This window comes from Saccopteryx leptura, chromosome 7 (genome assembly GCF_036850995.1).
Source record: "Saccopteryx leptura isolate mSacLep1 chromosome 7, mSacLep1_pri_phased_curated, whole genome shotgun sequence".
NCBI classification, from domain to species: Eukaryota; Metazoa; Chordata; class Mammalia; order Chiroptera; family Emballonuridae; genus Saccopteryx; species Saccopteryx leptura.
The window spans coordinates 6,106,384-6,178,222 of record NC_089509.1 but is presented as its reverse complement, the minus strand read 5'-3'; the positions used below and the strand labels follow the sequence as shown (position 1 = coordinate 6,178,222).

The 71,839-nt window shown below is 46.4% G+C and overlaps 1 protein-coding gene across 1 annotated transcript; it reads right to left on the bottom strand.

Moving 5' to 3' along the window:
* Nucleotides 1-19,147: 19,147 nt before the first annotated feature.
* Nucleotides 19,148-57,809, bottom strand: GYPC (glycophorin C (Gerbich blood group)). The gene is made up of 3 exons (XM_066345709.1): nucleotides 57,313-57,809; nucleotides 20,955-21,005; nucleotides 19,148-19,394 (listed from the first exon to the last, which is right to left on the bottom strand). The coding sequence occupies exons 1-3, from the start codon at nucleotides 57,347-57,349 to the stop codon at nucleotides 19,198-19,200; spliced, it is 285 nt and encodes a 94-aa protein (XP_066201806.1). The 5' UTR covers nucleotides 57,350-57,809; the 3' UTR covers nucleotides 19,148-19,197.
* Nucleotides 57,810-71,839: the final 14,030 nt, after the last annotated feature.

The window sequence follows — 71,839 nt, the reverse complement described above, 5'->3', positions numbered from 1 at the left end:
AGCTGGCACTGTGGGTAGCGAGAACGAGGAGGGGTGAGCCTGTCTGTCACAGTTGGGGTGGGGTGGGAGCACACATGTGCCCCGAACACCTACATGCCTCAACCCCCTGATCCCAGCGCTGCTCCCCAGGCCGTGGATACCACGGGTCTGCCAAATTGCACTGCCATCCCTCATGGTCTGCCAGCTCCAGGGGGCAGGGGACTGCTCAGCTCTGCCTAAGCTGCTTGTCTAGGTTTGGGGATGGAAGAACCAGGTCCCAATGCATATCAGGTGAGTCAGCAAACCTGATGCCCCCATCCTACAGGTGCTCACATGGGCCTCAAAGTTACATTAGCTGTAAGTGCCCTCCTTGAGAATAGGGTAGAGGCAACTTTGGTCTGGGCAGACCAAAGTTGTTCGGCTCCAAATCTGCCACCTGCTTTGCAAGGGTGAGGCCACATGAGATTAGCCACCACGGGGATGGACACTTAGTACACATGCAGTACCACTGGACTGATGTCTCGGCCAAGTCAGAGGACAGCTTCCTGGCTCCTTGCACCATCTGCCAGCAAACTGAGGTTGAAATAAAACTCAACAACTTGTATACTTTGTGATATTAAAAGAGTAACCTAACCTCTCTGGGCACTTTTCCTCTTTTACAAAAAAGAAGGAGAAGGAGAAGGAGAAGGAGAAGAGGAAGAGGAAGAAGAAGAAAATAAAGAGAGGGGATAAAAATATCCAGAAATGAGAAAAGGGTTATTATCAATAAGAACACAGTATAACCTCCTCCCCCCACCCAACCACCACCTGGGTTGAATCTTATCACCACTTACTACTAGGTGTGTGACCTTGGAAAAATTCAATTGAGTCTTGTCACCACTTACTAGCTGTCTGACCTTGGGCAATTCATGAACTCCTCTGGGTTTCAAGGGCTTGTGTTTAAAATTGAGATGATGAAAATGATAGTACTACATCTGAGGTTTGTTTTGAGGATTAAATGATAATCCACCATGAGTACCTGGCATGGTTGATATACTCAATAATTATTACCTGTTTATTATTTGTCATAGTGCACAGCTAGAGGTGGGTATTATAATCCTTACCGTAGGTGGGATGAAGATCAAAACATATTTTTTCTCCTACCTTGTAAGTTTCTTTGGCTGGACTAATAATCAAATTAATATGAGACACACTAACAGGAGAAAATGTCCAAATTTATTACATGTGTACATATGGGTTTCCATAAGGATAAGAGACCCCAGAAGACATTGGGCCATTGGGGCTTTATGCCACTCTGGACTAAGGAGAGGGAGCCAGGGGTCAGGATTTGAAAGAGAAGACAGGCAATTGACAGGTAGATGAGAAAGAGCAAACCTGTGATCAATGAATTCTTGCTGGGCCACCAGAAACCATGGGACACAGAGGGAATGCAACGGGCAGCTCTGCTAGATCCCCCCGTCCGCCACACTTCACACACATGTGATAAAGTGAGCGTGCTAAGGTGATGCTCACTTCCTTAAAGCAGGTAAGGGGGAGGGTCAAAGGTTCTTTAAGTGATTTATTTCTTAATACCCAGCTTAAAATCAATATCCCAAAAGGCATTGTGATGCCAGGGGCTGAGGCCAGGCAGGTTCATATTGGATTTGGGCAGACGGTAGAGGAACTGCGGGGCCAGAAAGTGTTGGGCCATACTGTTTATTAGATTTTGCAAACAGGCAGGGGAAAGCTGCTTCTCATAGTGGTAGGCAAGTGATCTGCCCTGAGGAAAGGTGCCCACAGGTCCCCACCCCCCATATCTCTGCCAAATGCTAATGCACTAATCATTCAAAGTGCAAGTGAGCAAGCCTAACACAGCTGTTTTCCCAACAGGCATATTTGGGTGGCAAAGCTCTGTTCTCCTCACTACTTTTCAGTTTGGCCCGGGAGCAGGGGTGCTGCTTTCCCCGTGTGGGCAGGGCAGTGTGGAAAGCCTGCCCACACGGGGACCAGGGGGTCTGGCCTGCTCAGCCCAGGACTTCTCTGGGGCTGCCCTTCCTCTTTCTCCCCTGTGCATGTCCTGTGTCCCTGCTGCTAGGAGCTAGGAGCTGGCTCATGCTGGGCGGGGCCAGGAAAGAGCAGCCCCAACCAGTAGGAAGATCACCCATTCACTTGAAGGCTTTGGAGATATTTTTTAATGGTGAGGGTGATGGACAGTCGGGGACAGCAATTGAGCCAGGGCAGCAATGCTGGGGACAATGGCCAACACTTCAGCTCCTTGAGACGTCACATTCCGAGTCCTCAATTAATGTTAATTCCTTCAATCTTCTGGGTACTGGCTGCTTCTCCAATCATAGCTAGGAGGAAACTGGGGCTCGAGCGTGTTAAGTGGTCTTCCCACAGCCATCTGTTAGTAAGGGGACCCTCAAAGTCTATGCTCTTTCCACAGCTAAACCTCCTGGGATTGGGAGGTGGGAGTGGGGTGGGGATAGGATACACACCATTCCCCTCTACATCTGAACTCAGCAGGAGGCCCAAGAGGTGGGTGAAGGGTTCAGCTGGCAGTGAGGAAGACGTTTCCCACATTTAGAACTTTACACAGCAGTTACTGCCTCCTCCCACTGGAACTAGTCGGCCAGAGGCTGGCTGGTCAGGTGTGAGGGACTTGTAAGGAACCACACTGACTGGAGATTGGACTTCAGGAGCCAATAGGTTGGAGAAGTAGCATGCTAGACTTCAGTCATTTTATATTTTTGTGAGAATTTGCTTTTCAGACTGCGAGTCCTGCTGGTTTTCCCTCCTGAATAGCTCTTGCATCTTTTTCATCTCTGAATTCACATGCTCTGAGTAAAGAGCTAGCCTTGTGGTTATGGCTTCCTAATTAATTTCCCAGCTTTCTCTCTGGTCCTTTCTTTCTCCATCTTTCTCCAGTCTGCAGCCGGTGTGATTGCTTGAAAATGTGAAACTACTGTATTAATGCGTCCATTCTCTTCCCCTGCACAAAGGCTTTGCATGGCTTTTTGTCACTATTAAAATCTCCAGCCCTAACTATAAGGCTCATATATGGTCTCTCCCTGGCTCAGCCTCACCTTGCACCACTTCCTGTGTTTCTTATTCTTCCATGTTGGAAGTAGCTGTGCCTTGGCTACTTCTGGTGCTGTCTCACCACAGGGACTTTGCATGTATTGCTCCTCCCTAATTCTGTTCTCTATCTCCAGCTTGCCTTCCATTTCTTTCGGTTAAATCCTGCTCAACCTTCAATTCAACTCAGGCACCACTTTCCATGGAAATATTTCTTGATGACTTCCCCATCCCCATTCTGTCCTCAATAATATGCAAACCCTGATTTAATTATGCACTGTTTATATAGTCTACTCTCTCTCAGTTTCTGAGCTCCATGAGAGCAGGCATGTACTCTGCATTGCTCATCCCGTCTCCATCTGGCAAAAGCTTAGATACCTGAGACATAGCTATGCATAATCAACAGGCAAATCTTTAAGCAAAAGGACCCAGGAGAGGGAATTTTGGAAGATGAAGGGCTAGCCTGCCCCTGCTGACAGGAAGGCTGCCCATCGTGCATTGAGGTTGGCTTCCAGCAGCCAGTGATGGCAGAGGGACCTGGAATGGGACAGGTCTTCACTTGGGTGCCTCCTCCCTGGCAAACAACTCTGACTTCTCTTCAGTGTGGGAATTTGTGACCTGTTAGGGATGATGTTACAGGAGGGGGGCAGTGGGCTCAGACCCAGGGGTCAGATACGTGCTTCAGACTGCACAGCTTAAGTGGTTGTAGTCCCCTTGGGAAAGGTGTCTGCTGATTCACAGTTGAGCGAGTTCTCGCCCTTGCCCTGGTGGTCTTCAGTGTTTGTGTCACCCTATGTTCCTTCATATGTCTGGCCATGCATCTGTTTATTTCTTCTTGAGCATTAACAATATGGCCAAGAGGAAAGAACTGTTCATTGAGACAACTGCTCTACACATAATGTTAGTGTGGATGAATATTCGTGTTTCCTTATGAGAATAAAATGATAGTGTACTTTTTCTGAAGAGAGTCTGATACATAGCCAATAATGAGAAAGATCTTGCTACACTGATACCCTTTAACTTGGGAGTGAAGCCCTCGACATCTGGCTGGGAGAAATGTGGTCTCATCAGTTAGCTGTGAGAAGACCCCAGGTTTGTGCTGAGTCAGCTGTTCCAAACCAACTAAATGTTTAATGCCTGTCTAGTCCAGTTTATCTTCTTCGCCCCAATCATTTATCTTCTATTACAATCTAGTCCCAACATTCTTTTATTAAAGGGGTTTCCTCGAAGAGCTGAATACTTGGGCAGACTAATAAATATAGAGCAAGGCTTCTCAGCACTGTCAGACCCAATGCCCCCTTGGCAGAAAATACCTTACAATGCTCCCTTTACTATACTGAGTAAAATTCAAAGATAGAATGGCTTACCTGTATACATGATATTTTAAAAAGTCAGTAAAGCTCTGACTGTAATAATTGTAGTAACAAAGGAGAAATCAAAAACAAGCAATCTATGCTGCTCACAAAGATTAGGGGATAGAAAAAGCCTGGGCGGTGACATTAGAGAAATGGCACCATGAGGAGTGCTCCCGATACCTCTCCCTGAAACCTCAACAAATTCAACAACTAGAGACAGAAAAACAATCCCAGGAGCATCTGAAATACACATACACCAAACAAAGGTACGATTGGGCAAAAAGGTGGCTGAACATATATCCACTCTGAAGGAAATAAGACAGAGAACGGAGTATTCCACTTTCCTCACTAACCTGAGCAAGGGCTGATTTCACTTGGAACTGAGAGGAAGGGAGGGTTGGGGGCATGGAAAAAGCTGGGCTAGGGCAGAGACGTTCATGCTGGGGAAAGGGTGTGCCCATGGCTCAGCCCACGTGGAGCTAATGCCAGCAGCAAACCCCGGCAGAGGTGGGCGAGTGGGTTGCTTGCAGAGACTGATACCAGAGCTGCTTTGGGCTTTGTTTACTCCTGGTCAGTGAGAGCAAGCAGTGTGCAAGTGGTTCCACCTGGTGCTTTGGGCGTGGGTGCCCACATTCCCAGACGGAGGGACTGGGTCAGAGACTGTCAGCAGTGGCCCTCTGCGTGGCCTGTAGCCAGAGTTTCTGTATAATTCTGACCCCACAAACAGCAGTGCACAGGAAGTGCACAAGAGCCAACTTCCCTATGCCCAGACCTGTCCGAGAGGGGTGCCTCTGCCAGCCACACAGGCTCAAAAAGCACATTTCCATGGAAGAGAACTGCAGAAGAGGTGGAGGGAAGGGCGTGCAGGCAGCCTCTGGAGAACAGACCTGCAGAACACTGAAAGGAGCCTAACCCTCATTCTGCTCACTGCCTGGCTGGCTTACGCTGGCAGCTCTGGCTGACAAATCCTTCTTTCCCTGGGCTGTGATTTAAGTGGACTCAGAGGAGGGTCTTGGTAGTTCTTAGGGCCTCTTGCTCTGCAGGCAGTGGCTAGGACAACTTCCCACCAGCTGATACAGGTTAAATAGCACAGTCCCACAGAAAAGACTTCAGAGAACACTGCAGAAGTTGGGCGGGCTGAGCTGTAGGGAGAAGCCTGTGGAGAGAAGACCTGTGGAGCACTGAGGCAAAGTTAACTAGACATACTTAGAGAGCCTTAGAAAGGAGCCTGACCAGAAGTCAGCTCACTCCCCTGCCTGCTTGAGCTGGTGGCTCTGGTTGACAAAGCTTTTATACCCAGGGCTGTGCTTTGAGCGGACCTGGAAGAGGGACTTGGCAGCTTATAAGACCTCTTGCTCTGCAGGAAGTGATTGGGGCATCTTTCTACCAGCTGATACAGGTTATAAAGTGTAAAAAGTCTGAGAAGAGTAGATCCGTGGAGAGCTGAGACATACTAGATATGCCCGGAGACTCATAGAAAGACCTGAAAAGCAATCAGCTCCTAGCCCTGCCTGATTACACTGGCAGCTCTGGCTGGCAAAGCCTTACCCAGAACCCTACTCTGAGCAAGGACAAAGGGGAGATTCGGCAGCTCTTAGAACCTCTTGCTCTCCAGGCAGTGGCTGGGGCAACTTCACAGCTGTGTCCCCAGGCTGCTTGTTCAGGAAGGCGCGATCTGTAGAGAGGCTCCGGGAAAACGAACTCTCCCATTGTTGGAGCCTGCAAACACTTACAAGCCCCACCTACCATCAGGACTGAGGCTTAGTTTATGTCATCACCATAGTGCCACATCAACTGCATATCTCTGCCTAAGAGTGCCACGAGGCAGAACCTGGGGTACAGTGCCACCAGCCAAAAAGAGAGAGAAAGAAGAAAAGGGAAGAAGATAACCTCTCAAAACCAGGAAAAATTCAGTCTTTATAACTTTTTCCATTTTTTTCTTTTACTTTTTTCACTTTTTTTTCTTCCTCCTTGGTCATTTTATCCTCTTTTTGTTTTATTATTTTCTTTTCATTTTGAACTTCACTACCCATAAGTGTTACATTTTTCATTCTTTTTTTTTCTATGAGGGTTACATTCCAAAAACTTTAACTCTTTTTATTTTTTTCTTTTCTTCTTTTTTTCTCTCTCTCTTTCTTTTGGTTTCTTCTTTTCTCTTTCACTTTTTCTCTCATTCAGTCCTCACTCACAAACAAATTATTTTATTCTGGATTCAAATTTTTCCCATGTGGCATTTTGTGTGCTTTTTAATTCACTTTTCATATCATCAGGACTTCCCCCAACTCTGGCTCTCCATTCTAGGTAGTTTTTGTTCCATTTAATATGATAGAATTTTCATTTTTTACTATTTTTTTCTTTTTTCTCTTTTTATTTTTTTCTTCTTTTTTATTTCACTATATCTCTCATTTGCTCATCATTTACAAAAAATTATTTTATTCTTGATCCAGATTTTTCCTTATAGCATTTTGTGGGTTCTTGCCTTGTTTTTTGCTTCTTTGTCACTTCCCCCCAACTCAGGCCATCTGTTCTATGTAGTTTTTGTTCCACTTAGAACAATAGAATATTGTTTTCCATTATATTTTCTCAAAATTTTTTTATCAACTCTTATTAGTGTTATTAACAATACCACTCTCAAATGCCATTAAGAAAAGGAAATAGAATATCATGGATACAAAAGACAGAGATGTAGCTCAGATAGATGAGGAAAAAATCTATAGAAAAAAATTTCAATAACTTAGAATCTTGGAGTTAAATGACAGAGAATTTAAAATTTAAGTCCTAAAAATACTCAGGGATATACAATAAGCACAGAAAGGCAGTTTAGGGAGCTCAAAAAACAATTCAACAAACAGAAAGAATACATCACCAAGGAAATTGAAACTATGAAAATGAATCAAACAGAAATAAAAAACTCAATTCATGAACTGAAAAATGAGGTAACAAGCTTAGCCAATAGAACAGGCCAGATAGAGGAGAGAATTAATGACAGAGAAGACAGGCAACTAGAGGCACTAAAGAGAGAAGAGGAGAGAGACTCACAAATTAAAAAACAATGAGAAAGCCCTATAGAAATGGTCTGACTCATCCAAAAAGAGCAACATAAAAATAATGAGTATATTAGAAGGAAAAGAGAGAGAAAATGGAATGGAGGACATATTCACACAAATAATAGATGAGAACTTCCCAAGCCTGTGGAAAGAACTAAAGCCTCGAATTCAAGGAGCAAACAGAACACCGAGTTATCTTAACCCTAACAAACCTACTTCAAGGCACATCACAATGAAATTGGCACAGACCAATGACAAAAAAAAAAAAAATTCTCAAGGCAGCCAGGGAAAAGAAGAATACAACATATAAAGGAAGGCCTATTAGATTATCATCAGATTTCTCAGCAGAAACTCTACAAGCTAGATCAGATTGGACCCCAATATTTAAAGTTCTGAAAGAGAGAAACTTCCAGCCAAGAATACTATACCCATCAAAGCTATCATTCAAATATGAAGGAGAAATAAAAACATTCACAGATACAGAAAAGATGAGGGAATTTATCACCAGAAAATTCCCACTTCAGGAAATACTAAAGGGGGTTTACTGACCAAACACAAAAAACAAAACCACAAGTAAAAACTCCATCAAGATCGCAATAAAAACAAGATTAATCTGTGACAAAGAAACAAAAAGGGAAGAGGACAAAGATTAACAATAGCAAAGGAGGATGGAGTGCAGAAGCACTCATGAAATAATGTACTACTGGCCCTGGCCGGTTGGCTCAACGGTAGAGCATTGGCCTAGTGTGCGGAGGACCCGGGTTCGATTCCCGGCCAGGGCACACAGGAGAAGCGCCCATTTGCTTCTCCACCCCTCCGCCGCGCTTTCCTCTCGGTCTCTCTCTTCCCCTCCCACAGCCAAGGCTCCATTGGAGCAAAGATGGCCCGGGCACTGGGGATGGCTCTGTGGCCTCTGCCTCAGGCGCTAGAGTGGCTCTGGTCGCAACATGGCGACGCCCAGGATGGGCAGAGCATCGCCCCCTGGTGGGCAGAGCGTCGCCCCTGGTGGGCGTGCCGAGTGGATCCCGGTCGGGCGCATGCGGGAGTCTGTCTGACTGTCTCTCCCTGTTCCCAGCTTCAGAAAAAATGAAAAAAAATAAATAAAAAAAATAAAAAAAATAATGTACTACAATGAACATGATATGTATGCTTTCCATTACTTAATGGTAACCACCCCTGAAAAAACCAACACAGAGGTACATGGCTTGAAAATAAAAGTAACAGAGAAAAGAAGTATGGATTACAACCAAACAAAAACAAATGATAGAAAAATAAAAGAGAAGAACCAAACAAGATACAAAACTATCAGAAAGCAATATATAAAATTGCAATAGGAAACCCTCAAATGTCAATAATTATACTAAATGTAAATGGATTAATCTCACCAATAAAAAGACAGAGTAGCAGAATGGGTTAAAAAAGAAAATCCAACTGCATACTGCCTACAAGAAACACATCTAAGCTCTAAGATTAAAAACAAATTCAAAGTGAAAGGTTGGCAAACAATACTCCAAGCAAATAACATCAAAAAAAAAAAAAAAAAAAAGCAGGTGTAGTAATACTCATATCTAACAATGCTGACTACAAGATAGCAAAGGTAATCAGAGACAAAAATGGTCATTTCATAATGATAAAGGGGACATTGAATGAAGAAGACATACTACTTCTTAATATTTATGCATGAAACCAAAGAGCACCAAAATATATGACAGCTACTGACTGACCTGAAAACAAAAGCCGACAAAAATCAATCATACTTGGAGAACTCAATATACCACTGACGGCTCTAGATCGTTCATCCAAACAGAAAATCAATAAAGAAATATTGGCTTTAAACGAAACACTAGAACAATTGGATATGATAGACATCTATAGGACATTTCATCCCAAAGCGCCACAGTATACATTTTTCTCTAGTGAACATAAAACATTCTCAAGAACTGATCATATGGTGGGCCACAAAAATAACATCAAGAAGTTAAGAATGATGGAAATTATACCAAGCATATTCTCTGATCATAAAGCCTTGAAACTAGAATTCAACTACAAAAAAGAGGTAAACAAACACACAAAAATGTGGAAACTAAACAATACTTTAAAAAATGAGAGGGTCAAAGAAGAAATAAAAGCAGAGATCAAAAGTTATATACAGACAAACAAAAATAACAGTACGACCTATCAGAATCTCTGGGATGCAGCAAAAGCAGTAATAAGTGGGAAGTTCATATCACTATAGGCCTCTATGAACAAACAAGAGAGAGCACAAGTAAACCACTTAAATTCACATCTTAAAGAACTAGAAAAAGAAGAACAAAAGTAATCCAAAACCAGTAGAAAAAATTAAAGAATAAAAATCAGAGCAGAAATAAATGAAATACAGAACAGAAAAACTATAGAAAAAATTAATAGAACAAGGCGCTGGTTCTTTGAAAAGATCAACAAAACTGACAAACCCTTTGCAAGACTCACTAAGGAAAAAAGAGTAAATACTCATATAAACAAAATCCAAAATGAAAGAGGAGAAATCACCACAGATATCATAGATATACAAAGAATTATTGTAGAATACTATTAAAAACTATATGCCATCAAACTTAATAATCTAGAAGCAATGGATAAATTCCTAGAACAATACAATCTTCCTAGACTGAGTCATGAAGAAGCAGAAAGCCTAAACAGACCCATAAGCAGGGAGCAAAAACAAACAACTATCAAAAACCTCCCCCAAAATCAAAGTCCAGGGCCAGACAACTATATTAGTGAATCCTATCAAACAATCAAAGAAGAACTTGGTTCCTGTTCTACTCAGAGTCTTCCAAAAAATTGAAAAAAAAAGCAATACTTCCAAACACATTTTATAAGGCCAACATAATCCTCATACCGAAACATGGCAAGGACAACACAAAAAAAGAAAACTACAGACCAATATCTCTAATGAATATAGATGCTAAAATACTAAACAAAATACTAGCAAATCGAATACAACAACACATTAAAAAAATAATACATCATGATCAAGTGGGATTCATCCCAGAATCACAAGAATGGTTCAGCATATGTAAAACAGTTAACATAATACAGCATATCAACAAAACAAAGAACAAAAGCATATGATCCTGTCAATAGATGCAGAAAAGACATTTAATAAAATACAAGACCATTTTATGTTTAAAACATTCAACAAAATGGGTATAGAAGTAAAATATCTCAACATAATAAAGGCCGTTTATGATAAACCATCGGCTAACATCATATTAAATGGCATAAAACTGAGGACTTTTCCCCTAAAATCAGAAACAAGACAATGTTGTCCACTCTCTCCACTTTTATTCAACGTAGTTCTTGAAGTTCTAGCCAGAGCAATCAGACAAGAGAAAGAAATAAAAGGCATTCATATTGGGAAAGAAGAAGTAAAGGTTTCACTTTTTGAAGATGATATGATCCTATACATCAAAAATCCCAAGGACTCCACAAAAAGACTACTAGAAACAATAAATCAATACAGTAATGTCGCAGGATACAAAATTAATATACAAAAGTCCATTGCCTACCTATTGTATATGCCAACAATGAAACATCAGAAAATGAACTAAAAAATAACCCCTTCATGATTGCAACAATAACAAAAAAATAAAATACCTAGGAATAAACATAACAAAAAATGTAAGGGACCTATATAATAAAAACTACAAAGCATTGTTAAGGGAAATCAAAAAAGATACAATGAAATGGAAAAATATTCCTTGTTCTTGGATAGGAGGAATAAATATAGTCAAAATGAATATATTACCCAAAGTGATATACAGATTTAATGCAATTCCCATCAAAATTCCAAAGTCATTTTTTTAAGGAAATGGAACAAAAGATTATCAGGTTTATATGGAAGTATAAAAAACCCCAAATAGCCAAAGCAATTCTAAGGAAAAAGAACGAAGCTGGGGGCATTACAATACCTGACTTCAAACTATACTATAGAGCCACAATAATAAAAACAGCATGATATTGGCAGAAAAATAGACACTCAGATTAATGGAACAGAATAGAAAGTCCAGAAATAAAACCACATATATATGGTCAAATAATGTTTGATAAAGGGGCCAACAACACACAATGGAGAAAAGAAAGCCTCTTCAACAAATGGTGCTGGGAAAACTGGAAAGCCACATGCAAAAGAATGAAACTCGACTACAGTTTATCCCCTTGTACTAAAATTAAGTCAAACTGAATCAGAGACCTAAATATAAGACCTGAAAAAATAAATTACATAGTAGAAAACATAGATACTAAACTCATGGACCTTGGTTATAAAGAGCACTTTATGAATTTGACCCCAAAGGCATGGGAAGTGAAGGCAAAGATAAATGAATGGGACCACATCAGACTAAGAAGCTTTTGCATAGCAAGAGAAACTGAAAAGAAAAGGAACAGATAGCCAACTAAATGGGAGATGATATTTTCAAACAACAGCTCAGATAAGGGCCTAATTTTCAAAATATACAAAGAACTCATAGAAGTCAACAACAAGCAAATAACAATCCAATGAAAAATTGGGAAGAGGACATGAACAGACACTACAAATGGCCAACAGATATATGAAAAGATGCTCATCTTCATTAGTTATTAGAGAAATGCAAATCAAAACTATAATGAGATACCACCTCACACCTGTTAGATTAGCTATTATCAACAAGACAGGTAATAACAAGTGTTGGAGAGGCTGTGGAGAAAAAGGAGCCCTCATCCACTGTTGGTGGGAATGTAAAGTAGTATAAACATGGAAGAAAGTATGGTGGTTCCTCAAAAAATTAAAAACAGAACTATCATATGACCCAGCAATCCCTCTACTGGAATATACCCCCAAACTCAAAAACACTGGTATGTAAAGACACATGCAGCCCCATGTTCATTGTAGCATTGTTCACAGTGGCCAAGACATGGAAACAACCAAAAAGCCCATCAATAGATGACTGGACAAAGAAGATGTGGTACACATATACTATGGAATACTACTCAGCCATAAGAAATGATGACATCGGATCATTTACAACAACATGGATGGACCTAGATAACATTATACTGAGTGAAGTAAATAAATCAGAAAATACTAAGAATTATATGATTCCATACATAGGTGGGACATAAAAATGAGACTCAGGGACATGGACAAGAGTGTGGTGGTTACTAGGGGGGGATGAAGGGAGGAGAAGGAGTGGGTGAGGTGATGAGAGGGGCCCAAAGAAAACCAGATAGAAGGTGAGGGAAGACAATTAGACTTTGGGTGATGGGTATGCAACATAATCAAATGTCAAAATAACCTGGAGATGTTTTCTCTGAACCTATGCACCCTGATTGATCAATGTCACCCCATTAAAATTAATTAAAAAATTAGGAAATATTTCAAAATGAATATGAAGCAATAAAAAAGAAACATTTGATTTTTTTATTAAATAAGAATATTAGAAAAGCAAATGACAAGTCAAAGAAAGTTATTCAATTATGCAAATGAGATGCAAAAAACTTTTATTTCATTGGTGAAATGCACTATACAAAAGTCTAAAAGTACTGGAGTATCTATCTGTACATTCCCTGATCCCCTAATTTTTGTGAGCTGTATATAATAAAATGTTATATATTATAATGTGTAAATGTCAGGCCTGACTGTATTAGAAAAGTTAATGGAATTATCAAACGTTTGTACCTACTTAAAACAAATAAATGTGGGTGAAGAGAAAGGACACCATGATTTTGTCAAAGATTTTTCTTTAAGTTTGACATTTTGAAGTAAAGATGATAGAAGAATACTTAAACATGGAATGTATTCACACATGGGTTTTCCGTGATAGCCAGAAATACAGATGTGTATAGATACTTTGTGCTGGAGACTACTCCAACACCTTGAAGGCTATTGCTGTTGTGACAGGATTTTCCTAAAAGAGCAATTCTTTCCTTTTTTCACTTGATTATTCTTTTGAATATTCAGTGTATATGAAACCTGGGTCAATTTACTGTGTGCCCATATGTAAAATGACGTAAAGTTCAAATAAAAACATGTCTATCACTCATACGAATGTCCAGTAGCAGGTTCAAAAGTGGGTTGTGACCTGTCTATGTACTGCAGAAGGGCCACCCATTCTATGAATAATTCCAAGTACCGTATGTCCAATGTTCTGAAAACACTTCTAGGGGGCATTCACCCTTATGTTTAGAACCACTGACAGAAAGAGTGGATGTCAGTGTGTCCCAGAGGAAAAATGCCAGGTCAGGGTTTCTGTCTCTGCCTCTGTTTTTGCTCCACCAGCTGAGGTACAACCATGCAGCCATGGCACTAATAATACTCAGAGTGCACAGGACCTGCTGGCCACTGTGGTAGCCACTCTACAAGATGTGGGCTAATCTACAGGATGAACCCCATCTGGTTGGTGCTGTTATTCTTGTTTTAAAGATGGAGACAATGAGCTCTGATGTTGGGCAATCTGCTGCAGTTTTTGGTTCCTTACCTTTCTGATGCATTGTAAGAGGAGAAGGACCTTCTATGTCTCTTCACCAAGGAGAAAAAAAAACCCAGTAGAGATGTTTTCATTCCAACTGGCTATGAAAATTCTAGCATAGGTTGATGTATTTTAGGCATGAAATAATTTGAGAATAATTAATTCCCTTCTGTGAGTGGGCCCTGGAGATAGATGTCGACTAGTAATCAAAGAGGAAGCACAAAGAGATTTATGTTTCATATTACAACCAAGAAATGATACTTGTGCCATTTGGGATTGAAAATGTTTTTCCTGTACTGACAGAAACACAGACAGCAGATGATGCCAGTGCGCTGTGGAAAAGTGAGCCGTTGGTTTGGAGAGACCAAACCTTCAGGAACCATATCCTCATACAGGCAGAGCGTCTGGCTGCACAGCACGAAGCCTGCTGGGGAAGTGCCCTTGAAGAAATCGACTGACCCTTAGGGCTATATTTTGAGCCAGGGCATAGGAGGCTCTTTGATTTGTGATGGGGACAGTAAATTAAGAAGTATATGGTCAAAAAGTCACCATGCTGGAAAAAAGAAAAACAGTCTTTATTATAAACCAGCACTCTTTCTCTGACAACCTCTGTTAAGTGTCAGGTCTTTGGGGAAAGGGGACTGGAGGCTGATTATAAACTGTGTAAACTCCTTGTTGAATGTGTGTGTGTGTGTGTGTGAGTGAGAAAAATCCTCATCTAATTGACTCAAATGGGGGTTCTCTTTGCTAGAAAGAGAGAAGACCCTATTGAGGAAGTAGGTGTGGTTCTGTTTCTCTCCAATTTACTCTTCTGGTTCCAGCTAAGGGAGCTGTCTACAAAGATTCAAAGCTAACTAGAAAAACAAACATGCTTATTATCAGCTAGGTAGCAGCACCTCTCCTCAGGTTATCTGCCTGCTATCTCCCCAAGGAACATACTTTGATTATCAGGGCCAGGGCACAGGTTTGGAAAGAGCTCAGCCATAACATAGGGAAGCACATGTCCTGGAAAGGACTAATGATGAGTCCTGAATCTGTCACATTGGAGTCCCAGGCCCATTTGGACATGGGACGTCAGGACTAAGTGATGTCCTGAATGAAAGAATGACCCCTCTCAGCCCAAGGATCCTCCTCTGGGATCTGAGTTGTATGGGCACCTAGGACGCACGGTGGTAGCGGATTCTGATTTGATCCATGTGAGGAGGCCTGGGGAATGCCTAGTTCTGCTCCAGCAACAGATTAGGAGAGCCAGGCTTTGACTTTTAGGTGTGAAGTGTCAGCCCTGATTTTCTGGGGTGTCTAAGGAGGGTATCCCAAGGTATGATCTGAGTTGGAGAAGAAAAAAATAATGATTTCAACTATTTGAAAAGTAAACAGTGGCTAAAGTGTTTGGTTAGGTGTTGAAGTCTGGGAAGCCTGTACCTAGCTGAAGCATCTTTGGAGATCTGTAATGTTGGGAGAGACCGCTGATCACAAAATGGCCTCAGACAAAGAGGCTGGCAGGTAGGGTCCGAGCTCACTGCCAGGGCTCTGAATTGATGACCTCACCCATGGAGTAAGACTTCCCACAGGGAGTGCTTCTATCGTTCCTCTGATCGCAGACCAATGAAAACAATCAAACCTCATGCACTCGCAAAATGATTAGAAAATTTTCTCCTTTAAACTCCCCCATATGCCTCAGGAAGCAGATGTGTTTTGATTTGCTGGTGAGAAGTGGGGATGCTTTAAAGGGCTGGGCTCCCAGGGGTGCAGCACATGGCCAGCTAGGGTTTCAGGTACATACACACTTGTTCAGCAAGTGTTTGTTCAGCACTCACACCACCAGGCACTGTCTTTGTCTGGCAGTGCTTCCTTCCTGGGAGATAGTTCTCCACGGTCTCTCACATTTCTAACATCTTGTGAATGAGGCACGAGCTGCTCTTTGTCTTAAACAATCTTTTCTGGGATGTCTGTATAGCAAGGAGCCCTGGAAGATGCAGACAGTTCCCCAGAGGAGAGGGCAGGCCTGTCAGAAGAGACTGGTTCTCTCAGCTCGATTCCTCTTCTGGAACCGACCCACCATGTGGACAACCTGGGTCCTTCTATGTTGCCCTCTGAGACTTGAGGACAAGGAGAATAGATCACATATGCCGATGTCTATACTCTTGCTGTGCTGTGAGTGACAAAGCCCCTGTCTCTAAGCACAGAGCCCAGGTCCTCTGTCAGCATCTACAGAAGGGCTACAGGCTGATGTGTTACTCTCCAAGCAGAAAAGAAATCTCAGTGCCTTCACAGTTCCTGACAAGCTTATATCTTAAATTTTATATTGAAAATACCCTACGCTTCAAATATTTTTATCTTCATTTTGTTGATTAGAACTGAACCAGAGAAGTTAAAGTAACTCTCCCTAGGTCACAGAACTAGTTAGTGTCAGAGAGGAGATATTTGTTCAACTCTGTCTGATTCCAGAATCATTTTCTTTCTGTAACATGTGGACATGTTAAGTTGCAAACATGAAAGTGCCTATTTTTTTTAAGAGGGTACACTTTATTTTATGTCCTTTTTATTTTGTACTTATTTGAATTATTGTCTATGTTAGGACTCCATTGTCCCCTAGAGCTACATTTTGGTCATTAGAGCTTATGTATTTGTTAACAGTAGAACAATCAAGCCGGCTGTCACCATTGGCTTTCTAAATGCAGCCAGAAATGTCTGGACCACAAACCAGGGCTTCACGAGTGTTGTTAATATCCTCATGACAGATTCTTTTTTTATTATTAAATTTTATTTTTCAATAACAGTTTACATTCAATATTATTTTGTATTAGTTTCAGGTGTACAGCACAGTGTTTAGGCAGTCGTATACTTCAGAGTATGTTTGCCCTGACATTTCCCGTGCCCAGCTGACACCATGCGTAGTTATTATGATATTACTGACTATATTCTCTATGCTGTACTTCATATCCCTGTGACTATCTTGTTAAGTACTACCTATCTGTACTTCCTAATCCCTTCAACTTTTCCACCCAGACCCTCAAGACCTCTCCTACCCGGCAACCATCAGTATCGTCTCTGCATCTGAGTCTGTTTCTATTTTGTTTGAAAAAAAAGAAACAACTGAGCAGTGTCTCCTCTAAAGGAACATAAACAGGACACACTCATCAGTACTTCCTTCCAATGAAGAAAAAGTTCTCTAATATTCACAGGACAGTTTGCTCAAAGCCCGACCTCCTGCCTGCCATCTTCTGGACAGGATGAGACCTTTCATAGCAAGCAGGATGGGCAGGGTCATGTGAAACCCAGGGTAAAGGATGAGGAAGCTGAAGTAAAAGGCAGGTCCGGGATGAGGGATGCCACCACCCCTTGGCAGGGCCCCTTCAGGACAAGCCTTTAGAAGCTCCCTTGTACATTTCCACAGGCATTTCTGTTTTGAGTCTTGTTTAACTTTTGATCACTGTATATATTTATGATGGAGATTGACCTATTCCTCCAGTGGCTCCCAAAGCCCATAGGACAAAGTCCCATTTCTTAGTCTGGGGCCCAAGACCCTTCTTGGTCCTGCTTTAGTTGACTGTGCAATGACTCAGGCCCCTCGTCCTCTCTGAAGTCTTCCCTCTGTCCCCCTCATCTCCCAGGTATAACTGCCTCTGCTCCTTGGTGTTCCACACTCATCTGTGCCACTTCTCTCGAAGCAGCTCTAACACTTTAGGGCCATGTACTTGACATGTTTACTTTCTCCACCAGGCAGGGCCTGCTCTATTCAGTGAGGCCATCCCCACACTTAGACAGCCACCTAATCCATGTGTGTGCACTGCAGCTGTGTAGTCACACACTCACACAGGTATGTGGCCCATTTGTCTCGGCTCTGAAAAATTCATCATTAAAATTTATTTGGGGACTGAGCACTTTTTTAAAAGCACAAATCATTCAAGAAGGGCCCATATGTCATGTAGCCAATCATTTTCCTCTTTGATTAGATTGGGTGGCAGCTTCCCAGGTGCTTGAGGTGTGGATGAGTTGTGATCAGACTGAAAGCACTTTGCCCTGCTAACCATCCCAGTAAAGGCCAGGAGCCCAGGACGCTTCTTGGGCACCAACTCCCAGTACTCAGAGCTGCCTCTGTTCTGGTCCAGCTCTGGTTGAGAATGAGGATGTTGGCACAAGAGCCTAGGTCCTGGCAAGCTGATCTAGTTCCAGGACCAGGAAAGGGGAGCCAGGGCCCAAACCCAGGGTGTCTGTGCTCCAGCCACTGTTATTATGGGAAGAATGGGGGCTCAACAGGTCCATTTTTTCTAATACCATACATTAGAGAATTGATGCTTCCGCCAGTGCCCTGTGGCTGGGACTAGCTCTGGACATTCCACCCTTACATTAGTTTCATGAAGCTGGTGCCTGTGTGGGAAAAAGGAACGCCGGTCACTGTTCCCTCCTTCCCTCGGTGGGCCTAGGCGCCCTGTCTGTGCTGTCTGTGCTGGGAGTGGAGCCAGATGTGAGCGGTCCAGCCCCATGCACGCACACACACACAGACACCATCGGACTCAGTCGCCCTGGTGAAGCGCCAGCCCTGGGCAGCATTCACTCTTCCCCGGACAATTACTTCCCCGGTAATGCTGTTTGAGTGCTCGGTTTTATGTTTCATATTTATTTCCAATCCCTTAGAGCCGATCAATGAAGAACAAAGATGTCTTTAGGTCTGTCAGCTGCTGTTTCCCCAAATATCAAGGACTGACATTTGGTGAGGTGCTGATGCACTGCCTTGCTTGCCCAACCCCCAGGCCTTCACCCCTCGCACCCGGCAAGGCCTCACACACCACACTGAGGACAGATCACACTGCCCAGAAAGACCCAGACTTTTCCCTTGGGCAGAGCAGAGGCTGGTCTCCGGGGTGGTCACTGTGTCCCTGGGAGAGGCCTCTCTGGACTGGCTTCCTCCTCCTGTCCCCCCAGCTCCCTGGCCCTGCACCCAGTGTTCTCAGGCCAGGTGGGTGCTCCCACGGTCTGCCTGGTGGTGCAGGAGGCCGAGTGGTCCTGGAGCAGGAGTCTGCACTGGGGGGCCAGGTGGGTGCTCCCACGGTCTGCCTGGTGGTGCAGGAGGCCGAGTGGTCCTGGAGCAGGAGTCTGCACTGGGGGGCCAGGTGGGTGCTCCCACGGTCTGCCTGGTGGTGCAGGAGGCCGAGTGGTCCTGGAGCAGGAGTCTGCACTGGGGGAGGTGGTCCTGGAGCAGGAGTCTGCACTGGGGGAGGTGGTCCTGGAGCAGGAGTCTGCACTGGGGGATGTAAGGCCTGCTTCCCCTCAGATAAAGTACTCCTTCCTGCTGTTGTCGCCAGCATCCTGGAGGGACAGGTCATCCTGCAGGGCCACGTCTGCGCTCTCGGCAAACTCTGTGCCCTTGTCCTCGTTGGTGCGGTAAGTGCCCTTGTGCCGGTACATGTAGTGGAGAATGAGGATGAGGAGGATGACCAAGAAGAAGGCCACAGCAGCGATCACTCCTGCAGGTGGGAAGGAACCAGGGAAGGGGGTCAGGACACACAGGGGCTGTGGCAGGATGACATGCTGCCACAATGAACACCAGCCCTAGCTGGGCTGGCTGCTTCCTGCCACTCTCTCCCTATTGCACGTGTGCTCACGTGCTGAGTGACCCCTTCTCCCTCTTCTCTTCCTCCTCTCCCCTCCCTCCTGCAGACAGCTGGACTTGATCCCTGCTTGGAAGAAGGCACTCACAGCATTGAGACAGAGCCATGTGCATGATTTTTAATTTGTATAATGCAGCTCTGTGGGTTTGCCTAACACTGAGGGGTTCAGAGGCCTCAGAACTTTCAGTTTTAAAACCAGGGGTTTCCTGGGGCATGAGCCTTAGCGTCCTACAACCAGGGAGCTGCTGGCAAATTGGGTGGAGTCGGCTGCCTGATACGCATTTTCAGTGGGAAAGTCCAGGGTGAGGGACGGTGCCAAGCCTGCCCTCTGGGACAGCTGGAGGAAGTGTGCCCGCTGCTCAGGGCCCTGCCCAGCTCCCCGGAGCTCCTGGGAGTGTGGGCTGTGAAGGGCAGAAGCCTGGAGAGGGAGGGACTCCTGGAGGATGTGGTCAAGGATGGGGTGGGGGCGCATTCGGGAGCAGTTATTACTTCATTTGGGGTCAGGGGGCAGAAAACTAGAGAGTTTGGGCAAGGCTAATGGGTGGGCAGGTGGCTCTCAGTGGAGGAGGGTGGTGAGTTTAGGCATTTACTTGAAGCCTCAGAGCAAGCCCTCTGCCTTGATTTGGAGTACAGGTTTATTTGTGGGCATTGAGGGATGTTAGAAAATACAGGGTGGGGGGGGGATAAAACTGTTCCCAAGGCCCGCCTTTGGGGAACAATTTTCTAAACACCCTGCTGCCTGCAGGACGGCACGTCTGTCTGCATGATGTTAATAACACTGTAAGGAAAAGAAGGTTCAGGGGTCCAATGCACTGGGGAGCGCCAGGTTACACAGGCCGAGCAGGAGTCCGAGGGCTTGCTCGTCCTTGTTGACACTAATTGCCAAGTCCCTGAGCTGTCAGCGAGCTGGGGGGGATGTGTGAATCTCAGGAGGAAACAACAGGTTACATATCCCAAACTGAGTCCTCTCTGAGCACAGTTTGGGGTCACACCCATAATCTGTGTGGCCAGGGCAGGGTTCGAAGCAAGGCTACAGCAAGGTCTCTTTTCTTTAGGATAGAGGGATGGGGGTGTGGGCCCAGGACAGGGAATGGGGTCAGATGAGGATACAGAGAAAGGTCCAGGAAGCTGATCCATCCCACAGCCCAGCCCCCACACATGCACTAGAGGGGGGCTTTATTTCTAGCCCTGGTATCTATGAATGTACAACCCTATGAGGACTCTGACACGGTATGTTTGGCACTGCTCTTGCCCACCCTCGCCCACTGGGACACTGTGTAGGGCATTCACATTCAAAACCATCTTGGAGAAAGAAAGGAGAAGCACTGGCCACTCCTGGCCTTGAGTCCTCAGGAGGGTTCTCCCCTGGGCACTCCCTCGGACCCCTGGCTGCTCAAAGGGCCTGGGCCAGCTCACCTGTGAGGATGGCGATGTGCATCGTTGTCCAGGCCATCTCGGTGACAGGCTCTACAAACAGAACAGAGGAGCCTGAGTTGAGAGGAAGTCCCCACAGCAGCGCATCTCAGCCCAGCCTGCACGCTCCACTCACGCTAGCTGCTCTGTGAACGGGCCCAGAGAGAGTGGGAACCAGCATGTTGTGCAGACATGCTCTGTGCCAGGGGTACACAGAGTCATGCCAGGGCTCTGCTTGGCTGCTGTTGACTGGAGAGCACAGTGACAATCATCCGTGGGGCCAGACACAGTAGTAACAACTCTGGGTTTGGGCTCCTGTGGCTTCCCTGACCACGAGTTATGCCTCATCCAGCAGGTGCTCAGTAGACACTTGCAGGGATACAAAGCTGCGTTCAGTGCTAACACCCCTCCTCCCAGCTTGTCTCCCGATAATGGTCAAACCGCACCTGTGGACGGCCCCACCCATGCCAGGTGCCATATTAATTGCCTTCCAACTCTTCCGTCATGTGTTCTTCACAACAATCCCACAACGCTCGTGGTTTTATTAGCCCATTTCACAGGTGGACACGGAGGTTCAGAGAGTGATGCAGTCATCACTTCCGTCCAGTGGCAGCTGGACGGGGCCTCCCCTCTGGGTGCACTTCCTTTCTCGTGGAGCTCTAGGGGAAGGCTCCCTGAGCGGTTCTACAGTTCTGGACGTCCACCCCCAGTGGGAAGGGACTCAGCAGTGCTCTCCAAGTTACTCAGTGCCCTTCTCTGAGGCTCGGTGGTCAGGACGGAGCGCCAGGTCTCAAGGGAGCAGGGGACAGCGTGACCTCGAGCTGCTGCACAGGGCCTTTCTCTCTTCCGGGAGACGAGTGAGAGTGAGAATGTATTAGACCATGGAAATCCCATTACAAGTGACAGAAATTAAAAACAGAAGGCTACCACATACTAGTCATCTCCACTCAGATGATCACTTTAATTATAGTGCAGTGAGGTCATTTGTTTGTTGGGGTTCTTTGATTACTGATTTGATTACTAATGCCAATTTCATTAGGTGTTATGTGTCTGTTCAGATTTTGTTTTATTCCTGATTCAGTCTTAGAAACTTGTATATTCTAGAAATTATCTATTTTTTTTCAAGTTGTCCAATTGGTTGGCCTGTAATTGTTCCTAGTATTTTCTTAGAACCCTCTGTGTTTCTGTGGTGCCAGTGCTCACGTCTCCTCTCTCATTCTTTGTTTTACTTGGGTCTTCTCTCTCTTTTCCTCAACAAGTTTTACTGAAGGTTTATCATTATGAGCCTGGGAAGCCTGGGGAGCACCAGAGGCATCTGGCTTGAATTATTTGGGGTGCATTTCTTGGCTTATGTTTAGGGACTGGTTACTCAAAGCTATGTCCTGCAATGCTGGAAGCACTCCAGTGGGCCAGCCAGGCTTGGGGCTGGTGGGACTTGGGACCCTGAGGGGTCACCCAGGGAGCCTGCTGACATGGGCTTCTTCAAGGTCATGTCTACCACGGGGCACAGGCAGGAGAGCCGCTCTCCGTGCCCCGTCCCTCTGCAGCTGTGCAGAGCTGAGTCTGCTCCGGTTGCGTGATGTTACTGACTCTAGGGCAGTGATACTCCAGCGTGACCAGAACTGCCACACCGACCAGATCTGGCACAGAAGAGGAAGCTGAGCTGTCTGGGAAGGGGGGGGGGGACGGTATGAGACAGTAATTCTTTAAGTGTGGTCCCTGGAACAATAGCGTTTCCTGGGAGCCTGTTAGAAATGCAAAATTTGGAGGCTCCACCCCAGACCTACTATATCAGAAATGCTAGGAATGAGTTCAACAGTCTGTGGCCACAGGCCTTCAGGTGGTTCTGATGCCTGCTTGGGAGTGAGAAGTGCTGGTGTGAGAGAAGGCTTCCCAAAGGGGCATTATCGAGAGTGGTCCTTGCAGGATGAATAAGAGTTGCCACACAGACAAGAGTATAAACGTTCCAGGTCGTACCCACAACAGTGCTCACTTTACCTCGTTCTTAGCTTTCTCCCCTGATGTCTGCTCACCACCTGTGACACTGTCTCCCCTGATGTCTGCTCACCACCCGTGACACTGTCTCCCCTGATGTCTGCTCACCACCCGTGACACTGTCTCCCCAGATGTCTGCTCACCACCTGTGACACTGTCTCCCCTGATGTCTGCTCACCATCTGTGACACTGTCTCCCCAGATGTCTGCTCACCACCCGTGACACTGTCTCCCCTGATGTCTGCTCACCACCCGTGACACTGTCTCCCCAGATGTCTGCTCACCACCCGTGACACTGTCTCCCCTGATGTCTGCTCACCACCCGTGACACTGTCTCCCCAGATGTCTGCTCACCACCCGTGACACTGTCTCCCCTGATGTCTGCTCACCATCTGTGACACTGTCTCCCCAGATGTCTGCTCACCACCCGTGACACTGTCTCCCCTGATGTCTGCTCACCACCCGTGACACTGTCTCCCCTGATGTCTGCTCACCACCTGTGACACTGTCTCCCCTGATGTCTGCTCACCACCTGTGACACTGTCTCCCCTGATGTCTGCTCACCACCCGTGACACTGTCTCCCCTGATGTCTGCTCACCACCCGTGACACTGTCTCCCCTGATGTCTGCTCACCACCTGTGACACTGTCTCCCCAGATGTCTGCTCACCATCTGTGACACTGTCTCCCCTGATGTCTGCTCACCATCTGTGACACTGTCTCCCCAGATGTCTGCTCACCATCTGTGACACTGTCTCCCCTGATGTCTGCTCACCACCCGTGACACTGTCTCCTCTGATGTCTGCTCACCACCCGTGACACTGTCTCCCCAGATGTCTGCTCACCACCTGTGACACTGTCTCCCCTGATGTCTGCTCACCACCCGTGACACTGTCTCCCCAGATGTCTGCTCACCATCTGTGACACTGTCTCCCCTGATGTCTGCTCACCACCCGTGACACTGTCTCCCCAGATGTCTGCTCACCATCTGTGACACTGTCTCCCGTGACACTGTCTCCCCTGATGTCTGCTCACCACCTGTGACACTGTCTCCCCTGATGTCTGCTCACCATCTGTGACACTGTCTCCCCTGATGTCTGCTCACCACCCGTGACACTGTCTCCCCAGATGTCTGCTCACCACCCGTGACACTGTCTCCCCTGATGTCTGCTCACCACCCGTGACACTGAGGGTCCAGAAGCCTGGATTTCGATCTCTCACTTCTGGGGTTGATGGAGTGAGCACCCTCATTGGCTATACCTCGCATAAGCCTGGAATGAAAATGCAGCTCTGCAGGAGTTGAAAGGTAAGGATGTGCCTGGGATTATAATGATACTGAGATCAGGAATTCATGTGGGGTGCAATGGGCAGCCTCACGAGGTGCATTTATGGTGGAGTAAGATGTTATTTCTGGCCAAGTTCAGGTCTGAGATCAGAATCAGACAGCAGTTGAGTCCTGCATTTGGACAGGCACAAGAGGCCTCAACACTTTTTGTAGAGACCCAGAGTGCCCTGCCTTTCCCCGTCCTTGCTCTCCTCGAGACTAACGCCCCACCACAGACACACTCTCCCAGCTCCAGCACCACGAGGCATGCTCACAGCTCTGCGCCCAGACCTGCACTGTGCGCTGACACTGAATGACAGTTGCTGAGTGTTATCTGGAAGCCTAGTCCCATCTGAAGAATTGAGAATCAAATTGCACCCTGCACTCTCCACATCTCTGTGGGAAAAGCTTTGAGTCAAATCCTGGCTTAACCAATTTAACAGTGGTGCATTCAGCAAAATGTTTAATACTGATTGCCTTTAGTTTCTGTGTATGTAAATCAAGGATAATGGTACCCAGCTTGTGGGAAGGATAACAAATGATACATAGTGGTATTATATACATAATGTGGGCAATTTTGATTCTGAGTCTTACGAATACTCTTGTTTGCATGTAATTCCAATCTGGCCACTTAGATGCTGTGAGTCCATGCAGAGGATGGACTCTGGTCATCAATTTCCAATATCGTCCTGGGTCACAGTAAAACAACCCCTGGGTGTCTAGTGTCTCCGTGTCCCCATATTACTGCAGGGACCAGGGTGCGTTTTAAGAAACAGACAGTGAGCCTTTGACTTTGAGGGTTTATGATCTCCCTGGGAGGGGCAGCTAGGACAAAGGAGTTTTATTTAGAGCAGTGTTTGTCAAACAGTAAACCTCAACCTACTGGTGGGTCATAATTGGAGAGAGAGAGAGAGAAAGGGATTGAGAGAGAGGAACAAAGAATAGGGAAGGAGACACACAGAGACAGAGAAAATCGCTTAGGGAGCATTAGCACTCCCCCCTGAAGTCAGGAGACTAGTAGGTAGAGTTTTGCTTTTACTTGTACACACACCACAAACCTAGGGACCGAGTCACAATGTAAAGGGTGTTTCTCAGGGTCACACTCACCACGGTGTTTGGGACTCTGATTTAGGCATTAACACTATAAGAGAGAATAAACCAAACCCTAGTTCCTATAGTGTTTTGTTCAAGGGAAGCCCAGCTAAGAGATTAAGCAATGAACAGGCGAAGGAAGAACAAAGCAGAAGAAATCTGACCTGGGTGGTGGCAGTAAAGAGGCTGAGTTGTGTCACAACCTGGGGCTTCTGAACCCCCATGTGAGCTGGTGGATGTGGAGCAGGAAAGGAAAGGGAAGGACTGTCCCGCTCCTAGACCCACCCCCTCCCATAGGGCACAGGGGGAAGCGGGGAGACAGGCCCGTGCCATCACGAAGGCCTCAGGAAACTCCAGGTGTGGGAAGAACGTTCGTAAACTCTAGGTATGTGTCTTGGAGGTGGCAGGAGAAGAGGACATGGCATTGGTTCTCTGTGTGTATACTGGGCACAGGTCCTAGGCGAAGTTGCCATTTAAGCTCCCTTATTTGACTCCACAGCAGGCCAGCAAAAGGGAAAGGTTGTCCTTTCTTTAAGTTACGAACAACAAAATGTGTGCCCAAAGGGGTCAAGTAACTGGTTGAAGAGTCGCAGCCAAAAGCAGGCAGAGCCTGTGCTTCAGCCTGGGGCCCTCCAGCACCACAGCACCTGCTGCGGCCCGAGGTGGCCTTGCACCTGGGCAGTCGGCAGTTTTCCTGCAGTTCCATCCCTGTGGGCACGCCTAGTCCACAGCGTAGTCAGCTGCCTGTCCTCTGGCCAAAGGCAAGCAGTACTTGGGAGGTGGCAGGGCAGGGCAGGGAGCACAGGTACTGCGCTCTGCGCAGGTGACATCCTCTGTTCCAGCTGGCAGCCTGGGAGCAGTGGGCAGGGTGCAGAACTTCAGTGGCAGCAGGGGGCAGTGTTTCTCTGATGCTGACAGACAGCAGTGGCCAGGCCCCATGGATGCTGACTTCCTTCTCTTGTGTTTTTAAATGAAGCTGTGCAAGAAAGTCCTATTTCTCTTCACACCGCCCGCCCCCTTCTAATGGCTCTTCCTTCTGCCTTAGGCCTGGGGAGAACATGCCTGCATCCTGCTCCGGTGGCCTGAGCATGTAGAAGAGGACTCGGGAGGTGAGCGGCTTTGAGTCCAGAGTGAGGATGAGCTCAGACATTCTGAAGGAGGAGGATGGTTATTTCAGCCTTAAAGCCATAAAGAGAAACAGGGCTGACATGGAGTCCTTGCGGGGGTGGGCTTCCTGCCTTGGCACCGTGTCTGAGGTAACAGTGCAGTGGCGGCCACAGCTGTCACTCAGAGATCTGGTCAGAAAGGTCACTCTATCAAGCGTTCTCAGGTGGCAATGGCTTTGCGTGGGTCTGATTGGGTTCAGGAGGAGGAACAGGAAACTTGTGGACATGGGAAGTTCTCCTGGCTCTCACTGGAGTATCTCCTTCCTGCTCTAGATTCTGGCTTCCAAGTTATTACGAAAGGGAAGTAGGAATTGCTTGACATTCGAAGTTTATTAGCTGGCTTTTATTTTAGTAGGAGAAAGGTCAAGTACATTTCCTTTTCTTTCAGGTTCATTACTACCATGCCCTGAGAAGATGTAGCATTCAGGCTGCATCTGGGAAAGAGTTTGTCTCAGGACATGACTGTTCCAAAGAAGTAAATGAATAACCATTGGCCACCCATCCACCTCTTGCAAACCACCCAATGCTGGCTAAACAAGGAATACTTGCCCAGTGTCAGGCTCTACAGGACACCAAGAAAGTGAGGTTCATCCTCAGGAAGCTTCTGACTTGGTTGAAGAGACACAACACATTTATGTGAAAGGTTAAAGGGCCAACACTCTGTGTGGTTGTATCAAGACGAGCAAGACAGATGTACCTGAGGTACTGCAGGTGGACTCAGCCATTGGACTCAGCCGGGATGCCCAGGTTCTGCCATAGCAAGGAAGCTCATCATTATGTTTGCTCCTTCTATCCCTCAGCAAGCTCCCCAGCACCCACGCTGTCCCAGCATGGGGCTCCCGAGGTGAGGCAAGGGCCCTGCCTTCAGGGAGCTCCCTGCACAGCAGACAGGAGACAAATACCTCCGCAGTCAGTTCAGAAAAGGCAGTTCTGCAATGTTCTCAGGGAAGGAGGAGGACCCAGGCTGGCCTGCTGAGAGCTGGTCAGCAATGCCAATTGGAGAAAGGGGTACAGTGTTAAGAGAAGGGTGTGAAGGAAAAGTCCTCGGCGGACTGGTCAGTAGGGCTTCTGGGCCTAACTGCCATCATGTCTGGTCATCTTCCATCAGGGGCTGAGCAACCGGCAGGAGCTGGCTCTGTGCTGAGGAGCTACATCCTCTCCAGCACAGCCAACCTTTCCCTCTGTGCAAAAAGCGTGTGTCCACCAACCTGGTCTGCTGACTGAATTCATAGGGTCAGGTGCATTTGACCACTTGGTCAGAATATCCCTGTTAGTCTTAAGGTCAAAATGATTGCCCTTATTGTCTCTGTGCGTCACCTTATAGCCACCCACACCGTTCCCAGGTCTACCGCTGCTCTGACATCCTGTAAAATGACCCCCCTACCCACTCTGCTCTCCTCTAAGCATGCTCCCGTGTTCCCCGCGGCAATTCCGGCGGCAGTGACTGTGTGAAAACCGGGTGGACTCCTGGTAAGTGCTGAAGCCTTGCGGGCTGCAACGTGCTTGAACGCTGAGGGCTGTGAGGCCGGGGGGCCGGGAGAGGTGGCCGCTCTGCTCTGGGGAAGAGGGCACTCCCGGCATCGGTAAGTCAGGGAAGAGCAAAACTCAACAGTCAGAAGCAGACTGTCAGCCGTGGCAGGGAGGGCACGTCTTCCATGTGTGCACGTGGGGCCCTGCTGAGGAGGGTTTCACGTCTGCGCATCTGCTGTGAGGGTGAGAAGGGTCTGGTCTAAGTAAAGGGAAAGCGTGCTCTGTTTCTATCTCTGGGTCAGAGGATGAAACAGTAGAACTCGACAGCTTCTGTAGCAGTGTGCTGAATTACCAATAAGGACAAAACAGATTAACGTGTTCACCATCACCAAGTACGACGCCTGAGGCCCTAAAAAAAAAGGAATTAAATACCCTAAGGAGTCTGATTAGTCCCCCAAGTGGCACTGTGCTCCACCTTCCCCAACTCAAGGTGGATTAAACCTGAGGTGTCAGGGGAATTTCTCAGGTAAGTTACCCCCACCTTGAAGGCTCCTTTTCCTCCCAGGCACAATTGAGACAGAACCGCCGGGGCTCCTATGGGCTGAGGGCTAAGGTGCTGCTCTCTAACCTGAATGTGCATCAGAACCGCCCGAGGCTCACTGACCATGGCCTACCACTAGGATGTGGTCGGCAGGTCCGAACCGACCCTCCGGCACATTTCTTCCTCTCCTATTCAAGTCAATGGGAGGCCGCAGCAGATTCTGCTCAAATATAGAGCATGTTGCTTAACTTTTTCCATGCTAAAACTTTTCCTAGAGCAGACAAATTCCAAAGGTGGAATCCGCCACCCCCAATAGACTGAAAGAGGCCTCACACTGAGGAATCTGCTGTGCGGATTCTGCAGTGTAAAAGATCTGCCTCCTATACAAGTCTATTGGGGGTGGCTGATTTCAGCAGTTTCCTCATTCAGAATATGGGAAAATAGTGGGAGATACGGGAGATAATTATACATTGGGGACCAGTGTGAACTACATCTTACAGTGTTCTCTTATAGTGTAAGACCGATGTAGCTCACACTGTGTAAATGTATGGTGCTTTGTGTAAGTGTAAGCTGCTTTGTGTACTGTGTAATGATTACACACAAAGCACCTTACACTTACACAGTATTGTGTGTATGTGTGTGTACTGTTTTTACATTATTAACCTTTTTTACACCAGCAGGCTGTCTCGAGGCTCTCTTGGCTCTCCGCCTCTTGCCTCCCGCCTCCTAGACTTTTGTCCTCAGGTGCTTGCTGCACCGCCCACTGATGACGTCAGCAAGCGCCGGACACATGTAATGCGCTGCTATGGACAAGCAGCGTGTCGTCCCCTCGTGTCCCCCCCCCCCCCGCTTCCCCCGCCCCTTAGGCCCCGATGGATGATGCAATCACGTCTGCGCATGACCGCAGGCATCATTCAGTTTGGAACTCATGTCCATAACGGCGTGCATTCAAGCTGAATAGCGCTGCTGCAGATGGTAGCGCGGCTTCTCAGCGGCTAAAGCCATAGGAAATATGTATTTTCTGATGGCTTTAGGCGACCCCTGTGTTTTGGTCGTTTGACCCCCGCCGGAGTTGCGACCCACAGGTTGAGAACCGCTGGTCTAAAGGACCCTAATGTTTCCAATATGTAACTATGTCACAAGCTACACTTGCTTACAGGAACTAAAAAGAATTTCCCACCTCAAAGCCCAAAGTGCTGAGTGCAAAGACCAAGGTGCTGAGTGCAAAAACCAAGATGGCAATGGGGCATCATGTGCAAAAAGGACCATGAGCAAAAGAGCTGAGTGTACCAGATGAATAACATGCCTAAAGAAAGCTAATCACTCCGCACAACAGACTTTAAATATGGAAGGATCCTCTCAGTAGAGGAGAAGGTGCCACCAGTGCATGAGCTCACCCTTCCTCCATTCCCTGATCAAAGAGTAAAGTTTCTGCTCTGCTTCACTGAACTCAGTCTCCTTGTGTTGGCACAAATGGCACTGGGCAGGAGGACATTGGTTTGGGTCCCTAAATTGGAGGGGTTGCCAACACAGCCTCCTCAGCCTGGCTCTTTGGAGATTCTGAGGTGCTCCTGGGTGACCACGTGTATGCTGAGTGACTTCGATGAGACTGTGGAAGGAAGGACAACCACTGCTGAATTAGTTAAGTGTACCTGCATTCTGGTGGTGCAGCAGAAAGGTGCTTTTGCAAAGGAAATAGATGCTTGGAGATATTTTGTGACCCAAGAGTGGGGCTGTGCATCCCAACCAGTGTTTGCTTGGCTTCCCTGCTCCCAGCTCCACCCAAAGTGGCCAGAGCACAGAAGGCCCAGGACATGCCTATTTCTAGCCTCAGCATCATCTAGATGTGGGGCAAGTGAGAGCACACACACAGGAAGCCCCACCTGCCGGGCTCGGGGCTGGGTGTCTGCCTGCACACCTGTGCACACATATACATTGTTGTGGGCCAGGTGTGGAGTGCATAAGAGAAGGAGTGAGGGGCAGAGCAACTGAGCTCCATACCACCCTGGACTGTCCTGGGGAGTATCGTGACCGCTGAGACCTCAGCCTTGTAGCATCACCACTGTATAGGTTCCTTGTGACCTTGTGCGAGCACCTACTGCAGTGCCCAGGTAGGCTAGCTATTTGAATGTTACTTATTATTGTTGTTGGCAGTGTTGACATGGCCTCAATCAAAGTAAGATTCTCAACAGTGGGTGACTTTAATGCTCCTGTACACTATTTGGCAAATGTGTCACCCTGAGAATCAAAACCTCTATTTCTAGTAAGTGATCCTAGAGAAATAATATGAAACGGAAAGAAAAATTCATGCTCAGGAAAGTATGTTGCAATATGGTTTAAAGTAGAAAAGGACGAGAAGAATTTAAATGCTCCATGTCAGGGAATGGGTTATGCAAATTATGATATGCCTGTATGATAGAATATTATGTAGTTATTGAAGAGAAACATGGGAAGTCTCAGTGACAGGAACAAATGCTTGCGGTATAGTTTAAAGGAAAGGAACAGGACCTTGTATATACAAATGATGTTAATTATTTTAAAAAACTTAAGGGAAAGGAATGACGGGAAATACACTAAGACATTGAGGTGGGAGCTTTTGGATGGTGGATGGGGGTTATGGTAGTGTTGTTTTCTAAGGTATAGTTATATACTTTCCAAACCATCTACAATAAATATGTGCCACTTTAAGGACAAGGAGTGTGAGTGGTGTTCAGAACTGGCTTACTCTGCACCATTCCTGACCCAGGTGATCCTTGAGCTGCCTGACCCCCTCATTGGCCTCCTTCTTAGCCTGCGCTGGGCCCTACTTTGAGGATGGTTCCTGCCTGGTGCCTCTGGACCTGGGCTTGAACAATGGGGATGGTTTAGGGTAGTGGCTGCGGCCCTGACCCAGTCTCTTGGCATGTGCTGTGTACCTGTAGCACCTTTCTGCTAGGACTTCCCGTGCAGTGTGGCTCTCCTTGTTGTGACAGGAACGAGCAGGCACTGTGCGTGGAGAACTAGGCTCCCTCAGGTGCCGGCCCTGCTGGCTCTGGGGGCTCTCTCGGGCCCTTCTCACTTGGTTTGAGGTGGAGAGACTCCTAGAGCACCTGGGCTGGGCAGGAACAATGCAGCATTGTCTTCTCCTGCAGTTGCTCTAAGGAATGCCCTGTGTGGCAGCTGTCTAGGACAGCTTGTGGGTGACCACACCTGGATGTGTGTGGACTCCACTTAGGATGTGTCTAGTGTCTATTTTGAATGTGACGGTACTTATGCTCATTTTCCTTAGCTCTGAGTTTTTAACTGACTTGCTACAGCTGAAGAGACCCATTCATTCCCCATCTTGTTCACACACACACACACATGTGCACACATTCACACATCTGTGAACACACACATAACCTTCCTTTCCTGCAGCCTCAGCCATGACTACCCTGGGCTGAGGCAGGTGACTCTCTAAGACACAGCACTGGCACTCCTGGCAGGACCGTGAACCTCTCAGGTCCATGGCTACTGTGTTCCAGCACAGGTCAAGCACTTGTCTGGTGGGCAAGATCCAGGTATTCTGGGAAGATTCTTCTGTAAGGAGAAGCTGTACCTCTTAGTGAGATGTAGAGGCTCAGAAAGTCTGCTCGACCCAGAGATGAGTTAGCTGTGCCCTCCCAGTTCAGAGTTCAGGGCGGGGAAGGGTGTGAGGACAAAGCAGCTGATCTTTCTAGCCTAGGATAGAACAGGAGTCAGTGTTTTACTATGCTTCTTTGGGGGAGAGGGGTTGGGGAGGGTGACCCTGGACATCTGGCTGCCTCTGAAGCTTTTTCAGGAGAGAATGTCACCTCTTGCAGACTACCATAAAGCAGGACCTCTCACCCCTGGGGCGCCTGTGTGGCCTTTGCTTGCTCTCCTAGTCATAATACCCTGAGGCCTGGCTGCTCTCTGCTGGGCTGCTCCCTGGCCTCCACTTCCCCATGACTCCTATTGCCTAAGGCTCCCTCTTTCCACTACGCTCTCTCTTTCCTGCTGTGGATAATGATGTACTCGCCACCATTTGGGGGCTCACTTTATAATTATACTGTATTGTTCCAACTTCTCAGAAGAATCACTGAGGCGGATGTTGTAATGCCTTTTACTTACCATTGTGGAAGCTGAGGTCCAGATAGGTTGGGTAACTTGACAGAGGTCACACAGTGGTTAGGGGTGGGATTAGAATCAGGTTGTCTGATTCCAAAGCTCATTCTAGAATCATCCATTCAAAAAAGTTCACCAGGGTCCTATTGTATTCCCATTTAGAGCCTGAAGCTCTGACAGTGGTAAGCACAAAGTCCTGTCCTCAATGGCTTCTGTTTTTAATTTTATTATTTTCTCAGTTACCAAGGATGTAAAGTACAACACAGGGGATACAGTCAACAATATTGTAATAACTACATAGGGGCTTCCATTTTTAGAGGGAGCGAGTGACCGATTGTTAAGAACGTGGACCCATGTGGTAAGGCCAAGTGGCGATCTGTGCTGTGAAGACACATGAAAAGGGAAGGGAGGAGAGGGCTCGCTTCCTTAGAGGGTGACCAAGGACCTTTCAGAGGATGTGCCTTTAGGACTGTTCTATACACTGAATATTTGTGTCCTCCTAAAGTCCAGGTGTTGAAACCCAATCCCCCATGTGATGAAGTTAGGAGGCCCTTGGGAGGACTAGGCCATGAGAGTGAGGTCCGTGTGAATGAGACTGTGGCCTCTCAAAGAGACTGCTGAGGTCCCGTCCCCCCTCCAGCACATGAGGACGATGCTGTGAGAAGGTGCCTTCTCTGTGCCAGGAAACAGCCCTTCACCAGACACTGATCCCGGGGCTCTGACCCGGGCTTTCCCAGTGTTCAGAAACGTGAGAGACAAAGGCCGGCTGATGGAGCCCCCAGACTGTGGAAGTCACAGGAAACATCTGCACTCTGGAGTGACAGAGGAGCTGGTGGAGATGGTAAACGGAGGCACGGAGACACGTGCCCCATGTGTGCTGACAGCACAGGGTGGTGATGGAGGTGTATGAGAGAGACGCCGAAGAGGTGGGGCTTAAGAAGGAGATCACAGTGTGAGCTACTGGAAGGAAGCCACTTTGAGAAGGAAGGAATAACAGTGTCTTGGAAAGTGGCCACTGTCTCTATCCTACGCCCGGTGGTACCAGAGTGTGGGAGAAGAACAGCCACCACCTAAAGGGTCAGCAATGTCCTCAGGGAGCCAGGCTTTCACTGCCAGCAGATGGTAAAGGTGTTCAAAGTGGTTGAGGTAAGGGGGTTTGGTGGCATGCTTTCTGGGTCCAATGGGCAGAACTTTTAGTGAGCCAAGAGACCAGGTCTTCTGGGGATGAGCTGTGCCATTGGGCCAGGTCTAGGGATGGGAGTGTCTAGAATGCTTAGGCGTCCAGGTGTCCACGAGTCTGTGTCAGAGGTGCCTGTGTGCTCTTCTCTCCACACTGTTCAGTTTGCATACAGGACCATCTGGTAATTCCAGGGCTAAGGTCGCTGGCATCAAGGCTAAAAGGGGCCTGGACACTGAGTTGTCTGTCCCTTCCTGCTGCCTCGGTGTTTGGGGGAAGGCCAGTCACATCTGGCTGTAGGGCTATTGGTCCTTCTGCTAAAGATCTAGTCCAAGTTCTAGAACCTCAGGGCTCTTATATCTCTTATTTCAGGCATCCTCTAAATTCACCTTTTCTCATTGTTTCTCATGTGCCTGCAAGGAAGCTTTTGGGAAGTAGCCATGCTTCAGTGCTTCACCTTGTCATAGAGCCTCTAGGCCTTTGCAAACTCCTGATCAACCATCAAGTTCAGGTCACATCACCTCCTCCAAGAAGTCTTCCCTGACTTGCACAGAAGGCTTGCATGCTCCGTCTGATATTCCTGCAGATGCAGCAAGCTTTTACACAAATATTTTAGGCTCTTGAGGCCACAAATGATCTCTGTTGCATACTCTTCTTTGTTTGTTTGTTACAACACTTAAAAAAATGTAAAAACCATTTTTAGCTAGTTGACTGTACCAAAATAGTATGCAAACTATAATAGATTTACTTTATAGGCTACAGTTTGCTGAACAACTTGTTCAAATCACTATTAAAAAGCTTTGCACACTAATTTTTGAGCTGCTAGACAAGAACTGAATTTTATATTTCCTCATCTGATACAACTCTAGGTGAATGAATTAGTGATATAGAATAAAAAATCCTCTGACCTGTCCTAACTAACTCTTTTATTATTTTTTCCCCTAGATACCTGAATCTTACAAGTTAAATAAATAACCTTCTTGAGACTTTTTAAGTCATCCATTTAACAACCACTGCACAAACATACACTGAGCTTCCAATGCTATTAATGGCTCCAATTTATCAAATTCTGTTTGTAAAAAAATGTTTTTCAGTTTACTTTTTTTTTTAGTTTTTATTTATTGATTTTAGCGAGAGAGAGGAAGGGAAGGAGAGATAGAGACATGAATGTCGATCTGTTCCTGTATATGCCTTGACCTGCAATTGAACTGGCGATGCTTACACTTTGGGATGATGCTCTATCCGGCCAGGCACAGCAGGTGTTTTTAGAATCCTGAGGACACAGAGGTAAAGCTGACATGTGTGTGGGTATGTGTGTGCATGCATATATGCCTGTGCACGTGTGCATGTGCGTGTGTGCTCACACAGGTGGTTCCAGTCCACAACACTCTATCTGTGTAGCCGGGGTCACACTGACGTGCCTTCTGTGGTCCCTGGAATCCAGCTGGATCGCATGGTTAGTCCTTACCGCTTCTCTAGAGGACTCAATTCGCTTAAACAATCATATAATTGCATTTTCAGCATAATTAGGTACCTAATTACATGACTAAATGTCCTTGATCGGGCTGCATGTATAAATAATAATGATGTAGTTAGCCATGCTTTGTTCTTGGGTTTCCAGAAGGCTCATCAGTTGGTAAAGAGGAGGCAGAAAATGTTTTCTCCTTCCTTCCCTGAGTTTGATGGGCAGGATCTGCAGAGCCCCATGCCCTGCTGGGAAAGCCAGCATGACTGTGAGGGCAGCAGGAGGTGGAGGGGACTTGTGCTGCCTCAAATACCACTTCAAAGCCTCAGGGAGAGCCTGTCAGATGAAGGCATTTAGTATTCTCATTCTAAAGACAGGCGGTAGCACTTGTCTGTGGAGCACATTAAGGGGCGGCCAGAGTGACCCAGAGATAGCAGTGCCTCCAGGTTAGGACCTAACAGGTGAAGATGCAGTGAGGGGTCCTGGCAGGAAGGGTCACAGGAGCAGCAGCCAATGAGGGGCCACGACAGGAACGGCGCCCTCTCTCCCCCCAGGCAGAGGGTGCTGAGCCCCACTAGTCCCACCTGTGCAGTGAGGAGTGGGGACATCCACTCCCAGAGTGCTGTGGAGATGATGTGAGATGATGCATGTAGACAGGGTGGTTGGAGTTTACAGGCTGATGTTGTGTAGATACCTCTGTGATCTGGTTTTTCTGCCAGAGTCATGTTTGAAAGGGTGTTAGGACAGAGATGGGGCATTTTGATTTAGATATTGGGAGCGTATTGTTTAGGGGGCCTGGTGATGAGAAGGGCAGCTGCACAACAAACTGCTCTGTACAAAAATCATCTTAAAGTGCTGCTGGGGCATCCTGCTGTGCAACCTGGGGAGCACGGGCAGTGGCACTCGCTAACTTTCAGCTCATTCACTTGTAGAGAAGGGTGCACCTGTACAGCTCCCAGGGGGCAGTGCCAACACATGAAAACTATTAGTCTTAGTTATTTAAGGGTACACACACACGACTCATCACATACATACACTAAATACCACCACTATCATCCCTGCCACACGCACACTCCTGATCTCTGGATTCTGAGTCTCTGGTGGGGAGGTGCAATTGGCCAGTTCTTGCGACTTGGGGAGCAGGGAGTACTTGTTTATTTTTGCAACAGTGGGGCTGGCTTCCTGAGTGCTTCCCTCTGTGCTAGTAGCCCTATTCTATTCTCTGGATATCAGGACCAGGAAGGAGCTTCAGGAAGTTACTGATTCACCTCACTTTGTATCAGACCACAGAGCCAGGAAGTTGCCTCCTCCTGTTTCAAGCCCCTGTGCTATCTTTGTGCTTGGAGAGGAAAAGCCATTTCTCCTAACTGTTCCCCCCGCCCCCCCCACACCCCTCTTGACACCATCCTTCCGTTTTCCTGGCCAGTGGAGATACTCTAGAACCTGTCCCAATCCATCACCCAAACACACTGCTGCTCCATCTCTTCAGCCCCCTCCCCCACAAGTCTTGTGACAAATACTTCCCCCCACATTACTATTTCAAAAGCAAAAGAGTCATAAACACATACATAACTCTTCCTTCTGCCAGTTGAAATCCCATGGTGTAAACCAACTGTCACCTAAATTAAACATTTCTTTCATAGGAAGTGATAAATACTCTGGAGACAAATCAAAGAAAGCCAACAAACTTAGACTTGTTTCATTCCAAGGTTCTGTAGGTGGCGTGATTAAACTTGGACAACTGGTTAGTGTTTAATGACTGACAGGGATGGTGAGCTGGCAACCTCTTGCTGCTTTAGTGTGGTCAATACAAGCAGATGCTTTGTCTATCTGCCTCATCAGTGACCTTAGCACTTCAAAAGTAGGTCTGAAAAAAAAAAAGTAGGTCTGAAATCTAACATAATCTAAGAGGGAGAAGGGTAAGTACAAACACAATGATCTATTCTGTAAGACTGGTGTACTAATTTCTTAAGCAATCAAAGCAACAGAGTGAAAACTGAGTTAAAAAAGATATTTGCCAGGTATAGGGTTGGATCTGTTTGAGTGATCAGGATTAAGGATTCCCAGATAAATCAGATCATCTAACAGATTTCAAATAATCTTATTCTTTTCAGCATGAGTAATTTTATATTAAAAAATGCCAGGTTTTTAAAGAATTTTACACTTTTCAAATAACTACTCTGAATTCTGTTTTGGAAAATATAAACTAAGGTTTTAGGTGAAGGAAGGAAAATAAATGAATGACTAAATCTCATAATATCTTGAATTTATTTTCCACTTCTTTTCCTTTTCCTTGTCTTATTACTTCTTCCACCGTCACTTCTACAGCCAATACCATTAATACATTTTAATATTTATCAGCTTTATGAATAATGGGCAATGAAGAGTCTTAAAGATCAGGTTAGAGAAGCTGAGTCATCTGTGGGCACTGAGCAGGTAAGAGATTACAAAAAATAAAAAATAAATAAAAGTGTCTAGAAATTCTGAAGTAATAAAGGGACAAAAGGAAGAAAAGGTTCCTCTCTTTCAAGTTTAGAAAGTACTTGGGAGTTACCAAGAATGAGAGACCAACAGAACCGAGAGTAGAGAACATGAAGAGGGAGCCTGGTGCGGGGTGGGGGCTCCAGGAGGGCACAGCTGATAAGGTTGAGAGTCTCGAGGGTTAGAGAGTTTGAGATCTGGCAAGAGTGTAACTACAAGCTGATGAAGGAGGTATCAGTGTGGTTGAAGGGTTATGAATAACGATTTATTCTTTTTTATTTAAATATATTCCATTATTAAACCACCTCCACAATGACATTCTTTAAAGTAATTTTCAAATCGTTTAAAAATTAAGATGTGCTTTAGATGTTTAAATTTACATAGAAATAGGTGTTCAACAACTGCGGGAGGCATTGCAAGACAGACGGAAAGGAGAGTGAGAAGGGAGTCTCGGAAGGTTTCCCAGGAGGCTTTTTAAGACTGGTGATGCTCCATCCACGCAAAAGTCTTTGCAGTTAGGGACCAGCCTGCACTCAGGTAGGTGGGTTGGCTCACAGCACAGAAGCAGGAGCCTCTTAGTGATGGTTCTTGGCCCTGGCTGCACATCTGAATCACATGAGCGACCCTTTAAAAACACCCGTGCCCAGGTGTCTTCCTAGTGCTGCCAGACAGAATGCAGGACACCAGTTATATCTGAATTCAGATAAACAACAACTTCTTTTTAGTATAAGTGTATCCTAAAAATTACATGCTAACTCCATAGACAATTCAGTTTTTTCTCAGCTTACTAGATAGAGACGGAGAGTTTCCTGGTAGGGGCACACCCAAAGGACAGCTCTGGACAGTCCCGAGCCAAAGATACAGGCACAGCCAGTCTGGATCCCATGTAATCACCTCACATAGTTCCATCCCACCTACCCCCCAGGAACCCCGTGTAGGTCACATGGACTCTGACTCTATTTTGCATTCCCCAGTTCTGGCTCACACTGTTCCCTGTGACTGAAATACCCACTGCTGGCCTGTCTGGTGAACTCACACACATCAGTCCAAACTGGTCCAGCTCCACCCATGGGGGAATGTTTGTTCTGACCTTCCAGGAGGACTGACTGCCTGTCACTAAGGACAGACGCATCAAACAGGTCAGAATGACTCTTGTCATTGCAGAAAAAGTGGTAGCATCTTCCTCCCAGGGTGTCCCAACATTCGCAAGTGGCTGGCACATAGTAGCTGGTCAACAAAGTTTACGAAGTGGAAGCTCCTCTCAGAAATCCAGTGACAGATACCAGAAGAAAATCATCCAGGTGAGTGGTTTTGAGAACAGGCACTTGCTGTCCTTCCTAAACCAGTGGACATGAGCGCCTCTCTGGTGCCAGGTGGTAAACACGACCTCCTGTGATATTTCCCCAGACTACAGAGAATTTGTTACATACACTACTACTCATGTGACTCTAATGATTATCAATGATGCTCTTACTGCTTCCAGGGAAGGGGTTTGAGAAGCACCCTGCACGCCTTCTCCAGACACCAGCTCAGCTGAGCAGCCACCTGACTAGTCCTCCTGCCCACCCTCTCAGTCTGCGCTTTCTCTGACTTCAGCATTTGCCAGCCTTGGTGTCTGGGAAACTCATTTCTCCATATTTCAGTTATAATCTCAGAAATGGAGACCAGTCTTCATCTCAGGGCAGATCACGTGCACGGGGCTGTGTGAGTATCTCAGTCAGGAGCTGATCCCTGGCCATGCCACCAACCTTTGTCATCAGGTCGGCTCTGAGGAGCTGCCGTGGCCCTCCAGCAGGTCCTCTGAAGGCAGGACTTACTCCCTTGCACCCATCCTGTGGGTCACCTCTGGGTGGCAGCACCTTCCAGGGAAGGCTCCAGTCACTGGGCCAGGATGCCCAGCCACTCTGCTGATGCATCTTGTGTGGGACGTTGCTGTCTCCGCCTTGTCTGGATGCCCTTGGCCTCTGCATGCATCTGTGCATAAGTACCTGGGCAGAGGCAGCCAGGAAGCTGCTGGGCTCCTGTGGGCTGCGTTTACAGGTCTGCCCTGTACTGGGGCTTCCCCTGCACCTCACCACACTGGTGCAGCTTCTCAGTAAAGCCCATTCTCGTGGAAAGCTGCAAGCTATGGCTCATTAGCTGAGATCCCTGAGCAACCTGGCCAGCAGGTAGTTCCATCTCTGCTTTACATGAGAAGAGATTCGGGCTCAGAGTCAGGATACAAACCCAGACCTGCACTCGAGGGGCCACTGCTGCCCACTGGGACCCTGGCCCTGTCCTGCCTCCCGGGTGGGACTGAGCTGCTGATGGAGTCCTGTGGGTCCTGGGACACTGGGCCTAGCAGCTCTGTGAGGTGGTGGTGACTAGCCCATTTTACAGACTGGACAACTAAGGTCAGAGAGGCACAGTCACTTGCTCAAAAATAGTCTGCTAACCCAATCTGCACTACCTAAAGATAGGAAGTTTAACAGTGACCAAGCCTAAAGGAAAAGGAGCTAACTTTTCCCCTTTTCTTTTTTTTAGAGGGAGAAAGAGAGAGGGAGAGAGAGAGAGATGGACAGACAGACAGACAGACAGAAAGGAAGGAAGGAAGATTAGAAGCATCAACTCATAGTTGTGGGACCTTAGTCGTTCATTGATTGCTTCTCATACGTGCCTTGACTGGGGGGCTCCAGACGAGCCAATGACCCCTTGTTCAAGCCAGTGACCTTGGGCTCCAGCCAGCAACCTTGGGCTTCAAGCCAGCGACCTTTGGACTCAAGTCTATGATCCCACGCTCAAACTGGCTACCCTGTGTTCAAGCCGCAACCTTGGGGTTTCGAGCCTCTGTCCTCAGCGTCCCTGGCCAATACTGTACCCACTGCTCCACCACCTGGTCAGGCATAAAGGCAGATTTCTGTCTTTAAGTGGGGTGTGTGTGGGGTGGCAAGTGGGGGATGAGCTCTTGCCCCTCCTTCCAGTCTGAGCTTCCCAGAGGGAGGGAGGCAGATGAGGGGCCAGCAAGCCCGGTGTCAAACCTGATCACACATTAGATAAAACACCTCAACATCTTCCACGTCCTTGTCTCAGTGTCCTACCCATACAACGGGACCAGTAGTACATACCCCAAAGGGAGCTATGAGTAGGCTCAAACCCCCCCCCCCAGTCTTATACATGGTGGTAGGTATAGCCATTGCCAGGTTTGCAGCCCTAAGGCCTCTTTAGAGACTCCATCAACCTTCTTTGCCAGACCTTTGTCCCCAGTTGCTCCCAGTCAGGTCCTATTAGGCTCCAGGGACGGGTCTGAGGAAGCGGGTGGGTGGCCAGGCCTAGGACCACTCTATCAACACCAGGCCCACCCAGCACGGGCACCAGGTCTCCCTGCAGCTGCCCGATAAGAAGCTCAGCTCAGCTCTCTCTGCTGCTGGGAGGCTTATCAGAGGCAGGCTGGGGCGAGAGAGCCCACTCATCAGCGTGAGCGCAGGAGAGGAAGAAAGGCCCTGGAGGACATATAGTGCCCTTGCGCTCAGACACAGCCAAGATGGCTGCAGGCCTGGGAGGCAAAGACCTACACTGGGACGGGAAGCAGGAGCAAGTGCAGATACCTGCCAATGGGTCTGAAGTTCCCAGAGACAGCAAACCAGAGGCTTGTTCTCCGAGGGTACTGGCATGCAGGGCACCTTGGAGGCACGCGTGTGTGTATGCGCACATGCACATGTGTGGAGCACAGTGGGCGAGCAGTGCTTAATCAGGAAGCCCTTGATCTCTGTAAGGCTGTAGCACATAAAGCCGGTGGCGTCACCGAGAGGAGACCCCAGTGGCCTGCTGGGGTGGAGTATGTGGAATAGCATGGCACCGAGTCATGGCGTTGTTTCTGTGACTTATTGTCCGTGTGGCCTGAAGACATCTGCTTGCACCTTTTCCCAGAAACACTCAGAACATCTCGGTGTATGAGGGCCCAGACCCTCTTCTCTGCAGTGTAACACAGTATGCTCCTTTGGGTGGGCACAAGGATAGCCGCCGAGTGAATCTAAGGCCCTCTCCACCGCTGCCATTGCCCAGACAAGGCCGAGGGAGACCAGGCCTGTGAGTGTGCTCTCTGCCTACGTCTTCATTCAGACAGCCCCGTGTTTGGCTCCCTGGCTTCCTTTAGGTTTTTCTGATACATCACCTCCCCCAGTGGAGACTTCTCTGGCCATGCTCTTTAAATGGAACCCATCACCCCTTAGGCTTCTCAATCTCCTTTCCTGGCTTGATTAGCACCATCTGACAACTGAGCATTCTGCCCACATATCTTGTGTCCATCTGTCCATCCCCACTAGAATGTAAGCTCCCCTTTGGGACTGCTGCTGGTTTGTCAACTGTCACTACCCAAGGGACTCGGCCAGGGCCTGACACCTAGTTGGTGTTCAATACAGGTGCATGGAATGTGACTCTTGGGCCACAAGCTTGCTGGTGCCAGTGGTAGAGGTGAAGGATAGGGGATAGATGAAGAGACACCCTGGTCAAACTCAAAACCCACCATTTTATAATTGGTCTAACGTAGACTTCTTCCGCTGAGTCTCCATCACCACACCAGAGAAGAGGGGAGAGGTCTCAATAGGCCAGGTGCGCTGCCCCTGGCCTGACTCCACCACGTGGAGCAATATGTCCCCTTGCTTGGGCCCCAGGTGAGAAGTGCTGTTCTTTGAAGGCAGGGTGGAGCTGGCTGGCTCCTAGCTGCAGGGCCAGGGCAGATCTGTCTGATGTGCAGCCCTTCCTCCCACACCTGCCTGGCGGAGGTGAGGACTATCTGTATGGAGGCCCCAAGTGCCTGTATTTATAGGTTCACGAGAGGGCCACAGAAAGAGAAGATCACAGGAAGGACCCAAGTGAGTCCCACTGGCTGCTGCCTGGCCCCTGACCCCAGCTGTGGGTCTCTTCTCCATGGCTTCTTGTGTACCTGTGAAGCTGAGCTGTCCCCAGAGAGAAGTGTAACGAGGCCAGGTGGGCTCAGGTCTAGAGGTTGAGTCAGGAGAGCTTCTCCTTTAGTTTAAGTCAGAGCTTGGCAAACTTTTTGATAAAGGGCCACATAGTAAATAGTTTGAGTATTGTTGGCCATATGCTCTTTGCAATGACTCTGCCCTTGTCATGTGAGAGCAGCCATAGATACATAAGCAAATGGGTGCAGCTGTGTTCTAATAACGTATTTATAGAAGCAGGTTTCAGGCTGAATTCTTCCTGTGGGCCCTGCTTTAAGTCTCTGTGTCACTGAGTCTCTCTCTTCCCTCTCGGCTCATATGTGCTGACTTTGTCCCACTGGGACTGGGCCTTCACCTACACCTTCTCATTTAAGGTTCCATGAATCAGGGCCACTGAGTGGCTATGTGCACCTTGAACATAGGTCATCATACCTGAAGCCTATACTTTCAACTCATGCGATGCTCAGCCGTTAGAACACAGGCGTACTGTCCACGGCCCTACCCACCTTCTATAGATCACAGTCTAGCTGCACCCAGGGCTCACTGCATCCTGAATCCTCCACGAGGCTGTGAGAACACCAGGGCTGTGGAGGCCAGTGTGGGCAGGGTCTCAATCCTGAGGTCACCCTCGTTGGTTAGTGCTGGAGTCCACACAGCAGCTGGCGAGGTGGCCTGGGCGAATGCTACCTCTGATTTAAACCTTGTGTAGGGTCGAGGCCATTTTTGCTGGTGAGGGCTGTGGCTCGGCCTCTTTGGCTTCTCCAGCAGACTGCACTGGTAGGTGTGGCTTTGTAAAAGAGCAATTCTTCAGGGAATCCTGAGCACTAGGCCTTCCTATCCTAGAATAGGACAAAATGCCTATCCAAGTGGGCACATCCTGGCTCTACTAAAGTTTGGTCCAGGGATGCTAGCAGAGATCTGGGCAGCGTTCTGTAACATGAAGGGCTTTGAATAAAGGTTGTTCGCTCAGAAAAGACAACACTGAGGTTGAGGAGACCGACACACTCTGCTCATTTCTCCTTGGTGAGGGCCCCACTGAGGGAGCTCGAAGGACCTTGGGGACCCAGAGGCAGGAGGCAGGGCAGTGAGAGGTTAGCCTTTCATCTGCCCAGACAGTAAGCCTCTGTTCCCACAGTCAGGAGGCAAGAAGGCCAGGAGGGCCAGGAACTCCGATAATTGTGTCTCAGGGAAGTGCATCCTCAGAGGCAGCTTTCAGCAAAGCACCACCATGGAAACAGAGGGGAGATGGACAGTGAAGAGCTGGATGGCAAAGATCAAAGCCCAGGAAATAAACGGCCCGGAAGTGCCTGGGTGGGAAGCACAGCATCATGGGGAGTCTAAACTTGGAAGGAAAACCATGGATTTCATCTGCCTTTGACGGCAACATCCTCCAAGATCTATTTTGACTTTCCCCAGCATTGTTTGTTTTCTCAGTGAGTGACAAACATTACTTCTCTGAAATTCGTTGTTTTAAAATAATATGTTCCGGAAGGTCTTTTCAGAAGCTCCACGATTCCTAAAGAGACATGATCTAGGGGTAATTACCAAAGCCAGGTATAAGGAAATGTAGTTAAAAAGCCCATCTGAACCAATTTTCTTTCATTCCTTCTGTAAAAGAGAACTCTGTTCTCCTTTGAAACTCCCTGCCTCCTGCACATAGGGAAGGTGGGTGGGCAGAGGTTAAGAGATGGCCAAGGGGTTGGACCACTTGGGCTCAAATCACAGCCCTGCCATTCACAGCCAGGTCTTGTGTCCTGAATACAGAGGTGGGGCCTGCAGATCTGCCTTGCAGGGAGGAGGATGGCTGACAGTGAGTGGTGGCCCTGGCACACACGTCCCCGGCACCTGTGACAGGCCAGGCCATCCGTGTCCTAGTGAGTACACGTACCTGTGCACTGTTTTTCCTTTTTTACCTCCTCGTCACTTGTCTCTACCTATCACCCCCCAGAATTAGGACACTCTGGATAACAGCTTGATGACTGACTGCTTCTTTAACACAAGATAAAACTATATCAAGTCAAGGAGAAATTCACCATATTTAATCTTAGCTATCAATATTAGCTAAGATTAGGTTTCATTTTACATTTCATATTCCCTGATGTTATTCTTTCAACATGAGTTTATCTATTTAGCTATTTCAGTTGAGTAAATCACAAGACACGTGCATTCTGATCTGAAACCTGACATCACCTGACACTAGGAGGACTGCATGCTTTCTGTTCCTGTCATGGTATCCGTCTTGCTGCCCCGAGAGCCCAGCAGTGCTCTGAGGGCAGGGATCTTGTTGGGCACTTTGCTTCTCTCCTCCTCCATCCCCAGGCCAGAGGACAGAGGCTCACTCACACCGCGTGTTTCTTTGATGAACCAGGGATAGAAGCATTTGCAGATAAACAGTTTCCTAGTGAAATTTCCCACCCAGTTTCCTTCCCAATTTTTCAGATCTTCTTCAAGGAGTCTGAGGATTCCCGGAGTTTGAAAAGACCTTTTCTCATGGAATTAACTGGTAACGTGACAGACAGCTGAGTGTTCACCTCAGTCTGGCTACAGGCTACCATTTGACCACAGAGAGAGTATTTGATGGCCTCACATGATAGAAACGTTTAGTATGGAAGTGTCCTCTGAGATCTAAGCCCCAGAGTGTCAACACTGACAACAAAACAAATAGCGACTGAGCATCAGTTTGCAAAGTTTCCAGAAGGCGCCGGGCAGGAGTTTGCAAGTTTGGTTCCATGAAGCCCTCAGCGTCCAGAGATGACTTTAGAGGGAACCATCAAAAGGGGCCTTTGGAGGGAGGTCACTAGGCCTCTCGTCTCCAGCACAACTCTACTGTATGGGCTTTTCTTTTTCATATTTTCAGACTACATCTAAGAATTTATTTTGTAGAAATGTCATTTCAGATGAAGATAACTGTCGTGGAAATTTGTAGCTGTGACACCTTTTTTTGTGTGTGTGTTTGTGGTTCCTGAGGTGGAATCTCAGGTGAGAAACGACAACTTTTGGAGGTTCAGGAATACATGGCTTTCACTCCAGAGGGGACAAGCACTATCACTTGCATCTGACTGAGCCAGCTGTGACCACTGGCATGTGGACCAAATGACTCTGAATGATGTTTTGACTACTTTTGCCTCCAATGTTCTTGGCTTTTGTTTCCCACTCCCATGAGGCTGGAGACCCTCTGAAGACGAGATCTATGCCCATGGGTCCACTAGCAGCCCTTACACACAAGAGGTGCTCACTGGATCAGGATCAAAGTGCTCAGACTTGGTGGCAGCGATTCCAAGGTGACACTCTGGTAGTGAATTCACTGGTAGTGGACAAAAAGCTGAAGACTCCCGGCTTGTGTCACTGGGTACCCAATGAGTCCCTGAAAACTTGGAACCTATGAAAGGACCCCAGATCATGTAATAGGCTGGGAGAAAAGAGGGGTGTGTATAGGGTCAAATATAGAAAGTGGCCCAGAATTTAACTACTGAGACTTGATTGTGCTGCTAGAAGACAGGTTGCTGTTATTCATAGACTCATTAATAGATTGCTGTCTTTATTAATAGATCTGGGGTGGGTTCCAGGAGGGGAAGCATGGGAGAGGCCATGCTGAACCCAACCCTAAAATAACCAAATACCTTGCTGAATTCTCCAGACGTGTGTGCACCTGTTTGCCACACGGGGTTAAAAGAGTCAGGTCTGAATACCACACTGACCTCAGACAGAGGGGCTTGGAGAAGCAGAGCACAGTGCCTATAGCCAGGTACATGGCAGACATTCTAGACAGAGGTGAGGCCACGGGAATGGTGCCTGAAAACAAGCTGTACAAGCATATAATGAGAGTGCAGAAATAAGCTTTACAAGCATGCCCAAGGTCAATGATGCTGTGGGCAGGAGTTCCTCTATTGTTCCAGGAGGCCAATAAGACCTATGGGCCTGCCTGCCCTGCCCAGGACAAGCCAGATCCCTAAGACAGTGCCTCTCTACTGTGAACCTGGGGCTGACACCAGTCTGTCACTGAGACATGCAAGGAAGTGGTAAGGAGCATATGTGTGCGTTCATATGTGTGTGTGCATGCATCTGTGTGTGTATATGTGAATGCCTGTGCACAGGTATGCATGCACGTGGGTCTATATGTGAGTGCTTGTGTGCGTATGTGTGTGTATGTGTCTGTGTGTAGGTCAGGGAGTTCTGGGTGAGGTACAGGGTAATGTAGGGTTAGTGTCACAGTCTCTTCCCTTTGGTGACATGCAGTCTCAGCATTCTCTCCCCCATCCTGTCCGCTGCTTAGGAGCTTGACAGCTGAGTTTCTGTGGCACAAATAGTTACCAGAGATCTGCATCCCTGTCCTGCCTGTCTCCCACATCCAGCTGGTGAATTCTTATAAGTCACATAACGAGTCTGAGTTTCACTTTACTTCCGGGTCAAAGAGGGAGACAACAGCTCTCAGATGAAGAAGGGAAACAGATCTGAAGTGCCCAGCAAAATATAATACACACTGCAGTAATGGCCTACGACTTGAGAGATTTCAACAAAAGACAAATTTTCCAACCCAGGGGTGGCTCTGTGGTGGAAGCATTCCAAGAGCTGGTAGTTGCATTATTCTTTCTCGGTGTCCCTGTGGTGACTCTGAGAGGCTGCTGCCCACTGCTTACCCGGCAGAGAGTGTGGCCTGTGTGTGGGCTGGTCTCAGCTGGCAGGACACACGTGGTCACAGCCGGCCCAGTGTGCTCCATGAGCATTTCATTACCAGTTGCTCGGCTGACAGGTGCGGGGCTGGTGGAAGAGAGCAAGGCCAGCACAAATGGCTGGGGTGGGGCAGATAAAGAAAGACTTTTTCTTCTGAGTCAAGAAGAGTGACCTCAGGGTCGTATGGAGCTGGGCAGAAGGAACAGGGGTCATGGTAAACCTCTTCCATTATGGTGGCTGCTGTGTTTGGACGTGGAGGGACACCCCTGCCTCGAGGGTACCAGTGATACACAGGGAGGCCCTGGGAAATAACCTCTTTGAACCTCAGCTTCCAGCTTCTAACTGGCATTAATAATATTCCATCCAAGTTCAATGTCTATCCTGGCGGGTGGGGGGTGGCAGAGCAGGTGTGCACCATGTGCCCGTTCACGCTTGCCCTCTGTACCTGTGCTGAGTGGGCCACATCCTGCCTCTGCACTCCCACCACAGGGACCAGTGCAGCTCCCGCAGGTTCTCACCACTCCTCTCCTTCTGGATGCTCCCCGAGTGGCCTCTTTACACGGAGGTCCCCATCTTTCTCTCTGCTTAGATCACCCTCTGAATGGCCTTCCAGCTGTCACCTGGCGGTCCCTTGCATATCTAAAAGTCTCCCTGCACTAGAAACAATCTTTTCATTCTACCTCTTGTTCTTGTATGCATAATTCTACAAGAAACATTAATTGCTTCTTTAGTAATGAAACAGGGCAAAGAAAGCTTGTTTTAAAACTTTTAAGTGAAGAGTAGCCTAACTTCCTAGCTTAAAAAGCCAAGAGAGTAAGATAAAGATAGAGAAACAGAGATAGAGACAGAGTCAGAGACAGAGTCAGAGATAGAGACAGAGGTAGAGATACAGATACAGATGAGACAGAGGCAGAGGCAGAGACAGAGACAGGCAGAGGTAGACAGAGTGAGTCCTGGGTATCCTAGAGTCATTACTTTGACTCTATGAAACTTTCTAGGGCAGAGGTGAAGGCAGGAACAAGAGCAGCCTCCACATCTGCCCAGCCCAGGGGTCCTGTGGAACTGGGCTGGACTGCCAGGGAAGGAGTGTGAGGACTTGAGGTAGGGCAGCCACGCAGAGGAGCCTCCAGACCTGGGAGCGGGGCGGGGTCAGGGGGAAACTGGCAGAGTGGGGAGCAGCGGACCTCCAGCTCCTTAGCCTTGAATGCACGGAGACAGGGCCACTGCGTGACCTTCATCAGCCTACGTGCTTTGACTTTATGACTCCCTTTTTCCCCCAAACAATTAAAAAATTGTTTTTATAGTGGCAGTGGTATAAAGACAAATATAATGTTTACTTTTAAAAGTACATTTTTTTTCTTTTGCATTTAAAAGAAACAAACATTTCTGTGTGTCTCTAAAAGCACTGTGGGCCTAAGCACTGTGCCTAATGTACAAGTTGAGCCCAGCTGAGCTAGAAAGACCTGCTGCACGTGAGTGTGAGACAAGTCACATTCCCTCTCGAGTTTCAGTATCATCGCATGCAAAATGGAGATAAGAATACCTCCCGCAGGGTTGCCCACAGAGAAATGAGAGAACACTTGAAATGAAGCTTTGAGTCAGCAGGACAGTCACTGTAATGAGAGAAGAACGGGTCAGATACATTTACAGAATTTGTAGAAAAGGAAAAAAAGATTGTGAAATTAAAGAAAAATAAGAATGGACTACTCCAGGTTTCCAGTCATAGCTGGCATAAGTTACTGAAATGAGAACTTAAGGACAGAAATTCAAATGATAAGTCAGTCCCAGGGCACTGTCACAGGAAACACACGGCCTTCGCCCACAGGGCAGGGTGCTGGCGGGGGTGGGGAGAAGGAACCCTCCCAGAAGAGGGGCCACAGCTGTATCGAGCCCCAGAGAGAGTCCCCTCTGTGAACTTGGTCAAGGGCAACACCAAGGACGAGAAAAACATGACAGTGAGAGAAGACATGGACAGGTCGTGTGCGTGAGGGCGGTGGGAAGGGAAGGGAGTGGTCGATGTGCATGAGATAACGCACAGGAGGACCGCTGTCCAAGGCGAGGTCCGTGGCCTGGACCTAGGGGAGTCAGAGGTCACTGCAGGCCTCCGAGTGGCAGCGTCTTACACTGCACTGGGAGGGGAGTCAGAGGTCACTGCAGGCCTCCGAGTGGCAGCGTCTTACACTGCACTGGGAGGGGAGTCAGGTGCCAGGACCCACAGTGCTCCCTGTGCAGATCAGGCTTTGTCTACACTGGTTGGAACACCATATTCATCCATCCATCCATCCATCCATCCATCCATCCATCCATCCATCCACCCATCCATCCATCCAGTGTTTTTGAAGACTCGTCTCTTCCCCATGGAGGAGACAGAGAGACCCCTTTGGTTAAGGAGCTGGTGTTCAGGTGTGGCCAGGGGAGCAAGGATGGCTCTGCCGTGGTATCACATAAAGGACACGAGCTCTAGAACCACTGTGTTCCTCAGGATGCACTGCACACACTGTGCCCATTCTGTGACAGAAACATGAAGGGGCAGGTGAGCTGCAGACAGCTCTGAGAGCTATTGTAGAACGGCTCCCCTGCTGGGTCGGGACCTGAGCAGACTGTGCCATTCTGTCCGTAGGTACTATAATATTTTCAGTGGCAAACGGGCTAACAGAAGTGAGAGCTGGGAACCAGGGAAAGCTGGGCAGTGGGAGGGAGCTAGCACCTGCATGGCACACTCACTCTGTGAGTTGCATGATGAACATGTAGCAAGCACCACTGTAGAAACTTCATCTATGATGACACATTTCATTCTCAGAGCAAACGCTGGCGTGGGAATGATCATTATCCTCACTTACCTAGTGAAGACCAGCTATAGAGTTTGTGGGACAAAATGAGAGTGTGGGCCCCTTGTTCAAAATGTAAGAATTTCAGGTGGCAACAGCATACTATTAGATGTAGTAAGTGTGGGCCCTCTGTGACCTCACAAGTCATGGGCCTGTGGAGCCAGCCCTATCCTGGATGATCCACTGAGGTGCAGAGAGGGTAGGCAGTGTGTTCAAGGCCAGCGTTAGGTTGCTGTACGTCCACACTCAAACCCAAATTCTGGAACTCTGAAGCTGGTGTCCTAACCTCTTTGTCACTAACAAATTGATGCAGAGTATGCATCTGGACCAAGTACAGAGGAGGAACCTGAACTTGACGCCTCAACTTGCTGAAGGCTGTGGGTAAGGTTCTAGAGTGTCTGACAAGCAGCTCAAGAGAAAGTGCCGTTTCCCAGCTGGTGGACTTGGCCCCCCGGAGCACAGAAAAGCTGCAGACTGGGGCTCAAATGAAAAGCAGGCATAAATACTTTATCTGGTTTGATCTAGCAACCATAATTTTCTTCCCTTTGAGCCTCTGCTGAGAATGCACGTACCCACAGCTATCGATACAATGTGAAGGTTTTCCTTTGCAGGGTTCAAGGGGGAAAATGGCAGGACTGGGCAGCGGCACGGCTGAACCCCTCCTAACAACGTGCCTTTGCATGTAGAAGGGGCACAGGGTCTGGCTATGCTCTCTGAGAGTGATGTACTGAAGCTGACTGCATTTGAAGTGGAGATAAAATGCCTCCATCAGGGAGTGACAGGTGCAGGGCGATAACTGGGCAACCTTGCCTAAGTCTCGCCCATCAAAGGAGCCCTTGTAATTCCAGCTTCCTCAGAGGCCTGGAAGGCAACAGGGGTGTATCCACTGAGCCTCATCTAGTCTGTGGATCACAGTGCTTTGGTGATAAGAGAAAGGAGGTATAGCTTTAACGTGTCGAAGGAGCTTGCAAGAGAAAGAGGTAAGAAAGAATATAACAAAGTGTCATGAAGTTATTCATCATAGCTGTTTTAAATTCCGTCCAATAATTCCAACATCCCTGCCATGTCTGGCTCTGAGGCATGCTCTGAGTGGTCACATAATATACATATGTATGTATATTTTGCCTTGGTGTGCCTTGAAAGTTTTCTGACAGCCAGAGATGAGGAACTGGGTAAAGGAGCTGCTGTGATAGGACCAAGGGTGGAAGGAAGGGATGCATGCCACATCCTGTGGTCAGGCCTCTGTCCGAGTGAGGCTGTGCTCTGCACTGGGAGCTTCTCAGGACTTCCAGGTCTGTCCCCCCTTCACACGGGACAGATGGCTACAGGGGCTGGCTAGGCCGTTCTTCTTCTCCCAGGTCATTTCAGCTCTGTTGATACTCAGCAGTTTAACCTCTGGTTAACTATTATAGTTTCCCTGAGAACAGGACTTACTGAGAACAGCTGTTCTGACATAATTTCAAATAGTTCTTTTCCCTCCTCCTGCTGCAAGCTGGGATCCTGGGGGGCTTGTTTTCTCTGATATTTATTGTGGGAACCTGGTGGAACCCCATGAGGCAAATCTCATAATATTGTTGAGCCACCCCCACCATGACTGGGCCCTTTGGAGTTTTAAAGCTCAGAGTGGTCCACACTGAACCTCCTGCAATTTTTCAGTCATGGAGTCATTCATGAGAGGCTGTGACAATGTCTGGCCAGAGGAACAGCAGAGCTTCAGAACCTCTGCCCCCAAGGTGGTTCTGAAGACACATTTGCACAGACACGTTTGCACACACACATCTGTGGCGTGCTGATAACCACAAGGGCTCTCTGTGGCTGCCAGGGCGGGTGGGGAGGGCGAGTCATGTAGGGGCCCTGCTGAACTTGCCCACCCTGTGACAGACCCAGTGTCTGGGCTCCTGCTCTTGCTGTCACAGGAGGAAACCGGCTCTTGTCAGCATCTGCCATGGCAAAGGCTTTGCACACTCACATTTGTTCTGGAAGAATGTACAAAAATGAAAATTTATAATAACTAAGGGTAGGAGCCAGCCTTCCCTCAGAAATTCGGATTACGTAAGGATCTGAATAAAACCCTAGGCAAAGATGGGGGTCGTGAGGGCGGCGGGGAGAGGAAGGGCAGGAGGGACAATATGAAACAGGACTTCATGCTGCGCGGGAAGGGGAGCTAGGTGGTGACTGCTGGGGCCCACCAGCCATGTTCCTAACATCTGTTTGTATGCATTTCAATTTATTATCTACTGACCTCCACGAATATACCAAGTTCTGGACTTGGAGTTACCGAGTGTATGATTTTTCAAAGGTGCTTGGCGTTTGGAGTGGACATAGGCCTCGAGTGTTGGCCTTAGGTCACTCTGTGGTCATCCGTTCATGTCCAAGTCAGTCTCTGAGCACCAATCTGTGCCAGGCTCCACGTGACAGGGAGTGGGTCATGGTGACCCGAAGGAGGGGCAAGATCCAGGAATCTGCGTGGGCTGAGACGTGATCCCAGGGCCATGGTGAGTGGTGCTCCAGTGTCTGGGGGGCCTAGGGAGGTGGGAGTGCATGAACTAGGCCTCAAGTGACAAGCGGGTGTGAGCCAGGCATGGGTGTGCATGTGTGTGGGGGTGGGGTGCGGAGGTCCCCAGAGAGCCTTGGGTGCTGGGGGCCTGAAGCAGGTGGTTGTGAAGGTGAAGCCGGAGAGGCAGGGCGGTCCAGACATGAGGAGCACCAAAAGGAGCGGTCCGAGGGGTGGCCCGCACTAGCTGTGTGTGCAGGCGCAGACTACTGCTGGTCCAGCGTGGTCAGGCCTGGCCACAGAAAAAGGGATGTTGGTGGGTGGTGGCGGAGCAAGGCTGGACTGTAGGACTGACTGAAAAGCCATGTGTTGTTAGGCAGGTTCTGAGCATCTATGCCACATGCAGTCCTCTGGGGGCAAAGCTGCGGCAAGGATGTCGCAGGTCCAGTGCCCACAGTGGGACACCCCACTGGTACCCAGGGACAGCAGGCTCATACGCACTCTCGTGGCCCCGCAGGTTGGCCTCTGTAGCTATGGTGTCTGCGGCCTGCATCCGTAGCCTGGCTGAGGCCTTGGTGCTGGGGAACCCTGGGGCAGGTCATTCCCCCTGAGCCTCGAGTGAGCAAAACAGGTAAGAAAATGCCTAGGAGACCAGGCTGCGGGGGGTGACCCAGGCAAGGCCCACCAACCCGCTTGGATATAGGTGCTGCTGGTGTTGTTACATTGTCAAGAACAAAACAGCAGCTGTCTGCAAACCAGATGATTACCAGCACTTGCAGGCTCGATATGAGCTGACAGGATCAGTTACAATGGCCACAGATGCCACTGTTTCTGGGCATGGTGCCAAACCTTCATTCTCTGTTCACCGCGTGATCCCTGTGAAGTAGCTGTTAGTACTCCCATGCACAGATGAAAAAACTGAGGCTCTGAGGTATTGTGTACCTCCCCAAAGCCAGTAAGTGGGGGAGGTGGGATCAAACCTAGGGTGTAAAGGACTCCGGTCCCCACTCTGCCTCTTGCTTGCCATGAGAGGGAGGACACCCATGAACTTCTGGGGAGTGTTTCCTCATAGGGGGCAGGAGCCTGACAAGAAATAGGCAAGGGCCATGAAGAGGTACTTTCCCAGAAGAGAAACATACTTTCAGTGGTACGGAAACCTGTCCAGCCTCACTCACAATTACAGAGGTACATTCAAAAGTGACAATGTGTTTTACTCATCAGATTGGCCAAGATAAAAACTGCACATTGTGAGGGGGGATGTGGGGAAATGGCTACTCATGTAGTAGTAATCATGTCACCTTTTGACGGGCAGTTTTTCAGCATCTATTAACATTTTAAAGGTACACACTCTTCACTCCAGGAATTAAACTCTGGGGGGAATTTATCCTAAAAGTATACAAACACATGCACATAAACCTCTACTTACAAGGGTTGTCATGGCAATACTGTGTCTGGTTAAAAAAAAATCAAATAAAGATGATATACAACCTACATGTCTATTTGAGGAGGAACTGGTATAATTTTTGTGTATGTGTGTGAAGAGAGAGAGGGACAGATAGGGACAGACAGACAGGAAGGAAGAGAGATGAGAAGCATCAACTCTTCACGGCAAAACCCTAGGTGTTCATCGATTGCTTTCTCATATGTGCTGTAGCCTGGGGGGGGGGGCTACACCAGAGTGAGTGACCCCTTGCTCAAGCCAGCGACCTTGGGCTCAAACTAGTGACCCTGGGCTTCAAGCCAGTGACCTTTGAGCTCAAGCCAGTGACCTTGGGGTTTCAAACCTGGATCCTGTGCATCCCAGTCCAATGCTGTATCCACTGTGCCACCACCTGGTCAGGCAGAATTGGTATAATCTTTAAGATATGCTCTTAAGAAAAAAGAGTTCCTTGCCTGAGGTGGTACAATGGCCTTGCCTGTGGTGGCGCAATGGATCAAGCGTCGACCTGGAACACTGAGATTGCTGGTTCAAAACCCTGGGCTTGCCCAGCCAAGGCACATGTGGGAGTTGATGCTTCCTGCTCCTCCCCTCTTCTCTCTCTCTCTCTCTCTCTCTCTCTCTTCTCTAAAAAATGAATAAATAAAATAAATTTAAAAATAGCCAGACTATAAAAAAAAGAAAAAAGAGCAAGATGAAATAAAATACACAAAATAAGTTTCATTTTGTAAAATAAAAATTGTATATACATACACTACTTCTAGAAAGATTCTCATAAATCCATAAATTAACTGCCCTGAAGGTGGGCAGAAGGTATCTGCCTCTTTTCCATTATTAACTCTTCATTCATTGTTCAAATTTATTTGTTTTTGTTTTCAGTTTGTGTTTGTTGGATTCATTCTGTTTGCTCAATCTCTAGAAGGTGTTTTGGTTGGGTTCTCAGAAGGGCATCTGCCACCCAAAGATGCAAACAGACTTAACTTGCCAACCTCCTTCCACTTGTCGGGTGAGTGGGCCTCCTCTTACACATTGTAGATGGGCTGATATGTCCCCACTGCCAGCACAGAATGCCTCTTAGCCCACATACATCTGTTGCCCAGGGCGTGCTGCAAGTCCCAGAAATAACTGCCTAGATACGGCACCCTCGGAAAGGCGATGCTTACGGTGCCAATGCCATGTGACTCTGTACTCCACTGCTAGCTGGAGGGGTTGTGCAATGGCTGAGATGGAATTCCATTTGGCACTGACACAGTCCATCCTGCTCCGGTAGAGGCAGCAAATTCTACGGAAGGCTGCCAAACCCAGCCATTTCTCTACTGAGCGTAGACCTCTTTCCTCCAAGGGCAAGGCAATGGATTTCTGTTTGACTCATTTGCAGTAATGTAGCCCTTGAGCTTCTGGCAGCCCAGCCCGGTAGGGCAGGCCTGACCTGGTCAGGGAGCAGTGGGGCCTCACCACTCTAAACTCTGGTGCTGAGGAGTAGTGATGTAAACTGTGACATCTTACCTGAATTAGCAATAAAAGATAGGGTCCCGTGACTCCCCGGCAGAGATCCTGCCATAAATCAAATCCTAAGGGTAATTTGAAATGATGTGCAAATGGGTGGCATCCCCATCAGTTCCCAAAGGGCAGGGCGGTATGTGCAGTCATTGGTCAAGGTTTGAAATTTGAATTCCAGAGAACTGCTGGGGGAGGGGGCAGAGGCAAGGCTCTGGGGCAGGCAGGCCTGGCCCCTCCAGAGGGGAATGTGGGCAGGCCTGCAATTGTTTCGCCCCTGAACTGCAATGGGAAGGGTGGTTCTGCTCCCTCTCCCCAGCCCTCCACTTCTCATAAGCTCAATAGTGTCTCTACTCATATACATTCACAGATACACACATAAACACACTCACACACATGAGCTCACAGACCCACAGTCTCATATAAAATGAACAAAGATGTGTGACATTGATTCTGCACTTGGCATGTGCCTATTTCTGTGCTGAGCCATTTGCACACACTGAATTCTCACAACCCCACGAAGAATATTTTATATCCTCATTTAGCAGATGATAAAACCATAGTTAAGAAGAAGGCTTGCCTTGGGTAAGTCCTTGGCCAATAAGTAGCACACAGGATCCCAATACAGGCAGCCAGGTCCCCACTCTGTGACTCCTCTGTGCACACCCAGACCCAGCTGAGCCAGCCACGTGCACCACAGAGGCCAAGAAACACTCACCGACAGGCAGAGTTTGCCTCTATGGCTTCACAACCACCTGGGTTTTAAAGACAAAAAACGAGTGGGCATCACCAATACCCATATCATTACCATATTAATGACCTAACATGATTACTTAGCCAGGGTGGGGAAGAAGGATAAACATACATCCCTTTTAAAACAAAATTTTAGTTTTTGATTGCCAAGCCCAAAAAGAGGCGTGGAAGGGCCCAGCAATGTTTTTGAACAACCTCCCCAAAACTCTCAGGGTGTATGATTTCCTGCCAGCAACGAAACGTGCGGATTTCGAAAAGAAACAGTCCATGGGGAATTACAGAGTACTGCTGGGCAGGTGGAGGCGAGCGCGCCCTTCACCATCCGGGCGTCCCTGCCCCTTCCCTAACACGGCCGTACCGGAGACCAAGTACAGGGATGGAAGCGGAGTTTTCTCCAAACGACCCCACATCCTCTGCCTGGGCGGCCTGGCAACAGTTTGTGACGTTCTTTCTGGACTGCTTAACGCTCTGCCTCTCCTTACTAATGCTTTTAGGGAAAGTTCTCGCCACACGGTTTCCCCACCAGCACGCGGTAGAACAGAGCGGGGCCGCATAGGCAGGACGCGGAGGCCTCCCCATGCCCGCGGCGTACTGTCCGCGCGCGGGTGGGCGCGAGGCGGGGACCCCGCGCGCCAGGATCGGGACGCAGAGCCCCGCCCCGGAGTTGGGGTGGCAGTGCGGGGTTCCTCCGGTCGCTGGACAAGGACCCCGAGCGACCCAGGCGCCGCGAGCCCTGGGATGGCGCTGGTGCTCCGGCAGAAGCCCGGCGGGCACCTCGCCCACAGGGGCAGGCACAGCCGGAGTCCCGTGTCCTTGGCCGCGGCTCGGCCCCTGCGCCCGGGTTGGGCCCTCCCTGGAGTTGGTCCTGGACCAACTTAATTCTCTTTAGTTTTATAATGAAGAGTCCTCCTCTGGGCGAGTACTCACGGTGGTGGTTCGGCGCCGTGGCGTTGTGGCCGCTCATCTTCTGTGGTGCGCAGCGCCGGGCAGGGGCCGAGGGGCGGCGCGGCGCGGCGCGAGGGTCGCACGGGCCTGCTCCTGACCCTCCGCAGCCGGAGGAAGCGGTTCTTTGGTCACACTCCTTCGCGCGGGCTGAGGGGAGGGGCTCCAGTCCCAGATAGGCAGACTTCACTTACTTGTTTCTGCAGACTGGGCTGGTGGGGTTTCCACCCCCCCTTTTTAAAAATACACACCCGCCCACTTCTGAACTCTTCCGTGTTCCAACTTTTCTGCACAAGAGTCACATTTTCCTAACGGTTTCTGTGTCCATCTGCAGTTACCAGTTACAGAGGCTGTGGTTAAGAATTCACGTAGGGACTGAAAACTCCCAGATGTGGCGCGACATTCTCCCAGGGCAGTGTCTAGGACGGTGACCAAGTAGGGGCAGACCTGCATTTGAATTTTGGCTGGCTACTCTGCCATTCAAGTGGTATGGCCTCTCACTGCTGAGGGCATTTGTGGCCAGGAAGAGTTTCTGCCTTCCTGGCCAATTAGAGCCGTTGTCCCAATTCACGGTCTCAGGTTTGGGAAAGATTCTTAGAAACAAGGATTTCTGGACAAAGGCCATGTGCTTTATTTGGATCACTCTGGTCCAAGGCTTCCTTCCAATCAGAGTGGGAGTTTTTGGAGAGTTTACTTTACACTCTACTTGGATTTTGACACACTGGTTGGTTAAATGGAGTTTACCCATAGCCCCCACAAAGAATGTTATGTTACATGTCAAGTATTTTCTCCTTCCCTCCTCCCAAGAGAAAGGAAGAGGGTTTAGACCATGTCACCCTTTATTAAATCGCAACCCCAGGGGACACCTTGTACTTCTCACTTCCGATGTCTGAACCTCCCTGTGGGGACTTCCATTTCAGTCCTCAGTGCACAGCTGGGAAACCCCCCCCCCCCCACTTCCCTTCTGCAATCTTGGGGCACAAAGTGTGTGCGACGGTAGTACCTTCCATGTTGAACACGGCAGGAGGTTGCCCCCTGGAGGTGTGTGGTGCAGATGCATGTTCAGCTCCTCCTGGGCTGGACCAACTCCAGGCATTATTAAGACTGCCTGGGCCCTGGCGGGTTAGCTCAGTGGTAAAGCGTCGGCCTGGCGTGCAGGAGTCCCGGGTTCGATTCCCGGCCAGGTCACAGAGGAGAAGCGCCCATCTGCTTCTTCACCCCTCCCCCTCTCCTTCCTCTCTGTCTCTCTCTTCCCCTCGCGCAGCCAAGGCTCCATTGGAGCAAAGTTTGCCCGGGCACTGAGGATGGCTCTGTGGCCTCTGCCTCAGGCGCTAGAATGGCTCTAATTGTGGCAGAGCGATGCCCCAGATGGGCAGAGCATCGCCCCCTGGTGGGCATGCCGGGTGGATCCCCGTCAGGCCCATGTGGGAGTCTGTCTGACTGCCTCCCTGTTTCCAACTTCAGAAAAGTACAAAAAAAACAACAACAAAAAACAAAACAAAACAAAAGACTACCTGTCTGACACAGTGGCAAAGTGTTCTTAATTCTCTTTAGTTTTATAATGAAGAACCTCACATTGCTTAGAAATCTTTTAGTGAAATTTCCATGCTGGCCATATACATGTTGACTTCAAGTGATGTATTTGCAGAATGCCTCTGGCCAGGATGGACAGTTTTGATTTGTATATAGAGGAGTCTTGATTTGCTCATCTCTATAACATGGAGACAGGAATTCTTACAATACAGAGTTTTCGAGAGGCAATGTCTAAAAGAACAGTGGGGTGGAAAAGCCTTTGAATAGAAACTAGCCATGATTACTGGACAAGTTTCACATTTTGTTTTGTAATTCATATAGGTCTATGTTGGATAATAGTATCTCCTGTGTCAGAGTTTATGAATTAAACAACTTCAATTATCTGAAATACAGCTGGAGAACTGAAAGGAAGCCAAAGACCCACACCCACCTGGTGACCAAAAAGCAAGTCCCCAGGTTGTACAGCTCACTATGAGAGGACTTCTCAGAGGCTCAAGTACAGTACAGCCCTTTGGCCTTTAGACATGATCATAAGATATTCACTTATTTAATTTCCCAGGCTAGGAAAGGTTAAAAGCATCAAAACATAACAAGAATTCCTTAGAAAGAGGAAGCCAAACACCAAATTAACTAAATAATCAAAGTATAAAGCTTGACAAACTATAAAGATAAAATATAAGAGAAAGTAGCATTTACTATATATATAACCAAAGCACGTGGGCTCCAGCACAAATAGCCGAGGCTGTGGGACCCTGTCTGGGTTTGCATCTTCCCTGCCTTGTAGCCAGCTAGCCTTCAGCAATTCACTTAATTGCTCTGCGTCTCAAGTTTTTCATCTAGAAATTGGAGCAATCTGCAAACTTAGGTCGTGGTAATACCTTAGATAGTTAACAGGTAATTAATAGGATAATAGTGTCTCACCCAGCCCACCGGAGTTAATGATGTTATGATATCGGCCCTCTTCTTCCTTTGGGGCACTCTTGGTTTATAGGGAGGACCTCAGGCCGCTCTGAAAAGAAGGTAAATAATGTTTAATAAGTAGTAGTTTAGTTGGCAGAGAAATAATTGACACATTTTAAAAAATTTAGCCACAAAAGTGTCTAATTGTACAGAAACGAAAGCTATTTTTACAATGTAAGGTAATTATATGAAAAATTAGATTAAGCTCTGGCTAGTTGGCTCAGTAGTAGAGTGTCGGCCTGGCGTGTGGATGTCCTGGGTTCGATTCCTGGTCAAGGCACAAAGGAGAAGCACCCATCTGCTACTCCACCCTTCTTCTTCTCCTTTCTCTCTATCTCTCTCTTTCTCTCCTGTAGCCAAGGCTCCATTGGAACAAAGTTGGCCCGGGGAATGAGGATGGCACCATGGCTTCTGCCTCAGGAACTAGAATGGCTCTGGTTATAATTGAGCAATGCCCCAGATGGGCAGAGCATCGCCCCCTGGTGGGCATGCTGGGTGGATCCTGGTTGGGCACATGCGAGAGTCTGCCTCTCTGTCTCTCACTTCAAAAAAATCCAAAAAAAAAAAAAAAAAAGAAAAAAGAAAAATAAAAGAAAAATTAGATTATACTTTTCTGATATGTCAAAGAAATGCATTACTAGTATGTCTGTGTGTTGGATATTTATTAACGGACTAGAAAGAACTCAGATATATCTTGTAATAATCAAACAGTTCTTACCTCATTTAATTCCCATAAGTACCCTCACAGAGGATACTGTCAAGGCCCATTTTTTAAAAGTGAGGAAACTGAGGTTGGGAGCAGTGACAAGGACTTGTCCAAGGTTGTGCAGCTAAGTTCAAAACTCAGCTCTGGCAGGCTCTGTGGTGCACGCATGCACAAGAGGTGTGATGGAATCAGAGTGCATCTTCCGAGCACTATGAGGCAGGAGCTGCCGTGGGGAGGACACCCTGGCCTGCCTTCTTCCCACCCCCAGAGGCAGATTTAACAGCGTGGCACCTGGCGCAGGCCCTGGGCCCCGACCTCTGAAGGGCCCTGAAAAACCTCAACTTACACTTTTTTCTGATGGCACCAAGTTTGGTTTTATATGTGCAATTTTAACATTAATAGTACATAATATTTTTTATTTATTTAAAAATATGGTTAGCATGTATTTTTAATTCCCCTGTCTCTCTCCCTTTTTTAAGGGGTCCAATATTTTTTTCTGAGCCCGGGGCCTCAGCCGACCTTAATCCGCCTCTCCCCCCCCCCCCCAAACTAACATACTCGGTGTGCTGTATCCTTCTTAGGAGGAGCTCTGTCTCCTGGCTGTGAGCTCTTTCAGGCTGAGATGGGCACATTTTACTTGGGTTTTCTAAATTGTTTGTCCTTTGTCCAAGCAATAGATGCTCTTTGTGTAAACAAATTAAGTGGAGAGAAATAAAAAAAGAAAAAGAAAAAGCAAAGCCCTCAAGAACTGCTCATAATCTCTAGCACATTACAGTATGTTTATTTCAAGATGTTTTGTTCATTTTGGACATTTGCTTTAGACAACTGAGATTTTAGTGAATGTGTGATTTTGAGTGCTTGAGGTTTTGCTAACCAAACAACCATTTTCCTATATGAAAATGTAAAAGCTCTTTAATTTGTTTTAATTATTGAGTTGTTTCTTTTCTTTTGCTAGTTAAATAGTGTTTTAATAGACCACATGACATACACATCTGCATTTCATATTTTTTCTTCACTTGTGTTCCAACAATGTAATTACTGGGTCGAGGGTTAGGAGTGTGTTTCAAATTTGTGGATGTACATTCATGGGCTGTGGCTGCAGCGATTTACATTCTCAGTAATCAATGACGAGATGGACCAGTGCTCACCTCAGAGCCTTTTGCCAGAATTAAGCATTAGATTTTAAATCAATAATAATTATTTAGATGACAAATATTTGAAATTATTTGAGTTTGCTTGTTCTTGATTACTAGTAAGTTGAATATACTGTTACATGCTTATTTATAAATTGCATGTTCTTTTAGGCGAATATTTTGTTCATGTTGTTTACCCATTCAGAGGATTAGTTAAACTATTCTTATTGATGTCTTTGAACTCTTTATACACAAAAGACAACACCATGTTTTTATCTGCATTGCAAACATATTCTCCTTGGGTCCTTTTTCTTGTTCTTGTGCATTAGTACAGAAACAGAGCTTGACTAATTTATTGGCAAGTTGGAAACTTAAGAAAATCCAATTGTGGCCATACATATTGAAGAGAAGTGGGCTGTGAGGAGGGCGAGGTGGGAGTGAGGAGGTGGGGTCCAGGGCAGTGCAGGGAAAGCCTCGGCTGGGAGCCTCTGCCCTTTCCAGCAGCACACAGACCTCTCTGAGGAGAAGCTGTGATTGAGGGTTCAAGGCTGAGAGGCAGCAGGCCTAATGTTGCCCACTAGGACTAAACTGCTAGGCCCTCTTCCCTCCAGACCTCACTAAGGCTGGCCTCAGCATGCAGAGCACAGAGAAGGGCCTGAGCTGGATGAGGCTGTGAGATCCAGAGCTGCAGGGGGCCCCTAAATTATAGTGGCACCTCATCCAAGGGTAAATCTGAAAGCATCTAGAATGACCTACCTCTGGAAGCTTCCTAACTGACCACTGCATCCTTAAGGAAAGAAGAACAGCACGGAAACCCAGAAGCAGCACCAGGGAGGAGGCTGGGAGAGCAGGAAGTGATCACATGCAAAATTTCACACGTTGCCAACTCAAAAAGCCCACTTGTTATGGACTAAACTAGCGATTCTCAACCTGTGGGTCGCGACCCGGCGGGGTCGCCTAAAGCCATTGGAAAATACATAATGCATATCAGGTATTTACATTCCGAATCATAACTGTAGCAAAATTACAGTAATGAAGTAGCCACCAAAATTATATTTTGGTTTGGGATCACCGCAACATGAGGAACTGTATTGCGGGGTCAGGGCATTAGAAAGGTTGAGAACCACTCGACTAAACAAAAAAAGTGAGGAAGTTTCTGACTGGAAGAAAAGAAAGAAGAAAAAAGAAAAAAAAAAAGAAAAGAAAGGAAAGGAGGAAAGGAAGGAAGAAAAGGAAGAAAGATAAAGAAAAAAGAAACAAAGAGAAAGAAAGAAAGAAAAAGATAGGAAGGAAAGAAAGAAAGAAAAGAGAAATGTCGGGGTCAGGGCTGCCTTGAATCTCAGGCAGAAAAGAGGCTTCAACAAGGGAACAGGACCCAGCCTACTGGTCAGCCTGAGTGGTTCTGAAACCATAGACGATGTGTGATCTTCCTAACATCCCAGCAAGTGTTGGATTATGTAGAGTGACAATGTTCTGAGCACCTAGACTATGCTAGGCCCTCCCACGTGCGGTTAGTGCTGATGTCACAGCACTGTATCACAGGTTGGTGGCGCTCTGTTTTGTTTGTTGGTTTTTCCTTTTCCCTCTTCTTCATTTTATAAAATAGAAAACCGAGGACTGGAGAGATAAAGTACAGTAACTGTTTATGCTAACACAGCTACTCATTGACAGCTAGAATCTGAACCAGGTTTGTGTAAGCCTAAAGCTCTGCCTGGGGAAGTGCTACAGGTTCCCTCCCTTGGCATCCCTGCTGTGCGTCCTGGTGGCTCCAGTGGATTTCTGAGTCCCAGGTGTTACTGCTCAGCCTGATGAGGACATTCACGCTGGAGGGCCTGAGTCTCAGGGACAGGAGGCAGGGAGTTGCTGAATGAGTTCCAGTGTTCCTGTGAGAACATATAAAAATGGAAATCTTGCATTAGTTAGAGAGTGAATTACTAACTTCCAGCCAGCCTTGTTTGGATCACAGCCCTTTCCTTTTGGATATACTGTTGTGTGTAAAATGTGCATTTCCAGCTGCTACCAACCCAGCACTGAGACCTTTAAGAGAGGAAGACGGCTTCCTCCTTAGAACTTTTGTTGTGGCTTTTATCCTTTTTTCAAGAGGAGGAGGAGGAAGTTGGGGTGTGGAGCTCTGTGACCAAGAAGGGGAGACTGGAATGGTGATTACATTTGCCAGGCTTTTGCTATGAGCTGCACACAGTTTATGTCATTTAGTTCCCAGAACAATGTCCTAGGCAAGGAAAGAGCAGGAATTGGAATGTGGCATCTGTGACTTCTCATTCCCTGCTCACCCCTTGCCGCTGTGCTGAGTGACTTTGCCTTCAAATGCTCTCCTGTGCAAGATGGGGTTAATGATACATACATTGGATGGATCTAGAGGGCTTGGTGCGGGTTCCCCTTGGGGACTCACTTGTTTGTTAAGGTGACAAAGACAAAGCTTCATAGCACTGTAGAAAAAGAGACACACAAACACACATACACAGGCAGCATGCGCCATGATGACAACTAGATATAACTACGTCCACCTATAGATGGGAACGGCCTTGCCAAGGCCGCAGAGGTATGGGTTGTTTATTCAGTTTCTCCTGTGTAAGTTTCTTCAAATGCATGGTGCAAGACAGAAGACAGTGCATTTTGTGCTTTTTGCCATTTGATAGCCCATTCCAACTATATTAAAGGGGTTGATAATAAAAGAAATAAGCTCAGTACATTGTGATATTTCAAGAATTCTGGAAGCTGGATGGGGTGCGGAGCATGGTGAGGGAAGAAATAGGCAGATGGAGGCTTCAGCTTAGAGGAAGCCCAGGGGAGGCTGCAGGTGGGTGTGGGGGAGGGAGGGAGGGTGGAGAGGCTAAGCCCACAGGGTTCTGGGCTCAGAGATGGCAGGTAGGAGGGTGGCAGTTGGAAGTGGGGATGGAAATAAGTAGATTGGCTGAAGATCCGTTTTGGGGAAAAAATCTCCTCTTTTGGTACAAAATTTCAGCTGGCCATAGAAGTTTCTCCCAGGGACAAGAATGTGTGTATGTCTCTAAGATAATTAAGAAACTGTGTAAGAGAAACAAGGCTACTAGGGCTGGAAGAAGCCTCTGTCAGGAAAGCCCTGCTCTTTCTGGGATTTCGCTCTCAGGAAGCTTCCTTTGCACTCACCCTAAACCACTGACCATGTCATGCAGAAACGTAGGGCTCTCAGCCAGAGTTCACCCCCTCATCTCCGGTGAAAGGCTGATCAGAAAGCAAATGGATTCATACAACACAACAGAAAACCCCCTACAATCCTTTCAGCAAATGTTGATAGACATTTATATGACAACCAAGTCACATGTAAGAACCAGAAAAACAGAAGCAAAGAGTCAAGTTGAACAAAAGGACAAACTAACCTCAGTAGAAGGAACAGAACTAATTAAGAAGAGAACTTAAAAAAAGAAACAAAAAACAAAAACAAAGGAAAAAGGCAGAACTTGAATAGGCTCAGAGACTTGAGAAAATATTAAAATAATAAAATAAGAGTAGTGTGCTATGAAAAAGCAAAAGCAAATACTTATAATAAATAAAGAATTTCTGAAGCCAAGTAGCAACTGAAATAAAAATTCAATTATAGAGTTGAATGTTAAAGCTAAAGAAATTCTCCTAGACTGAGAGCAAAACAAGGGCAAATGGAGGAAAAATATGGAGGATGATATAGCAGGTCCAATGCATATGAATTTTCAAAGAGTGAAGAGAAGAACAGGGAAGGGAGAAAAATGAAATAAATTTTATGAAGAAGAAAAAGAACCAAGAGAAGAAGGAAATAGTTCAGAGCTAAAGAAGAACTCAGATCTTCAGACTAAAAGGACTTTATTTATTTATTTATTTTTATAAATTTTTATTAATGTTAATGGGGTGACATCAATAAATCAGGGTACATATATTCAAAGAAAACATGTCCAGATTATCTTGTCATTCACTTATGTTGCATGCCCATCACCCAAAGTCAGATTGTCCTCCATCACCTTTCATCTAGTTTTCTTTGTGCCCCTCCCCCTCCCCCTCTCCTTCTTCCCTCCCCCTGTAACCACCACACTCTTGTCCATGTCTCTTAGTTTCGTTTTTATATCCCACCAATGTATGGAATCATGTAGTTCTTGTTTTTTTTCTGATTTACTAATTTCACTTTGTATAATGTTATCAAGATCCCACCATTTTGTTGTAAATGATCCGATGTCATCATTTCTTATGGCTGAGTAGTATTCCAGTCTTCTATTGAAGGGCTTTTTGGTTGTTTCCATGTCTTGTCCACTGTGAACAATGCTGCAATGAACATGGGGCTACATGTGTCTTTACATATCAATGTTTCTGAGTTTTGGGGGTATATTCCCAGTAGAGGGATTGCTGGGTCATAAGGTAGTACTACCTTCAGTTTTTTGAGGAACCACCATATTTTCTTCCATAATGGTTGCACTACTTTACAGTCCCACCAACAGTGAATGAGGGTTCCTTTTTCTCCACAGCCTCTCCAGCATTTGCTATTACCTGTCTTGTTGATAATAGCTAATCTAACAGGGGTGAGGTAGTATCGCATTGTAGTTTTGATTTGCATTTCTCTAATAACTAATGAAGATGAGCATCTCTTCATATCTGTATTGGCCATCTGTATTTCCTCCTGGGAGAAGTGTCTGTTCATGTCCTCTTCCCATTTTTTTATTGGATTGTTTGTTTGTTTGTTGTTGAGTTTTATAAGTTCTTTGTAAATTTTGGATATTAGGCCCTTATCTGAGCTGTTGCTTGAAAATATCATTTCCCATTTAGTTGGCTGTCTGTTTATTTTGTTGTCAGTTTCTCTTGCTGAGCAAAAACTTTTTATTATGATGTAGTCCCATTCATTTATCTTTGCCTTCACTTCTCTTGCCTTTGGAGTCAAATTCATAAAATGCTCTTTAAAACCCAGGTCCACGAGTTTAGTACCTATGTCTTCTTCTATGTACTTTATTGTTTCAGGTCTTATATTTAGGTCTTTGATCCATTTTGAATTAATTTTCGTACAAGGGGACAAGCTGTAGTAGAGTTTCATTCTTTTGCATGTGGCTTTCCAGTTTTTCCAGCACCATTTGTTGAAGAGGCTTTCTTTTCTCCATTGTGTGTTGTTGGCCCCTTTATCAAAAATTATTTGACTATATATACGTGGTTTTATTTCTGGACTTTCTATTCTGTTCCATTGGTCTGAGTGTCTATTTTTCTGTCAGTACCATGCTGTTTTGATTATCGTGGCCCTATAATATAGTTTGAAGTCAGGTATTGTAATGCCCCCAGCTTCATTCTTTTTCCTTAGGATTGCTTTGGCTATTCGGGGTTTTTTATAGTTCCATATAAATCTGATGATTTTTTGTTCCATTTCTTTAAAGAATGTCATAGGAATTTTGATGGGAATTGCATTAAATTTATATATTGCTTTGGGTAATATGGCCATCTTGATTATATTTATTCTTCCTACCCACGAACAAAGAATATTTTTCCATCTCATTGTATCTTTTTTGATTTCTTTTAACAATGCTTTGTAGTTTTCTTTATATAGGTCCTTTACATTCTTTGTTATGTTTATTCCTAGGTATTTTATTTTTTTTGTTGCAATCGTGAAGGGAATTATTCTTTTGATTTCATTCTCAAATGTTTCATTGTTGGCATATAGAAAGGCTATTGACTTCTCTATGTTAATTTTGTATCCTGCGACCTTACTGTATTGGCTTATTGTTTCTAGTAGTCTTTTTGTGGATTCCTTGGGGTTTTCGATGTATAGGATCATATCATCTGCAAAAAGTGATACCTTTACTTCTTCTTTTCCAATATGGATGTCTTTTATTTCTTTGTCTTGTCTGATTGCTCTGGCTAGAACCCCTAGTACCACATTAAATAAGAGTGGAGAGAGTGGACAACCCTGTCTTGTTCCTGATTTAAGGTGGAAAGTCCTCAGTTTTATGCCATTTAATATGATGTTGGCTGATGGTTTATCATATATGGCCTTTATCATGTTGAGATATTTCCTTCTATACCCATTTTTTTGAGTGTCTTAAACATAAAGTTGTGTTGTATTTTATCGAATGCCTTTTCTGCATCTATTGATAAGATCATGTGGTTTTTGTTCTTTGTTTTGTTGATATGGTATATTACATTAACCGTTTTACGTATGTTGAACCATCCTTGAGATTCTGGGCTGAATCCCACTTGATCATGATGTATTATTTTTTTTTAATATGTTGTTGTAATCGATTTGCCAATATTTTGTTTACTATTTTAGCATCTATATTCATTAGAGATATTTGTCTGTCGTTTTCTTTTTTTGTGCCATCCTTGCCAGGTTTTGGTATGAGGGTTATGTTGGCCTCATAAAATGTGTTTGGAATGTTGCTTCTTCTTCAATTTTTTGGAAGACCTTCTGTAGAATAGGGACCAAGTCTTCTTTGAATGTTTGATAGAATTCACTAGTATAGCCATCTGGGCCTGGATTTTTATTTTTGGGGAGGTTTTTAATGTTTTTTTCTATTTCTTCTCTACTAATAGGTCTGCTTAGGCTTTCTGCTTCTTCATGACTCAGAATAGGAAGGTTGTATTGTTCTAGGAATTTATCCATTTCTTTTAGGTTGTTGAATTTAGTGGCATAAAGTTTTTCATAGTAATCTACAATAATTCTTTGTATATTTATGATGTCCATGATGATTTCTCCTCTTTCATTTTGGATTTTGTTTATATGAGTTCTTTCTCTTTTTTCCTTGGTAAGTCTTGCCAGGGGGTTGTCAATTTTGTTGTTCTTTTCAAAGAACCAGCTCCTTGTTCTATTAATTTTTTCTATAGATTTTCTGTTCTCTATTTCATTTATTTCTGCTCTGATTTTTATTATCTCCTTTCTTCGGCTGGTTTTGGCTTTTTTTCTTCTTTTTCCAGTTCCTCAAGGTGTGAAGTTAAGTGGTTCACTTGGGCTCTCTCTTGTTTGTTCATATAGGCCTGAAATGATATAAACTTCCCTCTTATCACTGCTTTTGCTGCATCCCAGGGATTCTGATATGTCGTATTGTTATTTTCATTTGTCTGTATATATCTTTTGATCTCTGCGCTTATTTCTTCTTTGACCCATTCATGTTTTAAAGTATGTTGTTTAGTTTCCACATTTTTTTGTTTTTTTCCCCCTCTTTTTTGCAGTTGAATTCTAGTTTCAAGGCTTTATGATCAGAAAATATACTTGGTACAATTTCAAGTTTTCTGAATTTGCTGATATTATTTTTGTGGCCCAACATATGGTCAATTCTTGAGAATGTTCCATGTACACTAGAGAATAATGTATACTCTGTTGCTTTGGATTGAAGTGTCCTGTAGATGTCTATCATATCCAGGTTCTCTAGTGTTTCATTTAAGGCCACTATATCTTTATTGATTTTCCGTTTGGATGACCGATCTAGAGCCATCAGCAGTGTATTGAGGTCTCCAGGTATGATTGCATTTTTGTCAGTTTTTGTTTTTAGGTCAATGAGTAGCTGTCTTATATATTTTGGTGCTCATTGGTTGGTGCATATATATTAAGGATTGTTATGTCTTCTTGATTCAGCATCCCCTTAATCATTATGAAATGACCATTTTTGTCTCTGAGTACTTTTGCTGTCTTGAAATCAATATTACTAGATATGAGTATTGCTATACCTGCTTTTTTTTGGATGTTATTTGCTTGGAGTATTGTTTTCCAGCCTTTCACTTTGAATTTGTTTTTATCCTTGTTGCTTATATGTGTTTCTTGTAGACAGCATACAGTTGGATTTTCTTTTTTAATCCATTCTGCTACTCTGTGTCTTTTAATTGGTGAGTTTAATCCATTTACGTTTAGTGTAATTATTGACACTTGTGGATTCCCTATTGCCATTTTATAAATTGTTTTCTGTTAGTTTTGTATCTTGTTTGATTCTTCTCTTTTGTTTTTCTATCATTTGTTTTTGTTTGTTTGTATTTCATACTTCTTTCCTCTGTTGCTACCTTTTTTAAGTGATGTGCTTTTGTGGTGGTTTTTTCAAGAGTGGTTACCATTAAGTAATGAAAAGGGTACCTACCATATTCATTGTAGTACCCTATCTTGCGAGTGTTTCTACACTTCATCGTCTTTTGCTACTGTTAATCTCTGTCCCCTCCCCCTTTTTTTTGCTTATGTTGTCACAGTTTAAATTTGGTTTTATTGTGTTCTTGGTGGAGCTTTTACTTGTGGTTTTGTTTTGTTTTGTTCTTTGGATCTGGTTGGAAAACCCCCTTTAGTATTTCCTGATGATAAGTTCCCTCATCTTTTCTGTATTTGTGAATGTTTTTATTTCTCCTTCGTACTTGAAGGATAACTTTGATGGGTATAGTATTCTTTGCTGAAAGTTTCTCTCTTTCAGGACTTTAAATATTGCAGTCCATTCTCTTCTAGCTTGTAGAGTTTCTGCTGAAAAAACTGATGATAATCTAATAGGCCTTCCTTTATATGTTGTATTCTTCTTTTCCCTGGTTGCCTTGAGAATTTTTTCTTTGTCGTTGGTTTGTGCCAATTTCATCATGATGTGCCTTGGAGTAGGTTTGTTGGGGTTAAGAAAACTTGGTGTTTTGTTTGTTTCTTTAATTTGAGGCTTTAGTTCCTTCCACAGGCTTGGGAAGTTCTCATCTATTATTTGTTTGAATAAATTCTCCATTCCATTTTCTCTCTCTTCTCCCTCTGATATACCTATTATTCTTATGTTATTCTTTTTGACGGAGTCAGACAATTCCTGTAGGGCTTTCTCATTTTTTTTAATTTTTGAGTCTCTCTCTTCTTCTCTCTGTTGTGCCTCAAGTTGCTTGTCTGCTATGTCACTAATCCTATCTTCTATCTGGCCTGTTCTATTAGCTAAGCTTGTTACCTCATTTTTCAGTTTATGAATTGAGTTTTTCATTTCTGTTTGATTTGTTTTTATAGTTTCAATTTCCTTGCTAATATATTCTTTGTGTTAGTTGGGTTGTTTTCTGAGCTCCCTAAATTGCCTTTCTGTGTTTTCTTGTATATCTCTGAGTATTTTTAGGATTTCTATTTTAAATTCTCTGTCATTTAGCTCCAAGGTTTCCAATATATTAAATTTTTTCTCCATAGATTTTTTCACATCTACCTGTGTTACTTCTCTTTCTTTTGTATCCATGATATTTGATTTCCTTTTTCTTAATGGCATCTGAGGGTGGTCTTGTTGATAGCACTTCGCCTTCAGGATGTGAAACTCTCGGATGCTCCAAGAATAGGTTTTTCTGTCTCTGGTTGTTGAACTTGTTGAAATTTTGGGGAGATTTTTCAGTCTGTGTCCTCACGGCACCCTTTCTATGACGTCACTCAGGACTGACTTTAAAAATATGTTTATATATTATGTAATTCCTGTACAGCAGTGATGAAGTGAAGATTTGAGAAAGCTGTCAGAGCCTGATGGGTGGGGGAGGGTAGGGACATGCCTTCTACTAGTTGAATGTTGAGACAACAGGGATGCTTTCTAAGTCCAGCGAGTAGAAATGAGTTTAAGACCTAAATCTTACACTTGGCTAAAAGATCAATTGTCTGTGAAAAAACATAAGTTGTCTTTGGATAAGTAAAGACTCAAAATATTTACTTCTTATGCAGAAGAACACTGTTGGAGAATACAATCTGTCAGAACAAAGGAGAAGGCCCAGGGTCCAGGGACAGTGGGTGTGGCCGGAGGGTAGGGCTTTCCATTAGTTCTAGTGGATGGTGAACTTCAGAAGGAATAATATACTGCAGAGGACAAGACAATTGAGCAACTCCATACCTCTGATAATGTAGTGAGAACGAATGCACTGTTACCTCACAAGGGAAAAGAAATCTTGACTAAAGACCCAGAACAGCAAACAAAAAGCTACACAGTAAGTCATGGTCAGAATATGAAGCTAACTCAGGTACAGCATGAGTTTGGGCTGCTGCTGAAGTATGAGAAAAGACCATTTCACCACAAATGGGGGGGCATTTTCCTTTAGGAAACTGAGACCCCCAAAACAGAAGACACAAACCTCCCATACCACTGGGCTTGGCAGTGACAATAGTTCCGTAGCAGCCATGCACAACCACAGCTAACTGGTATTCATGGACCAGAATAAGCCTATAGAAAACAAGCATATGACAGTTGGGATCACTGAGCAGATGTAGGTGTTGATGACATTGACA

Excerpts from the sequence above, each read along its gene's own strand:
- GYPC (XM_066345709.1), bottom strand. The coding sequence starts at position 57,349 with ATGAGCGGCCACAACGCCACGGCGCCGAACCACCACC. Across the intron at positions 21,006-57,312 it reads CACGGCGCCGAACCACCACC|AGCCTGTCACCGAGATGGCC; the intron begins GTGAGTACTCGC and ends TTCTGTTTGTAG. Across the intron at positions 19,395-20,954 it reads GCACATCGCCATCCTCACAG|GAGTGATCGCTGCTGTGGCC; the intron begins GTGAGCTGGCCC and ends TCCCACCTGCAG.